At 38.2% G+C, this 72,089-nt stretch overlaps 2 protein-coding genes across 2 annotated transcripts; both read right to left on the reverse strand.

The window, feature by feature from the left end:
* Positions 1-344: 344 nt before the first annotated feature.
* LOC140231907 (uncharacterized) lies at positions 345-14,445 on the reverse strand. Its single transcript, XM_072312059.1, has 13 exons — positions 14,370-14,445; positions 13,276-13,450; positions 12,600-12,892; positions 11,461-11,597; positions 10,338-10,527; positions 9,618-9,734; positions 8,218-8,469; positions 7,387-7,462; positions 5,963-6,237; positions 4,885-4,988; positions 2,814-3,063; positions 1,565-1,759; positions 345-1,085 (listed from the first exon to the last, which is right to left on the reverse strand). The coding sequence occupies exons 1-13, from the start codon at positions 14,443-14,445 to the stop codon at positions 496-498; spliced, it is 2,730 nt and encodes a 909-aa protein (XP_072168160.1). The 3' UTR covers positions 345-495.
* A 13,901-nt stretch (positions 14,446-28,346) lies between these two features.
* Positions 28,347-59,590, reverse strand: LOC140232028 (VPS35 endosomal protein-sorting factor-like). The gene is made up of 30 exons (XM_072312179.1): positions 59,565-59,590; positions 57,715-57,805; positions 55,932-56,162; positions 54,336-54,455; positions 53,727-53,757; positions 53,399-53,481; positions 52,409-52,537; positions 51,178-51,262; positions 50,312-50,486; positions 49,651-49,698; positions 48,797-48,890; positions 47,912-47,989; positions 47,498-47,620; positions 46,066-46,112; positions 45,142-45,253; positions 44,466-44,582; positions 43,605-43,658; positions 42,812-42,892; positions 40,954-41,016; positions 40,421-40,506; positions 38,666-38,746; positions 38,275-38,338; positions 37,438-37,536; positions 36,538-36,615; positions 36,018-36,132; positions 34,954-35,093; positions 34,280-34,445; positions 32,729-32,847; positions 31,578-31,727; positions 28,347-30,905 (listed from the first exon to the last, which is right to left on the reverse strand). Exons 1-30 carry the CDS (start codon positions 59,579-59,581, stop codon positions 30,807-30,809), a joined length of 2,976 nt encoding a protein of 991 aa, XP_072168280.1. The 5' UTR covers positions 59,582-59,590; the 3' UTR covers positions 28,347-30,806.
* Positions 59,591-72,089: the final 12,499 nt, after the last annotated feature.

Below are 72,089 nucleotides of genomic sequence, written 5' to 3' on the forward strand. Positions count from 1 at the left end.
GCTTCCAGGTAAAACTTTAGAAACGCAAAACCAAATTTCATGTTCTGCCCCGTATACCTGCACTCATAGTCCAATATCCCCTTATTGTTGGGATATCACAGGATACGTTCTTAGTCGTCCGTAGACTGCATTCTTGATTGGAACAAGGAGGCCACCTCCCTGAGTGGAAGAATTGTGACAACTTGGCTGGAAGCTGGCTCACGCTTTCACTTTTTTTTTTCTTTCGCAGTTGCCTGCAGCTGGATGTGCGCTGTCTTGATGTTTGGATATGCCGTTTATTTACGATATAAAATGGGCAAAAATGAAACAATGCCCATCATTATATTGTGTGCCCAGCGGCTGGTTATTTCTCAGACTAGAAGAGTAGAATGATGCAAGTCTTCAGCCGCGAAGAGCAACCATGGTAACGAGCTCAGAGTAAAGAGGGATAGCAGATGGAGCTGGCCCCTCCGTAGGAGCGACAGTGTCTTTATGGTCGCCATGACAACACTTCCTTTAGAGACTGGTGTTTCCAGAAGCCACTTCCTCGTCCTGGTCCCCATCATCCGCCGGAGGAGGTGGTGGTGGCGTTGCGTCAGCAGGTGGTGGTGGTGGCGTTGCGTCAGGTGGGGGAGGCGGGAGCGTTTCGTCAGCTTGGGGAGGGGATGGCATTGCGTCAGGTGCTGTAGGGGGTTGCATGTCATCGGATTTCGACTTGAGAGTCTGCTCTTTATCCGAATCTGGGGTGGCGATCACATCAACGACAACGACCTTGGTGTTTGAATCAGACCCATCGCTCTCGACTTCTTGTACGCCGCTGGCCACTTCATCGATGGCCGCGGCCACGGCCTCAACCGCGTCGGCTGCCTCAGCCCGATCATTTACCGTGCTGTAATCTGGTTCGAAGCCCTCGTTTACCTTACCAGCATCGACTTCGTCAATACTTTTAGCAGCGTTTGCGCCTGTTTCCGCAACGATCATGGTCTTCGTAGCTTGAGTGCCTTGGCTATCAAAGTTTGGTTTCTTCTCATCGCGTCCGATGTCCGTGTAATCATTGTCCTGGACCGAATCGAGCCTGTTATAGCCAGGCTTGGCATTGCCGTTTTCTGAAAGAAGAAGTCATAAGACATGGAGAAACAATTACTGATTTGCAAAGACTGATTTGGTAGACATCCGCCAAGGATTATTGGCATTGTGTCATTAGCGTGTGTCTCGCATCTCTCGCATTGGTTGTAAAAGAGTGTGTGCTAAATATAAAGTGAAAATTTGTAACTGATAGGTCTGGAGACTTTGTCGATGCCTGACAGTACATATATCATTACTTGGTCTGATAGGTTTATAGAAAATCCCGATGTCATATCTTCAATCAACTGCATGCCAATGAGGGGACCGAGCACGTGACTCCGTGAGCAAAAACAATATCGGTCTTCAGGCATTCACACCAGGAAGACGAAAATCGAATACTCTCCAAACTATGCCCTACGACACCATAACGAGGTACAATCAGGGTAGATGTCATGCACAAACACCAGTAAAAATTAAGGGCTTTTGTGCATCCTCCGTTAAAGGAGCAGCCGACTCTCACCTACAATCGCCAGCTTGGCTACTTTGGCGGCATTCTCGGCATCGCGCTTGTTCACCGTGTACAAGGAAGCCGAGAGGACGATAGCTATCAAGGCTGCAGCAACGCACACTCCGGCCATGCCAAACTTGTACGTGGACAGTTGGCCCTCCAGGGAAGCAATTTGCGCTATATCGGGATCGGGTGTTGCTTCAGTGGCTGTTTGGGGAATACAAAGAAATCACAGAACGTAGAAGTAAGTTAAAGAGATGGTATAGTTTTGGTTGAGATGGGGTTTTAGGTTTCCAACTTTTTTTGTGAGACAATGAGAAACCTCTTAGGAAATATGAAAGAGCATGTAATTCTAAGAGGAATTCAAAGTTTATTTGATGAAAATTGGTTCTGAAATGGCTGCGATATCCAGCCGTTTGAAAAACCGATTTTCCTCGAATAAACTATGATTTGCTATTCGAATAGTATGCTCTTGAACATTTCACAAAGTGGTTTCTAAGTATCTCATCACAAAAAGTTATATGCTGAATCCTCATCTCCAGTCAATACTACAACGAATCGTGCATGTTATGGTTCAATTATTGGAAGCACTCAACAGACATGGCCCGGCCTATACTGCCATGGTGGTAAAGCAAAAAAAATTATTTCTATGCGATGTCCAAATCTATTGAATAGTTCTCCCTCCAATAACACACACAGACATATGAATAGATAAGTATAAATAAAATAGATATGAATATAAATATGATATACATTCACAATATGCAAATATGATAGACATGTACAAACACAAATACATATAACTGTGTGTATAGATATACTTATATATATCGTAAATTAATATGTGCTTTTGTTTGTATATGTGTGCGCGAGGGGGAAAGGATTATTGAATGTAATATAGTCGACGGACAAGCCACCTACAGCAGTACAGTGCTTATAGTCTTAAATCATACAAATCAATGATGTTAGACTGTTTTTCTCCACATCTTTGTCAACAGAAGGAATGACGTCATCTTGAGGGAAAAGTCAGAATTTCTGTTGTTAATCGGCAAGTAACTATATCGTTCCATGATATGGGTTTGCAACTAATGGTACTGGTACATAATGTATTCTGAAGAGCATCTTCAAGCAAACTTTGATAATCATGATAAAGTGATCAGAGCCATTCTGGACAGACTTAGACTTAAAGAAATTAATATTAACATTAACATTAAACATTAATCTAATGGTCACTTGCCCGCATAAGTAAGCCAAGTCTTACCTATTCCAAAATCGTAGGTAGCCTTAAAACCACCTCCGGATATAATGTTGTCGGAGGTAAAGACGACCAGGAGGTTGTTTGTCGGGGACTGAAAGGTTCCCCAGGGCACGTTGGTTCCGCAGTAATAGCGGAGCAAGGGGTCGTCGGAGGTCGTACCATTGTAGAGCGCCACCCTATCGTATCGGCACAAGGATTCATACTCGATGTCCATCTCGTTGAACCGGAGGAAGACCACCTCTCCTTCCGGAGCCTAGCGGTACGAACGATACAAACAGACGAATTAATAAATTCAAGTCGAGAGAAAGGTGAGTGTTTATCATAGAATGTCAAATTCTTCCATATATATCAGGCGCGCTACTCAATACGTTATGGCTACAAATCATATAATCACGTCATATCGTATCGCCAGGTGGATTTTGTTCTTGCCTCACAAAATATGACAAAATGGAAGACTAATATCCGAGCTCATCTTTATTGCTATTGTCTACATTTAGTATGATCATGATGATGACGGTGCTTATAAACATTATTATATGATAATGTTGATGTAACCGTCTTATAACCATAATTGGATTGCTTGGAGAAAGTAAAACCTTTGAGTGTACAAAATTATCATACATGATTGGGTCATAGGGGAATGTGCGTATATATTTATATATATATATATATATATAGAGAGAGAGAGAGAGAGAGAGAGAGAGAGAGAGAGTAAGATATGCATATAGCTCTACATTTGTTTGTTTGTTCATTTATTTCATTCTTTTTTCCAGCAAAACATAACACAGAATAAATCAGGAATTGTAACATAGGCATGTCTCAACTTACTTTGTTTTGATTATATGTAACCTTATTCTCTGTTACCAAAGAAAGTGAAATGTTTATGTTCTTTTCGAAAAATGAAATAAAGTTTGAATTGAATTGAAGGTATTCAACTTTACATGATAAATAATGGTTCGCAAATGAAAATTATACATGCATTCCGGCAAAATAAAAAGTTAAGTTTGGAGGGGGAAAAAAAGAATTCAGAGGTCCACTGAAAAGCATGCTTGTATATTGTGAACCACTCAAAGGATTCTTATGAAAATATTTGTTTACAAGGACAGGACGGAACAAGACAGGAGAAACACATCGACATGCACGACTTGACAGAAGGGTATAACATTGAAAGGAATACAGCACAACAGAATAATGGAAAGAAAGGAAAAGCCCACACGCAGAACATCGGGATCGAAAGAGGGAATTGAGGTGCTTCGGACAGCTGGTGGCTACAAGCAGTTGAGCAAGGTTTATTCAAATAAGATGATGTAATAATTTAAACAATGATGAATTCAATGATTGACGATGAACCCTTAGGTTGTAGAGACCAGCTAGCTATTGAATAATGAATATCTCAGTAGGAATTTAACAAAAAGAATTTTAGCTTGCACCTAGACGAACACAAAGATCGAGATTTTTTTTATATCACAGCTTAAAGAATTCCAAAATCGAGGGACGTTGTATATAAGTGTATTCTGAGCCAATAAAGTTCTAGGGAGAGGTAAATGAAACTCATTGGATCGCCTGGTGGGATAATTATGAAAAGATTGATTTCGTGGAATAATTAAATTAAAGATGCTTGGAAGTGCATTTGCGGTATAATTAAACATAAACTGACCCAGTTGAAAGAAAAACAAATCTTTATTTTTTTTTATCTTATGTTCAATAAATAATAGATCTGCATGGGAACGTGGTGAAACGTCACAAATAATACGAAATGCCTTTCTTTTTTGTGATAACAAAGGTTTATCTAATAAAGTTTGATGGGCACTGCCTCATGCTAAAATTCCGTAATTAAGATAAGGTATAATATTAAAGGAAAATACAACGTCAACAAGGAAGACAACGGGATATGAGATTTAAGTCTGTTAATAATACCAATATTACGCGAAATTATTTTACTGATTTTAATAATATGAGGCCTCCATGAAAGTTTATCGTTCACTATGACACCGATGAAATTTTATGGGAGATACACGTTCTAAATGAGCGTCATCAAAAATTATATCTGTGCGTAAAGCTTCAGGAGATTTACCTGAAGGAGTGTGCTGCATCTCACACTGTTAGGGTAGTTGGATGGGTAGTTTGGTGACGTCACTATGCCCGGACCAACGGTGTATGTCTCGTCACAGTCGTAATCTATATATATAAATGTAATATGCCAGCTAGCTAAAAACATTTGAAAATTCAAAGCCATTGAGTCAATTAATTGATTACAATCGATTACCGTAAAAATACAAAGAGAGCGATGGAGTCAAATAAAGCTGTATTTTCACTAAAAAGAATTTTTCCCGGAGATAAAGACTTCATTTTATCTTTATCCATCTGCAACGTATGGGTATAACATACATTTAGTTTTCTCTCTCCTCTTGCAGTAATTCTTGTTTCACGGTGCACATTTTGTTTGTTTGTTTGTATTTTGTTTGTTGTTGTTGTTGGGGTTTTTTTCAGTGGGTGAAGGAGGGGATGGGATGACCTTCTCCTAAGCCGTGGCTTACTGATATTAGATCTGCATAGCACTGAAGATCTGGGAAATCCAACATCCCGAAGGTAACGGATTGAATAATGTTGTGAATGATGTTCTGAATAATCAGTGATAATATTGTGTGTTACCGTTACTAAGGCCCACGTGGAGACATGTCAACGCAAGATGCTACACTTAATCAATACAACCTAACTACTGCTGTTTCCGCTATGTTCATTTTCATCAAAATGAGACCTACGGTGTTTTGTTTATTCTGAACAAAAAAAAATCATCATGATTTTGGTTTTGTTTTGTTCCGTTATATCCTCTGAATAATATTTAATGGCTCTCACCGTATCAGGGCAATTACCCCCTGGTTAAATGCTGGTTAGCGGTAAGGTTAGAGTAAAGATTAGGGTTAGGGTTAGGAGTTTGGGTTAGGGTTAGGATAAAGTTCAGGATTAGGATTAGAATTAGGATTAGGACCAGGGGAAGGGTCCGGGGTAATTGCCTAGTGGGTAATTGCCCTAGACCCGGCTCTCACATGGACAAGGAAGAAGGTCTTCTGTCTGTACGTCTTGTTTATAATAGTCCTCTGGTATCCTTTTTGTGATATCTGTTGCCGCCATCAGTGTCGTAGCAAACTTACATGACTCGTAGTCGAGGAGAAAGCCGTGCTCGGTCGCGTCCGACGTCATGAAGGTGACTACGGCTACCGTGTCTTTGATGTTGAACTCGACTTCCATGGCCGCGTCATTCAGGCAGAGCGACGTCATTTCCGCCGTCGTGGGGCTGCTGACGGAGAGGAGGGCGAAGTTCTGGTCGAACTCCTCGCAGTTTGCGGAGCCGTTTACGGCGAGGAGTTTGAATCGAAGAGTGTCTCGACCCGCGAAGGTGACATTGATGGTCCAGCTATATTGTGTTCTGTATTCCAGACAAGTCATAATTTAATTTCACATTAGGTATAGTACATAAATAAATAGTGTAATGTACAGTTTTGTGGACTTTTTTTCGCCCGAATCCACGAAGGTGGTACACTGTACAATCTTTGTCCATGGTTTAAACCATGGACAAAGACCGTAGTTTTGTATGGGGCGCCAAGTGTCGCATGGCCTATTTCGTTACGAAATCAGTCATTTCGTCGACGAAATGACCATTTATTTCGTCGACGAACATTTCGTATGGTTTTCCCATGGTTTAAACCGTGGACAAAGATTGTAACACCTTCGTGAATTCGGGCCATTGTGTCCTTGGGCAGATAAACCAATACTCTAAAAAAAAGACCGAAACCTTATTCTAACAAGAATAATTATGACATAGGACATGTAGGAGACTCATACATTCCATTAATGCAGCAATGTAATTTCATCTCAATAACACTTGCTTAACAAGTTCACCTGTGTAGACTAGAATTTATGCATTCTCTCTTCTTTTTTTCGGCTTCCTTGAGCAGCCAATCATGCATTCTTAGGTGAAGCTGTCATCTTCATTGTGACTTATTCTGAATTTTGAAAAAAAAAAATGTTCTTATTCCTTGTCCCAATAACCACAAATTCCAAAACGTTGTACCTAGTACACAACCAATTTATAAAAGTTTAAATGCAAAAGTCTAAAAATCATTGGGCCCCATTTCCTAAACAGTTGATGATTATAAGAGCAACTCTTGTTGGGATGGCAATTGTCATGGTATTGACAAGAATCCAGCTTCTTGATTGGCTGCTGCTATGGGAAGTTGTCATTCCTGAAAGAGTTGCTATCCTAACATCTTTTATGAAATGTCGCCCTGGAGGTTTCCTTGAAGATGAATTATAAGGATTGGGTAACAGTGATGTAGCGTTACGATGATTACAATATTCCATGACCTTATAGTGTACCTCATACCGGTACTCGTTACACATGGGTAAATAATTTGTCGCAACAGTGGCAGCAACTATTCCAATATGTTCAACCGTAAAATATACAAAGGTTTTACTATATACTTTTGGTTGATGACGTCATAACTTGATTCATATGTCTTAGCCATACTGAGGTATGTTGAGTATAGGAAAAAAATAACCGAAGAAAAGGACCTACAGGCTGGTATCGGCACCGGGCATAAACATCGGGGAGGAGATCACACCAGCCCCTTGTCGGAACTGGGCGTTCGGCTCTGCAGTGAGAGGGGATAAAAATGATAAAATGAAAACGGCCTTTATTGCAATTATTTACGTCCCTTCTACTCTTTCCCCATAAAGCGTTATGCGATAACGTCTACGTTCTTTACCTTCACATAGCACAAGATTATGATAGCAACGGAGTTTTCATCTCATGTTGTCAGCTGCATACCAAGCTGAGGTTGCTTTCCGGTCTTCCTGTATATACCTTGCAATAATATGGACTGAAATTGTGCGATGTTGAACGCTGTCAGTGATTTATGTGTTATGCCTTTTTCACGACCGCGATCAGATTAAGTTTGATTCTCATACATTTTTATACATTCACATTTAATTGCAGTTATAATGATGCTAATAATAAAAGGAACGACATGTCAAATGGATTATGCTTTTATACAAATAATGGTAATCCTGATAATGACAACTTTCATCAAAAATCATCACTTGTTATCACTCATGTCAATAATTCTGAGACACAGAGGGATGCTCCTTAAGCATCTCTAATCTTTTACATCATGTACAAACATAAACAGTTGCAGAAGAGATGGTATGAAAGTATTCAACTACAAAAAAAAAAAAAAAAAACTAGATCTGTCGTCTCTATGACGTGATACATAAATGACAAAAGTTTGAAGTTGATAGTCGAAGGGCTATCATTTGGGGAGAAATAAAGAAGAGATCGTAAAAATACAGTAGGTGATCCGAGAGAATACTCGCGGATCACTTAATGAAGGGGAGGGTGCATCATTACCTTGGATGAGAAAGACAAAATGGTTGAAGGTTCTATCTTCGTCGTTGTCTTCCCGCGTTGTCCTGTAATCTGCCATGGCAAAGGCGCAGAGGAAGCCGTCTTCTCCTTGGGGTGTGACGTCAAATGCTCTGCAGCCAATGGCGAGGCAGCGATTTGCACAGTCCTCTTTCGTGGGAAATACCTCCTCCCTGCTGATGTCTTCACCAACGATTCTCTCGTAGTAAAATACGTCGAACATCTTCAGCGTTCCACCTTGGTGTGGGACAAATAAACGGAGAAAGATGCAAATCAAATGAATAATATGTCGATAACGCTAAACAGGGAGAATGATATAACTGCGAGTTTGGTGTCAAGTGTAAGTGGATAATACATGAAGAGTAATAGAATATTTATGTTACATGCCACTTCACGATTTGGGATACTGTACAGATCTAACCCACTCTAAGTATTGGGAGAATCTGTACGTCAAAAATGAGATGTTTCATCATAACATTTGACATAAAGAAAAATCGGATTTGTCGTATAGAAGCGTGAGATTTTGCTTCTGAAAAAAACGGGAATCATCTGTATAGAATAGTAAAAGTTTGGTGTATGCAAGTAACTATTTACCAAAATATTGAACTCCTAACGATTTCACATACATACACATACTCTTTCGTGATCAACGTGTATACCTTCACAATGTGATATGATTTAGATTGAAGAAAAAAGGACATATACTGTAAATATGATGGTGAGATAGGAAGAGTTAAGATAATCTGTTTGGAGGAGAGGGAAAGCAAATATAAAAGAGAAGATTTAAAAGAAACAAAGATAGACAAAGAGAGAAGAGAATGGTCGAAAAAGAAAGTATGAAAATTATGAGGATCATGACTTCATTGAAATGCCAAGTCGGAGATATTAATCTTAGTGCTACTGCTGCTGCTGTTATACTACTTCCACTTCTGCTACTACTATACTACTACAACACATGATAATAATTAACGATAATGATCATGAAAATTATAATAACGATGATTGTGATAATGACAATAATAATAATAATAATAATAATAATAATAATAACAATAATCATGATAATAATAATAATAATGACAATAATGATAATGGTAATAATAAAAATGAAAGCACTGATAACAATGATAACTTTATTAAATAATCTATGAAAAATTTTGATCGTTATTTTGGCTATGATTATCAATATAGGGTGACAACGACAATGGCACATGCATCAATGACAATCACATCATTGTTGTGATAATAATGACAATGATGATAATTATGTAAAGAACACTGAGACAGCAGCTTATACATATATCATATCTCTTATGCTTCTGCATTCAAGGAGATAATGATTGCACACAGGTGTCTCTGTGGATGTTTGTGAGAGGTTGTCTTACTGCAAAATTCCTCGTCAGTGTCGTGGTAACACTGTCCGGATCCAGAGCAGCGATACAAGTTCGGGATGCACTCCCCTCCTCTGCACAAGAACTGGTCCTCAGCACACGTGCCGTTTACTGCAAAATGAGAAAGGGGGTGGGGGATAAGGGCGTGGTTGTCAGATCAGATTCCATGGAATCAGGTAAGTTGAGAAAACATTTTATCGTAACTTATTTCTACAAATCTTTCGAAACGATGCAATGTCGATATTAGCCGGAAAGTCCATCAGCCGAGATAGAGATGATCCGTTGCAAGAATTCAGAAATTAAAGAAATCGCATATTTTTGGTTGAGATGGGACTTCAGGCTTCCAACTTTTTGCAAGATAACGAGAAACTTCTCATCAAATATGAAAGAGCATACAATTCTTAGAGGAATTCAAAGTTTGTTTGATGAAACGGGTACGAAATGCCTGAGATATCCACGAACAATGAGTTTCTATAAATAAAGGTGGGACCCAAAGTATACTTCAATGAAAATAATTTCCGAGATCGCAACATTATTTTGACGCCAGTCAATTCGTGCTATACACAATCTCTGTCTCTCTGTCTCTCTGTCTGTCTGTCTCTCTCTCTCTCTCTCTCTCTATATATATATATATAGATATAGATATATATAATTCACACATATGTTCATACGGAATGGAGTCACCCATCGGACATGACAACTAAGACAACTTACAGCGTGTGGGGTTGGTTTCATCGTCTCCGTCGAATATCGGGCTTATCCAATCCTCGAATTGGGTGACCCGGGTGTAGACCCCGGGATAGTTGGGCTGCGCACAGCCATATCCCCAGCTCACAATCCCGATCAGGTAGTACTGCCCCGTACTGTCATTGCGCAGCGCCACCATTGGACCGCCGCTGTCACCCTGTAATACGAAGGGTAGCCAAAAGGAATCGCTTTTTAGATGTAGTTTTGATCCATTGTGACTCAGTATAGCTACATAATTGTCGATATATATATATATATATATATATATATATATATATTTTTTTTTTTTTTATATATATATATATATACATTTTTTTTTTTTTTTGAGGAGGATGTTTGTTGTTTGTTGTTGGAGGCCTTCGGATGTTCTGCTTTGCTTTGGGCTTGTTGCTTCATGTGATTGTTCGTTTATTTGTATGATTTTTGTCAAGAACCTGGTAACGAGTCACCTGATTAGTTTAATCTCATTGGGGGAAAAACAACACCTCAGTCTTACCGAATTGCAGAGGGCATACGTGCATAATATAAGTTGTTGCTGTGTCGGTCAGCTTTCTGCACGGTTGTGGAGAACAATGTGAAATGGAATGTGTCACCAAGACACTGATTGCTTAAAGGTAGGCCTGGTCCTCTTAATGGTTTCCCATACTCTTCCTATCAATTCTGAATTGAACACTTTCGATAAGTTTTGATTCCACTGCAGAATTCAAATTAAAAGAAATACGGTTACTGGAGGCCCAAATCATTTCAAAGTGCATCTGATCTTTGGGATCCCAAAGCTTATTACTACTTGAAATGCATCAACCGCATGCATGACGAAGCCAAAACAAATCAAGTTATCAGGATAAAGCTTGCCGATTACAAAAATAGAAAAACGAAGGACCATTCCAAAATCAATATATCAATGGATATCAAAGAAAACATGCTTTAATAAACTGCGGATGTAGGGACGACACAAAATAGAAATGATCTTCTTCCTCAAATCATCATCACTTGTGTCAGATTAAAATGACTTATCTCAATTAGTCGTTTCAAATCTCAAATCCTTTTAGATCCAGTATATAAATACTAAGATATCAAGAGTAGGATGTACCTGACAAGAATCAATTCCGCCCTGCTCGACTCCAGCGCAAATCATATTGTCCGTGATCTCTCCGTCGTACCACTCGTCACACTGGGTCTGGTCCACGATGGGAACTTCGACTTCGTAGAGTTCGTCCGGCGTGGAACCTTTCCGACGATTCGAAGAAGTCGAATGACAAGAAGGAGGTAGATATTTCAAGCTTCATGAAGTCGGCTTTCCATGTACTCTCTTCCACTATTTTCGAATACCAACGGCACAGGGTGGTGTACTATTCTTACTGTATTGACCACTTACACATTGCATTTGAATCTTCATGCATATTTCTGTGACAAAGATGTGTAGAATTTTACTAGTCATAATTATTCTCTGTATAGGCTTGCCCGAGTCAGTAACATAACTGAATATGTTAAGATGGGTAATGTTCATTGCAATGGATATACAAGAGAAGTTCAATTGTATGTTATATACAGAGTAGAAAATACTTGTTGGTTGGATTCTAACGATGTAACATTCATACTGTACGTTTGATTTTCAAAATAGTGGCCGTGACCGTCATGCATTCATAAATATCTTATATTATGCTGTTGGTTGATGCTATTCGAACGGAAATGCATTATTCATCTTCCTCACTAAAAGCAGCCATTTTCAACGTATTTCAAGTTCATCAATATTTCTTTTTCCTGTAAGAACCTGGTAACAGGTTTTTGGTACCGACAACAACAACATCATTAATATTCATATCATTACATCGAATCTAATTTGCGAACATAAGTTGTTGCGATGCCGGGTACCCAACAGGCAAGTTGCATGACATTTTGATATCAGGAACGACTTTTTGTTATCAATCAATGCACGTATAAATTTTGAATACGTTAGTTAACTGACCTATCTATCTCTGGCAAACGTATATATGACAAAAAAAAAGCCTCTTTCCGAACTACAAAATGTGAAAAGCAATCTCGAAGGTCTAGATCTAGAGTATCTAGAATCTAGAGTATCTAGACCGATGATCGAAAGAACAAAACTAAACAAACCCCAGGCAAACAATCCTCCATAGACCTTTCCCGCTCCCCTGAAATGGTCAAAGGTGTTTTATGACTAAGCCCCTCCCCCCACCTCTTTTCAAGAGCACATGACCACATCCTTACCCCCTTGTTCGAGAGCACCCCATCCTGTGACCACAGCTGTTGTCCCAGCCTCGAAGTCATCGGCCATATCTGCCGTCGGGAGGCAGACGGAGTTGACTGTGTAGTCGGTCGGGAAACTGAAGTGGTCCCCAACTCTAAAGAGAGCGATGTCGTTATCGAAGCCCGAATCACTGTACAGAGGATGGACGTAGACCTCGGTAGCCCGGACCATTTGAACCGGACTTGTCAAGTTACTGGAGAGCTTCGTCGAGCCAACCTTGAACTCGAAGATCTCAGGTTCGAATATGATGTCACTGGAAGAATATTAATTATCCATGTTTAAAACGTATTTAAAACAATTGGTTACAACTGTAGATGACGTTTTAAAGTTTTTTTTCACAAGTTTTCCAAGCTTTTTGCTGCACTTTATGTTTAAATTCTGTAACACTCTTCACTCGGTTTGTGGATGTGAAAACAGCAAGTATATCTATACTACTTAAAATCAATTAATTTTCACGAGATGATAATTTTTATTTCGATTAAAAAAAAATAAAAAAAAAAAACATTTCTGCAGTGTGATCACCCAGAACCTTTATGTTGTCATAGAACTAAAAAAATTATAGCAATGATATTGATGAAGGGTCCACATATCCCGTACAATTTTTCCCCAAGCTAAGCTAGAGCTAATACTACTTACACACAGTGAGCGGCTGTGATCGCCCACTCGTAGTCGATCACCGAAGCGCCACATATTCTCCGCCCACCACGATAGAGGGCGGCCTGCCATGGCCATTCATATTCCTCGGCCTTCTCACCGCCCACGATCGCGGCACTGGGTCCGTTGCCCTGTCGACCACATTTATCAGCCCGCTCTGCAACAAGCAGTATCGGTGACACTGACATGAATACGTCTCTTCAAATGGATTTATGTTGCAACATTTACTAAAATCAATTCATGCAATCCAGTCTTCGCTGGTGATTTAGTCATTGTTGTCGTTCATATTAATAGGGAGCTTATCTACGGTATTTTCACGGGAAGAATAATGTAGCACTTGGCTGTTGATTTGCAACTGTTAATCGAAGTTCAATCTATTGTTTCGTTTAATCTCATTTTCGGGGGTTGCTGTTTTAGCTGCTTCGGAAGAAAAATCTCATTTCTATATTAATGAGAAGCTGATAACAGTTGAGGAAATGATTGTCAAACCCAAAAGAAGTTTATAGAAGATTCAGCCCACTGAAGTCAAACCAGTTTTCCAAGCAAATAAAGCTCTCCAAGGATAACACGAGACGATCGTTAAATCATTGTATTACACCAAAAGTGAGAGCAGCTTTGCCTCCCCATTAGACTTTTTATTTTACAAAAAAAATTGTATTGAATGCGATGTGATCTATTATTTCGATCAGCCGTACGTCTTTCCCTTAAACGTCATCATTATCATCTTCATTTTATTATCATTTACTCTGAGGACTTAAGATGACCTTATTATCAGGGTCTACTGTAGTCATCAATATATTATTTATATTAATCGTACTTTTTTCTGTATTGCGAGTTTGATTTTCTGAGTGGCCCACATTTCTACAAGCTTGTCTTTTAAGTGGGCCTCTTTTTTTTCCCCAATAACACAATTATTTTGAACATTAGTTTCACATGTACATGTATATGTATATATCTAGTAGTGTTTATACATTGTATTTTCCCCTTGAAATTGTATCAACAAAAATGTGATATTGGAAATGAAATCTCATTTGAATTGGATTGAATTGAAAAAATGAAAATCTCGGGATGCATACCTTGCCACTGTGAGAGTGTAGGAGTCAGTAGAGCGCAGAAAAAGACAAGAATGCCTAATCGTAATCTTGTTTCCATGGTGACGCTGGATTGTATCAAGAAAAGAAAGAAAAAAAATCAAATAAGATGAGGAGTATGATCACAATTAACAAAAGTTACTCGTAAAGCAAAGAAAATATACAAATAGACGCGTTTCGTCTTCATTGCCCTGAAATTAGCGGACACGAAAATAAAACCTTTGAATAGTCCTTGCTTATCTTTTTTTTTTATTTCAACAAGTGTACAATAAATATTAGGCAAATATTTGTACATCAAATTGGAACTTACATGAAAAAAAGAGAGAAACAAAACATTTTTACACCCTTACTATTATTTTGATCATCAATTGCTAAATAAAATTATCATTATTAGAAATGTATGACAACTGCAGCTTCTGTAACACAGACCAAGCGGTTAACAACTGTCAACAATCGGTGTACTTGAAAAGAGACTAGATGTTAATCTTAAAGGGTGAATGACACTTGGGAGTTGGGATCATGTTCAAGACATGAATCGCAAGATGTCAATATTGAGCGACAAGTTAGTGTTTCAAGGACCGTGATAAGATTAACTCTTCATTACATAGTTACATCATTTTGGATCAATAGTCTCTCAACGCTGATGGAGCGACCAATCTAGTGGGACGAGCCTAATTTTCTGTCCCCACATCAGGGGTCTTCGTAGCCTTTAAACAAGGCGACTCGCTCTGCGTGCCCCCGTATAGCGCGTTTACCCCACAAACCCGTTGGCCGGCGAGTGGACCACTCGCCGGCCAACAGGTTTGTGGGGTAAACGCGCTATACGGGGGCACGCAGAGCGAGTCGCCTTGTTTAAAGGCTAGGGTATTCGTGTTTAGGATGCAAATTTCAATGTGATGGGACAGGAAAGTTTTACGGAAAAGGAATGATTTTACAAATGAACACTAATATTTTTCTGAGTTGGTTAGGTTTGTTACAAAAAAAAAAAAACATCTTCAGATACCTTTGATCTAGTTTTCCGTTACTCATCCTTGCAAATTTGAAAATCTTTGTACATCTTCCGTCTTAACGCAATGATTGAGTTAAAGCACACACACACACACATACACACACACACACACACACACACACACACACACACACACACACAGTTTGTGCCTAATCCGTGCATATTTGCTATCAAGTGAGTCTATATAATCACCAACACATTCATATTTCAAATGATGGTGCTGACCAAGACGATTAACGCGATTAAGGCACTGGGCACGCCCAGAAAATCTGTTCATAGCTTAATCAACAAACACAAAAATGGCTCTTCTGGCTATTACAAATTGTTCTCACGTATAGGAGAGGTAATGAGGAAAGGAGCACCAGAATGAGATAACAGAAATCTACAACGTCTTTTGTACATAATAACTTTTGCGTCAGTTTGCGATTAGTTTTAACCTTTGGTTCGTGCTTATCGTATAAAGAGACCAAACAAAGATAGGTTACCTAAAATGAGCACAAGATCTTCTGGTAGGCCCTACTGTTATCAGTAGCTCCTAATGTGAGAACTTATGGAAAATTTTGATTTCGTTCTGACAATTTTTTTTTTTTTTTTTTTTTTTTGGTTATCAGTATCATTATAACGATACTCTGCAGCTGCCGGAAAAGCTGTTGTGTATTAAAAACTCCCTTTTTGTTGATCAATATTGTCAATTCTGTGCGTACAGACTTAAAAATTTAAAACACCTGAGCCTTTGTTTGGTGTGTGACATCATTGATATAATTATCTGTTTCTTTCAGTCTGGTTCTCCTTTAAATTTACATTCTATAGGTAAATTTGGGCAGAAATTTCATTCCTATCTTGCTGCTCTTCTCCATCTCTTTTCCTTTCTCTTTCTTTGCCTATCTCCTCCTTCTTGCCTTTCTAATCCATTTTGTAAGAATCTTCTTCTGGCCATCTTCTTGAGTTTTATTTTGTCTGGAGTTGCCCTTCTATGTTCGCTTGCATTTACAATATCAACTTTTCTATTGCTATTTGAGGTGGTTTCAGGCCAAATAGGAAAGCCTAAGTCCCCAGTTAGAAAGAGGGAGTTATATGGGAGGGAGAGAACGGCACAGGGACAGGAACCTTATTAAAGAAACGTCAAAGCGAAGTCAAACAAAACATATCAATTATTTCTGAGGGTATTGTAAATAATGACAAGCAAAAACTACCGGTTGCAATAATGATAATCACCACTGTAATAAAGGACAAGCAAAAGACAACAGTTCTCAATGATGACTACAATCATTTTGACAATCATTTTGATTGATATCTTAATACCCATTATGATAAATGCATGATATCCAATAAGTGTCGACGCTTAGATCGAGCAGCCACTGATTCTAAAGGAGAACTCCAGATATTATTTGTCGCAATGTATCAACCTTCAATTGCCCCTGTAAAAATCAAACACTTATCATGCCATATCAGGACGAAAAAAAAAGGTGAAAAGATGGATGTGAGAGAGTTACAGCTAAGGAAGGGGTGACATCTTTATTGTGGCGCCAAGCAGCAATCACTGACCACTAATTTTGATAAGCAGTGCATTTGCAGAGATACTTTGTATAATATCTGACATACCCAAAATAAAAAAGGGTAACTGTGCAGAACAGCATACTATGATTGAAACAGTCAAGATTTTTGCTTTGAATTGTGCTAATGATGCTAATGAGATGTTGCTCTATTCGAAATTAACCATGTAACACAAATCTAATGTCGTCAAGAATTCGGCAATATCTGATTCAAATTCGTGTCATAGATATTGCCCTCTGTTGGTTGCTGGTATAGACGCGCTTCGCTGTAAATCATTCACAGCGTGTGCAGAAAGAACTTGAAGAGAAATGAACGCGGAAAAACCGTACAATCATCATCGGAGGGGCAATGCTATTTATTCTCAGCAGTGGTATTTGAATACGTTATTTTCTACTAAAAAAAAAGTTTTACAAACCTTTAGAAAGGATGGTAATATTTTGAAATCTGAAATTACCAATTAAGCGAGTCGTAAACATTCTAGTGTACAAAGACATTTGCATTTTGCTTTGCAAGATTGACACAAGAATATGATAATTATCAAGATCTAATGATCGCCTGCTCTTCACCACTTACAGTCCAGGGTGTGACTTAAATTCTTTGAAAAAATAATGTAGTTTAAGATTTCTACCAGACAAGGGCAAGGCTTGCTGGTGGTGAAAGTGAATTTTTGCTGTCTCCAGGGATTGAGCAGATTGGATGATGTATAAAAATGAATGCATCCTTCTATCTTTCCAGTCTGCCATTCAGTCATTCAGGCCATTCACACATTCAATATGACATACAAAAGTCTTTATACGAGCAGTCTATGAGACAAATCCGTATATTCCATAATATGTATGGCATTCAATGTTGATATCTAATATCTGCCGCCGCAAGAATGAAGAGCAAGTGAATAAGAATTGACAGGCTTGGTATAAGCTTGGCAAATCATGTGAATTGAGGAGAAAAGAAATGTTCGAATCTCCTGTTGATGTCACGGTCTTGATGTTAGGCTCATTGAAGAAGAAGAAGAAGAAGAAGAAGAAGAAGAAGAAGAAGAAGAAGAAGAAGAAGAAGAAGAAGAAGAAGAAGAACAACAACAACAACAACAAAAACAATAATAACAATAACATTAAAGGGGTGAGCACTTAACTTTTTTCGAGATACTACGAAACCACTTATAAAATGTTACAGAGCACAATCACTCTAAGAGGAATTCAAAGGTTATTTGGTGAAAGTAGGTTTTGAAATGGTTGAGATATCCACAAACAAAGTAAAACAAAAAGCTCCTGTAGAAAGGTCAGTCCCACCTTTCATTAGGATCGTATTGTTTTGGACATCTGAGCCATTCCAAAACCAATCTTCATCAAATAAATTCCTTTTTAATTCCTCTTAGAATTACATGCTCTTTTATGTTTCATAAGAAGTCTCTCATTATCTCACCAATAAAACGTTGGAAACATAAAGCCAAGTCTATTACAAAAATTTAACATCCCTATAAGAAAAGTCGAGACTGGCTTCTGAGGCTCTGTTCGAGAGAAACAAAATCCCTAGCGTTATTTCATGACCATATGGCAATTTCTTGTCTTGCTCGCTGATGTACTAAGAAATGAAATCAAGAGTGAATTTGAAACATCATATCTACTTACCACAATTATTCGCCGTCAAAATCACAGGCATACGTTGACGAACCTGGGTGAAATATGTAATTTCTTTCTTATACTTCGCAAATTTGTGCAGGTGGTGTCAATCCAACGTTTCCTTGTCGAGTGCTCGCCTTGCTTCTGACAGTATCGCAAGGCGTTCCCGTGATATAGACTTTAGCCCCCATTTCCCACCCCAAACTATTATCAAGCGTACTACCCACTAATCAAATAGAACGGTTAATGATTGATTCGGATCATAGATACGTGGTTATCGTCGCTCATTTACCTAGCATTACGTTGGCAGAACAGACAGAAGTAAGGGTGCGTAAACATGGCCTTACGCAGTCCTAATCGTTTAACTTGTTCTCGAGAGTAGAGGGGACAATAGCAAAGTTCAAAAGGACAATTGAAGAATTTTTGGTCGATGCGATGATATTACTCCCCCAATCAGTCCGGGAAACAATCGAATTACGATTACATTATCACCAGCAATAAATGTCTCTATCTTCACTAGTTGTATATAATTGTGTGTGTGTGTATGTGTGCATTAATGTTTGTAATGTTCCCTTTATAGCTCGTCATTTATTGTGTGTCTAGAGTTGTAAATCAGAAACGTCTTTAGTTGCCTCGAGATGACAATCATGTTTTCTTCCTGCCAATTCACCCTCCTATCCTACCCTAACCTCCATCAACATCAAATTTCACCACCGACAAATCCGACATGACTAAATTGGTTGCATACCTCATTTATTCGTTCGTTCCTTCCTTCCTTCCTTTATTTATTTATTTATTTATTTATTTATTTATTTATTTATTTATTTATTTATTTATTTATTTATTTATTCATTCATTCATTCATTCATTCATTCATCCATTCATTCATCCATTCATTCATTCATCCATTCATTCATCTTCATTGGTCTATGATGGGACATAGAAACTTTGTTTCTATTGACATTACGATTGTACAATAATTGTGACAATACAAACACATCTCACATCACAATTACATTTCTCAATGAAAGGCACAATGAACACATGCAGCACCCTACAAAACTACTACACAATCCTACATTATGCAATATATCATTTCTTTAGCCTATACAGCCCAAGCTACTTTGAACCTCTTTCCCAGGCCGCAGAATTTTTGAGTTCGCAAACTGATGATATGATTTCCCCCTCAAAGAAGAAAAAAAAAAAAAAATCAGTTAAGACTATGCATGTATAATCAGTTTGTTGGGATTGTTAACCAGTATCGATAATCCGTAAGTTTTGATCTTTTTTTTTTAAATTTCATATCTGTCTGTCGAGTCACAGATAATGCAAAGTTTTGATTGACCGGTGTTAAGAAATAAAAAGCGCCATAGATATCCTAAGCCTATTCTGCTCTCCATGTCTTCTGTTCATATCAACTTCCTCAATTTGACATTGATATTCATGTACAACATGTCTTCCTTGAGTACGTATAGGCACAGATTGTTAGTTTGTTTTGTTTCTCAATTTTCTATTGCTTTATTGTTTGTTTGTTTGTTTGTTTGTTTGTTTGTTTGTTGTTTTTTTGTTCGTTCGTTTGATTTTGGACAGTCTATAATCCCAACGACAAAGTTACTTAACAATATTTTAGAGAATCAGTTTTCAGGCAAGTGTCAGGTGTTCTGTTTATCATAATATTTTCGATGGAAAAAAATGATGCTTAATTAATGTCAGCATTTCTTAAGGGCTATTTTTCTCAACTGTATATTATATCATTCTTATGATAACGGTTTTGAACTCTTGTCAATAACCCACTGTTGTTTTTTTTTTTCTAATCTCATTCGCATAGGCGTTTCATATTATCGAATACAGTCACAGATGATAAAACTCCCATGAATAAGAAGAATGGTAGCTGCTGTTTGGCTTTGTTCTTATCACATGACATCAGGCCCGGGGGGGGGGGGGGGGGGAGTGGAGGGAGGTCTGTTTCTTGTAGACACGACACTCTGAGGCGTGTTATGTGACACAAATTTGTCACCTCGTTCACCGTGAATGAATGTCTGCGAGATTAGTTACGGTAAGATGAAAGTTTATGGCAACGCCCTGGTACTTTGAACTTAACTTCTATAGAACTCAAACTGTCAGCCCTGACGTGCCTGACCGATCTTTGATAGTCACTTTGGATATACATGTATCTTCATGTATACGGTATTGCGAATATATCGTGTAAACTTGATAAACATGAAATAATTCATTTGACCCGAGGATGAGTTCCAGACTCATTCCCTCAAGCGAGTGTGATTGGTCGAACTAAAGATGATTCTTCTTATTCTTCTTCTTTTTAGGTCCTATATATATATGAAATATCCCCTATCCCCTATATCTCCACCACACTTTTGGGTGTGGAATTAATGTGAATGAAAGAATACATCTGAAGGATATGCTGAGGCGAGTGGCATAAATCTTCTTCATTCTACGAAACAAAGTGAAACCAAACCAGTGTCCATTATCAATTTTAGTGCCTTGACACCAACGAACCTAGCATTGACTCTGACTCTGCCGTGTTGGCTGCAGCTGATAACATCGTCTATAGGCTCTTACCTGTTACAATTAAGAGGTTTAGTGCCATACGATGCTCATGATAGTACCAGTTGCTATCTGTGGCTAATTAAAGGCATTGTTTACCATTTGCAGATGAAAAAAAAAAACCTTTAGTGCTTCAAAATAGTTCTGAGGTGTGAGTTAGGGATAGAAACAACCAGTATAAAAAAGTTACTCAGTATAATCGATGTTAAGTATTGAAAAATATACAAAATGTAAACAATAGTTATAGTAAAATTGTTTCTAGAATAAACCGTCTACAGTTTAGTAAAAAAAAAATAGTGATATTTCCTTATATTTTATGCTTTACTACAAAAATTTTATATGGTAGGATGTTTTGTGATACAACTGACCTACACATATGCATCAAATGTGATAACTCAAACAGTTTAAAGTCCTTTTACTTACCTTTACAGTACTTTTAATTTGATTGAAAGGATATAATTGACTCAGTATAAACTTACAAGTTTATCCCCTGTTTTGGCATTGAAACCTTGCTTGATAGACCAAACTAATGTTGGCGATCAACTTTTGAGCACATGAGCAGTCTGCCGCGTCTTTCATGTTGTTGTTATTTCTTTAGGTACCAGACAGTTAAAGGGATAGAACAGTTTCTGTTGAGATTGGGCTTGAGGTTTCAAATGTTTTTTGATGATGATATTTTTGAGAGATAATGAGAAACTTCTTATGAAGTTATGAAAGAGCATAACAAATTCTAAGAGGAATTCGAAGTTTATTTGATGAAAAATTGGTTTTAACTTGGCTGAGATATCCAAAACAAAGCGATCCTAAGAGAAATTCAAAGTTTATTTGATGAAAATTGGTTTAAAATGGCTGAGATATCCAAAACAAAACGATCCTCATAAAAGATGGGACCTACCTTTTATTAGGGTTTCTTTGTTTTACTTTGTTTTTGGATATCTTAGCCATTTTAAAACAGATGGTCATCAAATAAACATTGAATTCCTGTAAGAATTGAATACTTTTTAACATTTATTTTAATAAAGTGGTTTCTAAGTAGGCCTATATCTTAAAAAGTTAGACGCTTAATTCTCACCTCAACAATACTATACTATCCCTTTAAGTTCGTGCTCTATTTAGCCAAATATATACCTCTTTCCGAATAGCATCGGCACTTCAAAATTAATGCGTCAGATGCATATTGGTGTCATGGTTATATTTCTGCGTATAAGGCATTGTATATACCTCAGCAATGAACTATGACGTGTGCGAGGTTATCTGTAAGGCGGCATTCATATATGACCACTGTTACACTTGCATTATCCTACCACTTTTATTGGTTTGTGTATGTATGTTTATTCGTGTGTGTATGAGTGCTACAGATCCTAATACAGACACTAATTAAACAACATGGCGTCGCCGTCCAACCATGTATGAAATCATTTATCATTAACCCGAAGATCAGTCATAATGAATTATACAGTTGCATTGAAATATAGAGCTCATCAAGGAAAATAATGAAAGCAACTAAGGCAATTTTTTTTTTTCTGCAATGAAAGAAGTAGTCCCTATTTGAACTCAAGACATCGAGAATGAAGACAAACGAATGAATAAACAAAGCAAATAAAAAAAATCAAAAAAGCAACAAAATGGCACACCGATATCTGTAAAACAAAGAATATTAAAGATTTGTGATAATTCTGTGTAATTTAGGACGTGTCTACATTTATTGAATAAAAGAGCTCTGTCAGCAGTCAATTGTAACTCGCTAAATGAAGAAATGTTGAAATGATTAAAATCGTGTGAATTCAAGAGAAACTTAAAACCCATTGCAACTTGGAGGTAATATGTGGGTCAATATGCGGCGTACATTATTCAGCACTTAGCAGCCATTGGTAAAAAAAAATGTAAATATTCAATTCTACTTGCATACATTTAGGATTCAATAATTTTAAACTTTAATAATTACGTCATGTCGCACTGCCATGCTATAAGTTCACATTTTGTTTTATCGTTTTTTATATTTCCCACTCAATACGACTTTCACTTTGTTTGCGTAAGATTAAACAAACCAATCGCTTTATTCTTATAAATACAATAGACGAATGAATGAAAAAAAAAAAGAAATATGCTCGCGTATAAGTTTCGCAAAACAGTATAGAGTTTAGAACATTTTCTTGATTCTTGCTCTGCGTAACCTCCCGGGGTTCAGACAGGATATACTGATCAGTGTACGGACAGCTCACAAACTTGCCGATAAGTTTCCACACAACGCCCCTTAACTTATAATCACTGGTTTTATTTAGAAACTGATCTCTCCTAAACTACGACATAAAACCCAATTGTGACACATCCAAGCAAGAAATCGACAGTACTCTATTACCACAATCTTTGTCTCCCGCGAAATGTAAAATCTATCATTAGCGTTGAACATTACCCTCCAGCGCTGATAATGTCGCAGTTCGTGTTTACCGTTCCGCTGCGTGCTGTTTTGGAGTTGGCAAACAATCAAGATCAATTACTTTATAAAGTAGACATAATTGAGGCCCATATGTCATAAACATGGTTCAATAGATGCCATAAAAAGTTTAGATATTACATATAGGATATGCGCAAGTTTTCAATATTTGCCTACTCTGCAAGGTGGTTCAAAATGCCTACAAGGCAAATCCACCACCATATACTCATAATGACTTGGTGTAAAATCCGAGGAAGAGAAGGTAAAAGTTGCAACATATTTAAGCAGTAAAAAACAACAACAACAATAACAAAAACAATGTATGGAAGTTCAAAGTTCATATGTGTTTCATCAAATGGTAATATTGGTAGCAAACAAATAATGATATCATAATTCACTCTTTTGATATGCATAAGATATCATAAAAATCCATATTTTCTGTAGGTACTTTGAACTGCAACTTAAGCAAACTTTTACTCGGACCAAAGTTGAAGGATCAGCAGCTAGAAGCTGCAACAACACAACGTGTATACGTCGGGCAAAAAAAAAAAAGTTGTGGAAGTTTAAAGTTCATATTATTTCGTCGAGTGGTGATATCTGTTGCAAACTACCTCATTTACAAACAATAATGTCATCTATTCATTGTTTTCCCCGTCTAATATGCATTAGATATCATTAAAATCTATGATTTCTAGGTCCGTTGAATTGCAACATAGCAAACTTTTACTCGGACTGAAATCGAAGGATGAGCATATATACAGAAGTTGCATCAAACAAACAAAATGACGAAATTTTATCATATACTCTTTTCATGCTATTGGTCGCTGTCTCTATACAATTTATAATGATGTCATCAACTCAAAACTCCCTCTTAAGCTGTGTGTAATGAATATCACGCTTTTTAAGTACTTGGAATGACAATATATTAAAGAAAATGATGTATGGAAAGAATTTTTCTCACTATGTTTAAAAATGAATTTTAGTGCAGATCCGTGTGTGGGACAATAAAATGTGAGGTCGCGACATCACCACTTTATCTCATTGTGGTTACATAACTGTTCCGCGTGAATACATTATGACACGACAATGAAACATTGTTGCTCCCTCCCTTTCTTATTCCAAGGTTCGATAGTATTGAAACAGCAGCGATCATATCTGTTGGATTTTATTCTAGGACCTATCGATCAAACTCAGCTTGATCATGGTTTGAATATTGTATACTTTGACCTATAGTGACACGGCGATTTTATAATCCTTTACACAATTAGTATAACGCTGTATATAGTCTCTGTTCCAGCATCGTTGAAAATTAAATGGCTTGAAAATTATTTTAATCTATCGGTGATACTCTTGAGCTTCTATATAAACTAGTTTCCACAATCGTACAATAATTTTGTAACAGACAAAGACATGTAAAAGGAAAGCAAAAAAAAAAACAACAACAACAACAAACCCAACAGCAACGGGGAAATGTCACCAAAATCATGCGGAATAATTTTCATAGGAAGGTAACTATAGTATTGCAAGTTATTTCTGTATCTCATTGAAGTGATACAAGAAATTAACGTCAGCACCTCTTAGATCATCACCAACTATCATAGCCGACGAAGTTTGAAATTAGATCTGGCGTGACTGCTGTTCTTATAAATTTTGTCAGTCTACATCCCTCACACCAGTAATATTATTTACATTTTCGATCATATCGATGGGTTACAGGAGCGGGGCTGCGAACAGAAATATATATATATATATATATATAAATATATATATATATATATATATATATATATATATATATATATATATATATAAATATATATACATATATATATATATATATATATATATATATATATATATATATATATATATATACATATATATATATATATATATACATGTATATATATATATGTATATATATTTATATATATATATATATATATATATATATATATATATATATATATATATATATATATGTATATATATATATTTCGCAAGTAAATGGGACGACTCATTTTGAGCACATTCTATGCCGTGTATTTATTTCACCATGACAAATTAAAGTGAGTATCAATATTCTCTTCATGCAAATGCAGAAGATACCTTTCAGTATAATATCAAGACTATACTTATGCGATTTATGAAGGAATAAGAATATCTGTTCATAATTGACGATTAATTTAGTCATACTAAGAAACAATAATGACGAGGACGAATGACAATATTGTCATTATTAACGTCTCTATTTCCGTCATTAGGGTTAACATCGTTACAAAAAAAATAAATAAAACAAAATCGTGTATTGTCATTATCATCAATTGAAATAGAAATATAGCGTATCAAAACAAGTAAAAAAAAAACAATCGTTCCACATATATATATCAATACAATAAAAACTAACCCCCCCCCCCCACACACACACACACAAACCTGTGACACTTAAAGAGATAATTCGACCACGCAGAAGACACGCACAATTCACTCACTCACAAGTCTTCTGAAAAGTTTTATAGGACCTAATGCCGCGGTTGAAAAAAACAAAAAACAAAAAACGGGGTGGGGGACCGGGGTATGCCCATTTCGCCGGGAATTACGCACCGCGATGAAAATAAGTGATATTTCCTTTTCTTTTAAGCTTTTTCATATCGTTTTCTCATACGATTAGGTCATAGAAACGAAAACTTCAAATTTTGATGCTCCAAGCTTCTCCACGATTAGCGTGAATACAGTAAGTAGGCCTACAATGTGCACTGTATGGTAATTTATATCATAGCAATAAAGCTTTTATGATGTACCTTGATAATCTGGACAAATCATAAAGTAGCTTCTCATTGCCAATGGAACTAAAAATAACAAATGAATGTGATAGTGTAAGACGGATACTTGTACTAAAATGTCAAGCACTGTTTATTCCAAATCAGGTAATTTCTTCCAGCTAGCTTCGTGTGAGCATGGCCGGCGGAGCCATGGGGGCCGTGGGGGCTCGGGCCCTCACACTTTTTGTGCATCATACAAAGGAATACATAAGGTGTCATCACTTTGGCCCCCCACATTTTTTTAACCCGGAAATACGTAAGTGGCACTAAATAGAAATAGATAGAGATCTTGAAGTGTGAGCGCGGTAAGGTAATGTTTTTCCACTTAAAGGGAAGGTAAACCCAAAGAGCAATGTGGATTGAGTGAAAGCAGCAACAGTAGTAGAACACATCAGTGAAAGTTTGAGAAAAATCAGACAATCGATGCAAAAGTTATGAATTTTTAAAGTTTTGGTGTTGGAACCGCTGGATGAGGAGACTACTAGAGGATATGACGTATGAGTGGACAACGATACAAAGAAAATATAAAGGATATTCAACAAAAATTCACTTTTCTAGAATTATGAAAGAGCAGTGGACCAACCGCTTTCAGAAAGCAGGGGGAATAATTGCTACCCTTAACATATGTCAATATCAAGTTGATGGAATTTGTAATTTTCATGAAAAATGGATTTTTGTAGTATTTTCTTTATATTTTCTTGATATTGTAGTCCACTCATACGTCATAACCTCTAGTAGTCTCCTCATCCAGCGGTTCCAACACCAAAACTTTAAAAATTCATAACTTTTGCATCGATTGTCCGATTTTCTTCAAACTTTCACTGATGTGTTTTTCTAATGTTGCTGCTTTCACTCAATCCACATTGTTCTTGGGGTTTATCTTCCCTTTAAGACATTTCAGCTGAAGAAACCCGGAAGTGGAAGGGGAGAGATGAGCTGAGGATTTTTTTTTTTTTTTGCTTGTTAGCTAATGAAACCCGGAAGTGGGCCCCCACACTTTTGAAAACGCTCCGCCGGCTCTGGTGAGTACCGTGCAATTCTCAAGGTGACCTTCAACTGTTTCACATTTGAGATGATGATGTTTTATACCCACCAAAGTGGGCTGGTTTACCAGTGTGCACACAACCTCATATAATGGGTATAAATGTCTCAAGGTAATCAGTGATTAAACCTGTTTCGTTTAGTAAATTAAACCTGTTTAGTAAATGGAATCTGGTTTGCGTGGATTGATCGTCACAACAGGCAAGCCTCGGCTGTTTTCTGGATATCAGAAGCAAACTTAGCATTACAGAAACGTGTATACATACATTATGTTTTGTATTTAATCTGCCTATTTACACCTCCAGAGAAGAAGAGAGTGGCAGAATTAAAAGAGAATGAAAATACAACAGATGTGATATGAAATCTAGCAGCCATACACCCCTTATCTGGGCTGTCCCCTTACTAAATTTTTCTATGTGCTTGTAAATACTGTATCTGTAAATAAATTGTATTATAATGTCAATAGCACCAGTCTGCAAGAATCTTCAGTCTATTGAAGGAGGCAGACTTAATCAGAAGAAGAAGAAATACTGAGGTCACTCATAAATGGTGCTTATCGTGTTCCTGTATATCTTCCTTATTTCCTGCTATCTCTCTCTCTAAATATATATATATATATACACGCACACATATATACATGTATATATATGTGTGTGTGTATATATATATATATATATATATATATATATATATATATATATATATATATATATATATATATATATATATATATATATATATATATATATATATATATATATATATATATATATATATATATATATATATATATATATATATATATATATATATATATATATATATATATATATATATATATATATATATCTTCCTCACTAACCCAACACCAGTGCTAGATCCTTTCATAAATAAATGCATTGTTCACTGTCATTTCTGTGATATCAATTTATTCATTCAATATACTCTCATTTAATGATCACAAAATCTTATTAAGTGTCATACAAAATATTCATATGAAATCAAGGAAAATGTAAGACCTTGCTTTAGCACAGTACATACTCTAAATCATTGTGCTCTGGCAATTTGCCTCACTATTATTGTGTAGAATATCCTTCATAAAGTCTGATGTGTTTTGATTTTTGTAATACGAAATGCCATTTCTTTAAAATCATCATCTCCTTCATCTTAATACATGACGGCTACAACATGTGACAAACAACATCAAAAAACAATAAACACAGTGGAAGTTTACTGCGAATAAAAACTTTCACACCAGGTAAGATTTGTTCATAATGTTAAGTTACATTAGTAACCAAAACAATTAAAAAAGGATTTGTACCGCTGGGACTGAGTTTGTAGATAGAGTATCACTTATTTCTTTACATAAAATCTCTCTAGTCGACTTCCACATATCCAAATACAAATCAAATTTCACCTTTACTCTGTCCTCCCATGAAAATTCCATAGAGGGTTCTGCGAGGGACAAGTGCTCTAAGGAATGTTATCTTTGCATTACAGTAACCTCGATACGGTGTGAAACATGAATGCAGGCATACAAGCTGACATTGGCATGCACATGTACGGCATATCTACATGCTGAGCGATAGATAAATACACAAATATATAAAATACTGAAATAATCTCACAACATATAGGGAAAAACAGTAATTTTCATAAGTTCCATTAGTTATTGTGGTGTACCTTGGTCTACATCTTTTTTCTTCATACTGTTATATAAATTTCAATTGCATATAACTTTTTGCCACTTCCTACGCTGTACCTCTCCTCTTGGTGCTGCCAAAGTCTTTGAGTAATTTCACACAGATAATCTAACAGTCCGTAGGCAACAGCTGATTAAAGGGGCATTTTAGAGATTTTTTTTTACATGTATATACATGTAATTTCACATCATGAAGTACATAAATCGATAGTGGTATGTATAGATCAGTGAAATTTATTGCGGCCCTTGAGCAGATACACCAATACAATGTACTTCAAAAAACCTTACACAAATTACACTGAACAAGGATGACGACATAGGGGGCTTACATACTTCCGAAATGTAGCGATGTAATTCTATTACAATGCCACTTGAAAGTTCACCTGTGTAGAATTTATGCCTGCTTTCTTCTTTGGTTCTGCTCCCTTGAGCACCCTATCATGCATTCTAATCTGAAGCTGCTTTAATAGCATCCTTGTTCATTGTGATTTGTAGTGCTTCTTTAAACATTCAGATTCCTCATGCCATCACTATAAATTCTGAATCTCTGTAGCAAATTTACATACATGTATGTAATTGTTGCAATGCAAAAGTCTAAAAGTCATGTTGAGATGACATCACAGATAGATGCTTCACCACTGAGCAGTCATTCACATTCAACTGACCATTTTTATCTGAGACTGATGATGTGCAATATCTAGTATGCTTGCACAGAGCTGCTCTCATTCTTGTGCACTGAATGTGACAGCTCAGAAGTTTACCGATCAATCACAAAATTGCTGTTTGGCACATCAAAGACCTTCCTTGGCATGAACAGCTGTTATGATCAGTTAAATCTGCTCAGGTAAATAAGCAGCAATTTTATTTCTATTTCACTTTGACTATGAAGACATGGCAATTCAAACTACTAATCATGTGCACAGTATGTCTAGACATAAAAGGCTCACAGCAGGGAGCAACCTGCACCATGTTTGCACTGACAAAAATGGGGGGGGGGGGAGGGAAAATGCACCTTTGTGGCTGACAGTTTTGGTCAAATAATAAGGATAAATTTCTTCTCATTTTATTTCATCTTCAATGACAGTGTATATATATGTCATCTATCATTGAGGGTTACCTTTTTCCCCCATCTGTACTGCAGTGGCAAGATGACATGTGTAACTATAACAATGTGCTTGCTTGAAATATACTTGTGGAGTAGTGTCTAGCATAAATACAAATAGACGTACTGGGCTAAACTCACTGGAAAAACCAAAACATCATGTAGTTAGAGATACCAAATCTCAAGCCAATCTAAGTACCACAGGTCTGTTTCATGAAAGTTTAAGGAGAGACTTTTTGCTCATAAGACACACTCACAAGAGACTTCATGAAATGAATTCACTTCTCTTTGAAAGTCTCTATGGGCGACTTTTGCCATTCTAAAATTTATGTAAACACTTTATGTGATGACTTTATAAAACGGACCCCTGGTGTTATTCAAATGTCTTCATGTACATTGTGTGTATGAGCACTCTGGATCTAATGAGTTGGACATATACAAATGGAGGATAAAGCAGTTCAGAGAAAAGTAATACTCCCAGCTGATGACTGTGCCACTTTCAACATGTATTCAACTCTATACATACAATGTATAAATATAAATCATCCTTGCTGGCACTCAGCGGCAACTGTGGCTACGTTCTGGTCTGCAGGGTTAGGTTGGACGCGAGATCGGCGTACGCCTTGCCGCCCGGCCTGGCTCCAGAGCGCTTCACGTACTCCATCAAACGCACCTGTTGGAGAATAGGGGTGGTGACACAGTGAAGAATGCCGCGGTTGAAGCGAGAAGGGGGTGTGGGGGTGGTGTAAACGAGGAAGAATGTTATGGGTTTTGGTAGGAAGGGTGAGATAGGGTTTTTATCTGACTTTAGGAGAGCTCACTACTTTGAAAATCTAACAATCTTTACAAAACAAACAGGTTCCCAATTTAAAAAAAAAACAACAACAATGTTTATTTTCAAAGAAATTAAGTGATATCATTTGATTTCAAATACTTCTATTTCATTAACAAATGATTGAAAAAACAACAATCAAAAATGAATTCATTATATCACATCACAGAACTTTATCATCTAACTGAATGTGTGCGTCTTCACAATTGCTTGACTTTTGAACAAATAGTTTCATTACAGCTTTCGATTGGCATGGTAAATATATGTGCAAATTTGGTTGCACAATGCTACTGCATTCAATGAAACAATCTCGATTCATGAAGATATTCCTCACATGAGAATAGGTATTGTCTCCCAGTTTGATATTTTCTGGATTTGCTCGTTCACGGCCCATTAACAGTAACTGGTTTCGGAATGACCTTTTCCAAACTTTGTTTGCATTGGTCTCTAATAACTAAATTTACAGGGACCGTATATCATACATAATGAATTATACATATGCTTAGTTCTCACCATGTATTTGGCATCAGCGTGACCGTGCTTCTGTGCCAGGTTCCATAGGTTGAGGGCAAGCCCCGACATGGCCGTCTTGCTGACGTCTCCAAACATTATGATGCACTCGAAGAATTCTCCGGCAATCATGGCCTGTCTCTTTAGGCCAGTCTGCAGAGTCAGAAAAGATGATTTTTCTTTCTTACTTTAAATAATAAAAAAAAAACTATACTACTTTCATAATGAGTTAGTCACAGACAACTTCCAAACATCTAAGGGTTCAGTTATGAATACCTAAAAAGAAGAGTGGTAGGGGAGAGTCATGTTCAGTCACATAAATTCCACCTCTCCTTGCACTTGTTTAAAATTCCTGACATGTAGCTGACCCTCTTTGGTGTGCTTATGACATTTTTCACTGAAACAAGTAATAGATGAGAAACTCTACATACTTCTAGATTACCTGTCCATAGTCTTATAGATTTCCCCAACAGGCTTCAAAATACCACGTGCCAAAATTTGAATGATCAAGAATAAACATTTATCAAGTTGTGTTATCTATTTTCAGTATTTTGAATATGATTATGACGAATTTGATGACAGATCGTACGGAAAATGTTACATTGTATATTGAATGCTATGACCCTTGTACTTCCTTCCATTACCCCTGCAGCCTGTCTTTGTATATACACATTGCCCTTTGCTATTTTCAGATAATGGTCTTGTTAGGGCCTAATGAGGCCACTCAAATCAACCACGTTTAACCAACATTTGTTTACCAGTGAGTTTCAACACTGAGATTTGGAATATAACATTAGATTTCCTCTTAACCCACGATGGTGATTATATACAAACAACACACAAGAAAAAAAAATAGAAGTGACAAACAACTCAATGACTGGTTAACAAATTTAAAGCTACACTAAGGCCATTCATTGAACAGTGTCATTCTATTACAAGACTAATTATAAGATAATTTTAAAGCATGCTAGAATACGCTACTTCTCTTTGAGGATTCCATTTGCCTTCACCCTATGAGTAACAAACTAGGGGGACTTCATTATAGATGTAGCATTGAATGAGACATATGCATCAAAGACGATGTCAATAGAAATGTCAGTTGTTTTATCAGGTGGCACCAGCTACTGACTCTATCTCGATTTCAACAAACTCACTTCAGACTGGCCCAGAGTCTTGCAGTGGTCCAAGACGGACAAAATCAGGGTCCCGGCTACCGAGCCCACCTCCGCCAGGAATTTCTTGTCGTTGCCATAGAGGGCATCGTTTGAATCCACTGCGAGTACAAAAGAGTCACTACAAGATTCAATACATGGTGAATGGTTATAGGACATGTTTCTATGAGGAAATCATAGCACAAAATTATCCCCTTGCTTCCAAAACGTGGTAACTCCCACAGAGCTCGTACAAGGTATATCTGGTTCCAAACAGCAATGGGGTTAACAACTGTAAAGAAATTGCAAAATCGTGATACATCTGGGGAACATAGGATGAATCTGAGAAAGACCAAATTGGAACAAAAAGCATACACACAAGAATAATCATCGACATCAGTATGATGTCATCTATCAAAGGGAGAAATAGGTGGGGATGAGGAGAAAGATCATGGACATGGAACAGCTTGTAGATATATCCCGACAACTCTGAAATAACTTCATGTTCTTGGTAACATGACTAGAAAGCAGGTCACATGATTATCTAAAAAGTTATTGAGGAAAAACCAAAATGTCCTACTCTATAACCACCATCCAACTCGTCACATCTATCTTTCTCTCTGAATTTCAGACAAATGCTTCACTTGTAAAAGTTCTCGTGTGCAAACTGCAAGAGACTCTGACCCCAAACATTTCTAACATGGGAGATTCTCGCACCTTGACTCCCCAGTAAACTGGAGACTCTGATCACCCAAGCATGCGCACAATATTATGTGTGCATAGTGCACATCACGAGCGTAAAGCATGATGTCTGTTGTGGCATCGGCCCAGTTAGTCCTGGAAGCACTTTGATGATAGATGCTCTCTGATGCTATGTTAGCTTTATCTACGTTGTTTTTTTTTTGTTTTGTTTTGGTTTTTTTTTTTTTTTGGGGGGGAGCTAAATTTTGATTAGGAAAAAACGCAGCTTCACTTGCATAGTAGACACAAAGCTAGAGCAGGAGAAATTTAAACTCAAGTGACCGAGCGGGAGATTTTGAGAAAATAGCCTCAAAGCAGGAGAGTTGTAGTCCCTTAAAGGGATAGTATATTTTCGGTTGAGATCTAACTTCAAGTTTCTAATATCTTTTGGTGAGACAATGAAAAACCTCTTGTGAAATATCAAAGAGCATGTAATTCCAAGAGGCACAAGTTTATTTAATGAAAATTGGCCTTGAAATGGCTGAGATACCTGTATCCAAAATAGAGCAATCGTAATAAAAGGTGGGAACCATATTTTATTAAGATCACTTTGTTTTACTTTTTTGGGGGGATGTCTCAGCCATTTCAAAATCGATTTTCATCTAATAAACTTCAAATTCCTCTTAGAATGGTATGCACTGTATTATTTCATAAGTGGTTTCTTGGTATCTCACATGAAGTTAAAAGCCAAATCCTCATCTCCACCAATACTATACAATCCCTTTCCCTTTAAGAAGATATCAACTCCTGCCTCTTCCCCTACACCCACCCCTCCAGCACATACGGTACTCTACCCCTTGAGAGCAAACTGACCGTTCTTGATGTGGTAGAGGAAGTGTTCCTGGCTCTGTGCAGACAGGAGACGGAGCACATTCATGTAGATGGCGATCTTGGCGTCGCTGTGGGTATCCCACGTGTAGTCCTGCAGTACGTTGAGGAGGCCTCGCAACAGGTACAGGCAGCCCTGCTCTGGGTTATCCTAGGGTTCAATAAAAGGGCGGGACAGGGAAAAGATTTATTGATTACAGTTTCCCACTGATGGGTTGGCTGCCATTTGAGCACTGGTGATATTCAAAGGGGTAAAAAAAAAGGGGGGGGCAATCGAGCTCAGAATGCATTCCTGCTGTCTGGACTTGCAGAAACATTTGCCTTAACTAAACTATTTATTTTACCAAATATATAATGTCAACAAAAGAAAGGAATCACAATTTCACCCATACTAACACTTTCAAACCCAAAATGAAAATTTCGGAATATACAACTCACATATTTTTCTGCATTTTCAATGCCTTTAAAAATGCCTTGCTATTGTTCAAGAGGGCACTGTTTTCAATCTAGTGGGAAGAAACAAATATGCTTTATCTTGAACATAAAACTGTGCATTTATATTCATGAGAGGAAACCAGACATCCTGAATATTCATGAAGAAAGCAGACACTTCCTGAATATTCATGAGAGGAAACCAGACTTCACCCCTAAACACTCACCGGGACAGACAGCAGGGTGGAGAGGAAGTTGTTGATGTAGTTGAGGAGGAGGGGCTCCGAGGAGCGCATTTTGCGGTCCACCTCGATCTGGCGTGGCACACTGGGTATCAGGCTGATGGCAGCTTTGAAGAAGGCATCACCTGCAGCCATGGCAACAAGAAAGAGACCGGTTAGGGTGTGAAATGATGCGGCAAATGTTAGTGTCACACCCATGGATGAAGGGCAGTAAATGTGTCACAAGATATGACAACAGTGGTGGTATACATTGAAGTAAACACCAAGCTTTAGATAGGACTGGGAAGGTGATAGTGCCTTTTTCCTTCTTTGCCTATTTCATGCTCGTGTTGTTGGTTTATTTCCTTATTCATTTATTCTTTCTCTGAAAGGATAGTTACAGCAGCTTAGAGACTTGCACAAAGCTTTGCAGATCTAACAAAGGCCAGCACAGGCACTTAAATCACCATCCTTCCACTAGATACATGTATATATACAATTATCTTGACAAATGCCAGAAATATTCATAACAGGGTAGTACAGCTAGAAGCAATGCGTTCCCACTGGTCAGATCGTCAGTTGACCAGTTTACTTCCAAGTCAAATTTTATGCATAACTTCAGATCACAGGTTGTCCTTGATGACTAGAGATCTCACCCAAGGCTGATTTGTAGCAGAAATATGTAATGTGTGCAAGCTAGACTCCAGCACACTGGAATATATTCCATATGACTATCTTAAATGAATACTTCTTGGTAGGTCCTTGGGATAAAAAACATTCTTAGCCATAAATGTGACATAGCAATTCTTATGGATGCTTGGTGTGTACCACAGTGATTCCAGGAAATCAGCCTAAGGAGTATGGATCAGCCTACAAAGTATGGATCAGCCCAAAGAATATAAATCAGCCTATTAAAAGGAGTATGACTCAGCTTAAGAAGTACAGATTATCCTAAAGGGACATGGCCCAACCTAAGGAATGGATAGGCCACAGGAGTATCAAGCAGCCTAAGGAGTATTGATGCTTAGTACACATAGAAAATGATTCCAGAGAATCAAGAGGAGGCAAACCTTGAGTGAGGGCTTGATTCAGGACGGCCACCTGCCCCGATGCCAGGTAGAGGTTGAGGCGATGGAAGATTCCCACAATGGAGGGAATAGTGATGAAGGCATAGGCTGCACAGGCCTTTTTATGTATTATAGGGGGAGGGAGAAGAGGCAGAAACATCAATGTGAGGCATTATAATATTCTTGTTTACACATATTGCAGTTTTCATGTCCACACACAGTAAGTATTAGCTATATGTATCATCTGTCATTTCTCATACTTGACCTAGAGCCCTGGCAAAAAGTAGACATAAAGAAAAGGCTTCACAAATGAGTAAAAAGGGAAATATAAAAATGGATTTCTGCTATTCTTAAGCAACTCATTGACTATCAAAGCACACGATGCCTCATTAGCTCTTGTTTAAATCATATGGGAAAAGTTTATGATATGAGAGAGATATTTCTAAACGAACAAAGTCAAAATACCTTTGATATAAAAACATGAGACCTGAACTCAAAAGACTTCCAGCTCACAACGACCTACCCTCACAAATGCCGATGTCTTTCTGGAATGGTTCCCCTTCATGACAGCACACGTCTCAGCTGCCAGTCGATTCACACTCTGAGAATTAGCAGAGAGAGAGAGAGAGAGAGAGAAGGATTGCAAGGTGTACCACAAAAAAACAACAACATATATACAGACCTCCACATTCTCTTTTGTTCTATTGAATCTCTGTACAAGTCACTGCATTTGTCTGATTTGACATGATGCAAACTTCTCCAACTGCAGCTCATGTAAAAAAGGAGTGTACAGTTGTAAACTATGGATTGGAGTTATCATTAAAGTTGATAAGATGCCACTTAATACAATTAGCACAAGATGTATATTGTTGATGAAGCAGGTGAAGCAAAATAACCTGCTAAAGACAGGAAAATTGCTGTTGTACAAGGCAGAGTTACAATGACAGGCAGACCCCACAACTTACTTTGTATGCATTTGTGAATAGGACACAAAGCAAACTTTAACACATTCTAGTAGTCTAAAGTACCATTGGCATGAACTCCACAAAATCACTTTGCCTAAGAGCAGGTGAGAACTGAAACATAGCTAAGTTTGATCCTAAGAAATTAAAGGAGTGGGGGAGAGGGGGGGGGGGACCTTGACTCATGCAATTAATGGGACTACCACAAAGGTTTGTCGGAGAGAGAAAAAACCAAAACAATGTTTAAACTGTTGAGCCTTGTCTGCATGGCTTGATACTACAATGTACTCACGAAAGCCTGGTCCCTACTCTTCTCTCAGCAATGACTGCATCATAAGTCCATGCCAGGCCTAGCCCAAGCCCAATTTGCAAGAGGCCAACTTTCATACACACCAGTATGAATGGGGGCAAAATCACGAGGACTGGGCGAGTGGTGTTCGCATCCACATTTTAAGCCTCACCTGCACCAGTGTCACCAGCACTGAGTCAAGGTTGCTGAAGTTGGCCCTGGATTCCACGTAGAAGTTCAGCTGCTGCTCAAAGTCTCTGCCATAGTTGATCTGTGCATGGGGCAAGTAAATGTTACAGAAGACTGGATATCGACTGTCACTCCACACACAAGCACAGACACACACACACATACACACACATACAGACAGACAAAAACTATTTAGAGCATGTGTGTAGGTTCTTAATGATTTGTCACAATTTCCATAAGCAGCTAAACACACAACTCACACAAGTAATGCTGTAGTTTTGAAACTCATAAACAAATTGTTCAGTGACTTACTTTCATTTGCATTCTTGTTGGGAAATCTCCCTTTATGGTGCATGGCAAGTGCAGCAATTGATCACTAAAAGATATCAATTTGTCACATTAATTTTTTTTTTTTTTCTCTTGTCCTCAATAGTGATATCTCAATGTGCATATATGAAAAGTACAAACCACCCAGAAAGGGTATCAGAGAGACATCTTTTACCTGTGGAAGAAAGTTACCCTAATGCAGATTCTATTACAAATATTTCTACGGCCTTTCATATATGTTCCTAAAGGTGATTAGATAGATAAACCTCTTTCTTCCTACAAGCAGTACACAAACAGGTATCTACAAATCCAGACCCTTCAATATAAGATAGTTTATGCTGCCTTAGTGGTCACCTGTCTGTAATAGTCACTTGTTTTGTCTCTCTTGGGTGGCCGCTATTGACAGGATTGATGGTACAGTCACTCCAGTTAATATGCAGATTTATGATTGCAGACTAGCTATTGTGGGCTTGAAAAAAAAAAAAAAACTTACCTTCCTGATGAACCCAGAGATGAGATTGCCAATGTCCCTTCTTTCATCATTCAGAGAGAGGGCGCTGTTTACAGACAATTTAAGATGCAGAATTGTTAGTATCATGTATTTATTTATTATTTTTTTTTTTATTTTTTTTTTTGGGGGGGGGGGAGGGAACAAAAGTAACTTCAGTTAAGTATTGCTTTTTTACAGAGAAAACTTGAGACAAACACAAAGGAAACTGTTACCTAGTCATATGCTAGTACCATCAGAATACAGTCCTTATCTCTGAAATCTATTTTTTTTTTTCAGTTTGCACATATGCACTTTGTTTACACCAAAGTATACATAATGTACTTCTGTTAATAGAAATAACCTGCCCGTACATGACACAAGATTTCTCACTCACTTGATGGAGTCATGCATAGTTTTACAGATGAACATGACGGCGTTGACGATGACTGGGTCCTTGGTCTCTTCCTCTTGGTATCTATTATGAAAAGAAAACAAAGTAACATTAAAGTATTAGCTAGGCTATCACAGATTTCCTTAGGTTGTTTCCCTTTGTACAAATGTATTTGTGAGATCGCAACTGCTGATCCATATCACTTTAAAGGGAAGATAAACCCCAAGAACAATGTGGATTGAGTGAAGGCAGCAACATTAGTAGAACACATCAGTGAAAGTTTGAAGAAAATCGGACAATCGATGCAAAAGTTATGAATTTTTAAAGTTTTGGTGTTGGAACCGCTGGATGAGGAGACTACTAGAGGTTATGACGTATGAGTGGACTACAATATCAAGAAAATATAAAGAAAATACTACAAAAATCCATTTTTTATGAAAATTACAAATTCCATCAACTTGATATTGACATATGTTAAGGGTAGCAATTATTCCCCCTGCTTTCTGAAAGCGGTTGGTCCACTGCTCTTTCATAATTCTAGAAAAGTGAATTTTTGTTGAATATCCTTTATATTTTCTTTGTATTGTTGTCCACTCATACGTCATATCCTCTAGTAGTCTCCTCATCCAGCGGTTCCAACACCAAAACTTTAAAAATTCATAACTTTTGCATCGACTGTCCGATTTTTCTCAAACTTTCACTGATGTGTTCTACTAATGTTGCTGCTTTCACTCAATCCACATTGCTCTTTGGGTTTACCTTCCCTTTAACAAACACGTAGGAAACATGGAACCAGAGTGGGGCTAGGACCTGTCATCTACCTGCATTCCCGGCAGCTGCTCTAACACCATCCCTGGTTGGCAAAAGTGACTTGATGAACTTGGAACAAATACCAAGGCTCCCACATTCTGACATTGCTATGTTATACAGTCCAATGGGGACAAGGGTTATTGAATGAAAGCAAGAGATTATTAACCCTAACTGCATGGGGAGAATGGGGTAAGGGGGCTGGTAGGTCCCCCATAATGAATTATAAATGTGCAAATGATTCAAAAATATGCATATTTAATTTTTTTTTTTATTATTATATTGTCAGGTTCGGCACATGAAGATATATCAGCGTGAAAATTTTCAAGTTCAGTGGACATTGCATTTTAAACACTCCATGGGGATCTCTGGGGTCCTCCCCCCCCCCCCCCCAAGCATTTTCATGGCTCAAAACAGCAAAAGACGGTCAGTCAGAGTTAAAGCAGAGGGGTGAAGATATGCTATAACATATTATTTTCATCAGTTGTCTTACAGTTGCTCAGTTTTACTACTTTCACATAAATCAAACTGTCATATCTGGATATATCCTTACTCTTCATGGAAATCAAATTCATGATTTATGATTGATGTGCTTTCAGCAGCAACCAAAAACTTCAGACACAATTTACTCTAATAACATGCAGTCACTGTCCACATTTTGAGGTCTTTTTGATGTTCATAAACAAATCACTTTTAATTTTGAAAATCATTGAATATGATGATTTTGAGACAATGTGTCTGTTTCAAAGACCCCATAGATCTTGCAAACTCCTACCCCATCAAGACTGTTCAGCATTATTGCATATTTGATCTGCAAAATGATTTGAAAAAAAAAAATCAAATCTGATTTTATTTTACAAAAAAAGGTCAAATCTAATTCTATTAAAAAAAAAAAATCATATGTGAAATACTTTTCAAGAAATGATGTAGCTACTAGCAAGACTGTCTCACCTGCAGAATGCTTCCATTATTGTCTTGCAGATTTCTACCTTCACAGCGTCTCTCTGGAACATGTCCACAAATGGCAGAAATTTATCCTGCCAAGAAAGAAAAAAGATGATAAAATAAACAGTTTGAATAATATTAGTCAAAGGGTGCAGGCCCTGACCTTGAATCGAATAGAAAATATACCTCTTCCTCAATCACACTGTAGCTCTAACACTGTGGCATAAAGTACAAGAATAAGGAACAACCTCTGAGGAACAAAATATATATAACCAGTCATAATATAAAGTAGCTGTACTTTGAAGTGTTTTCCGATCTTGTCCACCAAGGCATAAACATAACATAAATCAAATGTTTTCATGTGGGAACTCCAACATTTATTGTTGTTGTTTATCTGATACATATTAATTTATCATGAAATGAGAGAGACTGCAATCAAATCTAAATACATGATCCTTAATGAATGCAAAGTGAAGGGAGATTAAAGAGTGGAATCCTCAGAAAGTAAAAAGAGTCATGATATGCATTCTGCTACTCACCATTACGAATAGGACAGCAAAGTTGTGCATATGAGCAAGAACCTTGGACATCACAGACTGCAGCTGTAGGGAGATAGATGGATGAACAGATAATTAAAAAGAAGAATAAATAAAATAGATAGATAGACACAGAGTATAGATAGATACAGATGGATAGACAGAGATAGATTCGCAGATAAGGTTATATATAGATAGATAAAAACAGATGAATAGAAAAGAAGATAAAAGATAGATAAATAGATGGATAGATATGTAAATACATAGACAGAGACAAAAAGATAGACAAATACAATTGTAGAAGGCTAGATAGAGGAAGAAAAGCAGCAGGTCACATGATGGGTCACATGATATGCTACATAACATTCCATGTCTGCCAACTGGAGCAGCAGGGCGCTACACTCATTTGCTCTCAGGGCTACTAAAACTCACTGTCTGGCAAATGAAATGCAAGGGCACGCCTTTTGGGGCAGTACAAAGAAAATAATTTGTCATTTCATGCAAGGAGTCCTATAACACACATTTCTTTCATAGATCTGATGTTCACAATGTCATCAGTATCTCCTGGGTTCTACTTCTGAGTTGTACAGTTTAGCCTACAGAAGACAAGATAAAGTTCGTGATTTACTTTAATTCTAAGTGATGACATTTGGATAGTTAAACATGAAATATGACATAAGTTCCTTTTTTTGCCATCAAATACCATTTCTATACAAAATATTCTGTTGAATTTGAAAACAGTGTTTGAGATGAACTACCGAGTACACTTAACACCATGCAAAAAACATTAAAATCATATGCCATATTATTCAAGTAGCAGTGGTTAACTAGAAATGTCGCTATGGCGACTGGTATGCCTCCGCCATAATGCATAGTTCTCCGAATATGTCTATAGCACAATGTCTTGACAATGTGTAATGACAGTTCACGTAACTGGCAAAATATTAAAAATGACAGGTTTGTCACAAATGCATTGAGTGTTCACTTTCCTTGAACTAGGTTTATTTGGATGAATGGCTACACTGTCTAAGAGTGCAGGTATTTGGGGATTTGAGGATTTGTACCCAACTTTTGACCCTTTTATAAGTTTAAAAAAGAAGTGAAATTTAGCACTGTCACTTGACCTTTGACCTTTGGGCAAGGAACTTCCAAGAGAATCTGTATTGAGTAATACATGCATACACTAAGTTTCAACAAAAAATCCTGCAGGCATTGCATAGATAAGAGAGAAATACATGTAATGACATTTTGATGAGTTGACCTTGACCTTTAACCCATGACTCCTAAATCCCTTACGTGATCACTGCCAGTCAATACATGCATATGATACTAAGTTCCATGAAGATACCTTTCAAAATATTTGTGAGATATGGAGAAAAAAGTGAAATTTTAACATTTTCACTTGACCGTTGACCTTATGACCCAAAGCTCTCTCTGGGGAATCTTTATTTGGTAGTTCATGTATACACCAAGTTTCAAGAAAATACCTCTAGGTATTGCATAGATATAGGGGAAATAGTGAAATTTTGAGCATTTGACCTTGACTTTTGACCTTTGACCTTGAGCATGTGCGCACAAAAGTTGATAGGCACAACTTCGCCCACTCATACATATACATGCCAAGTTTCATTAAGATAACAGTTTTTAGATACGCTGTCCACAAAATTGATTACGGTCGGAAGGACGGACGGACGGACAACCCGAAAACATAATGCCTCCGGCGACACTCCGTGGCGGAGGCATAAAAACACAGACTATCTGCAATGCTCTATAGTACAGTAACTTTTGACACATCTTTGCCCACGTGAAGAAAATGAAAGGCTTTCTTAATGTCATCATGAGCTTTTAAAGGCCACCATACCTGTGGGTAGTGTTGCTCAAAGGCTCTGTCTGGTGTCATGTGTTTGATGATATCTCCAAGGATGGTGTTGACCTCTTTTTTCTGTGAACAGACACAAAATGTTTCATCATTAATCTTTCCAGCTGTCACATTTGAAAACCACTCAAAAATTTATTAAAACCTCCACTGATGTTTGGTTGTATCATTTAGAAAACCCCTCACAAAATCCATTAAAATCTCAACTGACATTTGGTTGTACTATCCAGGAATCAGTTTCTTTAAAGGCTTCAGATTTTGCATATATTTCAATTGTTTGGTAGACTCACAAAAAAAAAAAAATAAGAATAATAATAATAATAATTGCACAATATTTGGGGAAACTTGTCAAACAAACAAGTGTAGACAAGAAAAAGGAAAAAACATCATACATCAATTCTTTATCCACTGCCAAAATACATCAAATGGACGATCAATAGTCACTCTTGAATCTATAAAGGACATTTCTTGTCAAAGTGTTGTCTAAATAGGTATAACATAAGTCTTCTTTCATCTGACTCCGATGAAAAAATAAGAGCCATGCAATTTCATTTTTCCTTGACAAATTTCTCAAATATTAATTGGATGGAAAAGTACAACCCAGTATTCAAACTTGAAAACAATTCTGCATCTATAAAAACTTTGCTGTAGAATGATCACCAAAATATCATTCTACTTATGATAAAGACACAAAAAACATTTTTATGAGGAGAGCAAGGCAAAAAAAAATTATGGACTAGAATACTGCACTCTAGAACTATCGAGAAGCATTACTCACTGTGAAATGCTTGCAGGGATATTCCACCCACACCTCAGCACAGCTGATGTAATCCTGGAAGAATAATGCAGAAAGGAAGTCTCGCAATCTCTCTCTTACAACTCAACTTTTATTTCGTCCTCTGACTGTTACCAATGCTTTCTCTTGTGTCTGTGGCTCAAATATTTTTGAACAAGCAAACAACAAGTGAACAATCAGAGTGCACTCTGCAAAAAGTGATTAATGCATTGGTGCATTCACTGTTCACCTGCGATAGATAGATAGATAGATTGATAGACATACAGACAGACGGATTAACTGACTGACTAATTGATTAATTGATTGATTGATCATTAGTTGACTGACTTTTGTCTAAATTGCTGATTGACTTACTGACTGACTGACTGACTGATTAATTGATTGATTGATTATTAGTTGACTGACTTTTGGCTAAATTGCTGACTGACTGACTGACTGACTGACTGACTGACTGACTGACTGACTGACTGACTGACTGACTGACTGACTGACTGATTGATTGATTGATTGATTGATTGATTGATTGATTGATTGATTGATTGATTGATTGATTGATTGATTGATTGATTGATTGATTGATTGATTGATTGACTGACTGACTGACTGACTGACTGATTGATTGATTGATTGATTGATTGATTGATCGGTCGGTCGATTGGATTAACTGACTTGCTGGCTGACTGACTGAATGACTGATTGATTGACGGGTTTGCACAAAATCACAGGACAAAGACACGCATATATAAGACACCTCCTGTAGAAACTAACTAGCATTGACATGAAGATGCAGAGAAAATTTGTGGAGAACGGTAGGAGGTGTTGCATTCTAGTCCTTGACCTTACCGATGGGTTCTTGAGCTTCATGACAGCCTTCCAGACCTCGTTGAGGACAGACAAGCGGTGCTGCTCCGGCGGGTCAGCCATGATAAGGTTGGTGCCCAGTGACCGATACAGGTTATGCTGCATGCACACAGGGCAATGATGGATAAAACTGCTGTGAATATACTCCACTTCAACTTTCAAGATACATGTCACGAGAAATGGCTTACAATAATTATAGGCTGCTTTAGCTCTCCTAATACCACTAAATTGATAATGATGATCGAAGTGGTGATTACCCATAACAACCATCATGATAAGAATTACAACAATAGTAACTGTAAAAACAACATGATGATGATTATTATGACAATAATTACAACCTACAGTTATACTGTAGTCATACTAAAAAAAAGATGCTTGTACAACAGTATTTTCAACAAGAACTGATCAATCTGAAAATTGAATGTGTCTCTCATTATCTTCAACATTACATGATATACATTGCTTTCAGTTACCATTCAAATTTCTTGCTCCAAACATGTTGCCAATATAATGACTTACTGACCTCACATCTAATGCACAATATGCTCTTTCTTGCATATTTCCACCTTACAGCTTTTCAAAGTGATTCTCTTGATAAGAAAGAAGTGGATGTTAGATGAAAGAGTGCAATGACCTTGGGTTTTATTCAACTGACCTTTGGGAAGCCCTCCTCTTCACTCTCCTTGATAAGTTCAATGAACTTCACGGCTCTGCTGGCAATGAACTCTGGCTTAAAGGCTGACATGATGGAGTTCAGCAACAGGGCACTGCCAACAATGACATCAATAAACAGAATGAATTAGTAAACACAGAGGGTTAAAATGACAATTCATTCCTTGGCAACAATGTCCATATTTTGAGAGTATTGAGTGTTGTCATCATAACTATTTACAAACATTTCACTGCAACTGCATCTCTAGTATGCAAAAAAGAAAAGAAAAGAAATAACCATTATAAAATCGTATGTGATACTTTTCCTTCCACAAACTTACATTTTATGCTTGTTATCATATAATTAAAGGGTGTTCATGGAGTAAATCTGGATAAACCTTTCAATTACAACAGCTACATAGAAATGCTGTCATTTCTTTGTTAAGCATTGGAGCAATAAATTCATCTCCTTTCAGTATTTTTTTTTCTCATAAATTCAAGATACAACACCTCAGGAAAGGCAATATTCCATATCTTTTGACAAAATTCCATGAAACTAATGAAACTGAGTGGTACAAATTCATATAACAACAACAAAAACTGTTAAACAACATGACACACATTTATACAAGACCTATCACTGTGACCAACAACTGTGACTGGAACAAATAGAAAATAATAAAATTTCTACAGCAAATAGGCATCACTGTCTTTGAGTGAAAATAGTCCAATAAGATGCAGGTAGAAGTTTGTATCTTGAATGTATATGAAAAAATATATACAGCAGAGACAAATTTATCACTCCAGAGCTTACAAAGAAATGTTGCTCTCTTCTCATCATAATCATATTGCAAATTTCTGCACAGTGGAAAGTTGTACATCTTCAACATGTACACACATAAAAAATAACAACGGTCTGAAAACAAACCTGTTACACTGCTTCTGACATCTCTCCAGAATTTCAGTCAAAACGGCCTGTTGAGGATACAGAATAGTAAATTAACCCGTTGAGGACGAGTCCCGAGTATACTCGGGCAAGCGTCTATGGGAAATGCGTGTTGTAGCAAAATCAAACCGTCCTCAACGGGTTAAGAAAGAAAAAATGGGGTGGGGGAATGATGGAAACCATGTCATTTCATGACAAGCAACATTGTTCTCTAGGATAATAACAAGCTATGAGCTCTTGTTCCTGAAAACTTCGTTCAGAACTGATTTTACAAGACTTTTTTCTATTTAATTTTCTCCATTGATCAGTTCTTCTACACATTTGACACTTCATGAACATCAAATGCAAGGGACAATAGATAATGCAAGGGACAGTAGATGGGGAGGCAGCAAAAAGCCAGATTATTAACACAGAAGTCTATCATATTTCTTCAAAATAATCAGGGCATAGTCGTTGTAGAGTTAAAAAGTACAATGTATAGCATGCTGCAATAGTTCACTCTTGGATGTTAATTAAGCCAGGGTTAAGCCATCAGCTAGAAGCTGGAGGAGTACTGGTGCACAAATGTTTACTCATCTGCTCTTGAACTTTGAGTCTGACAAGTAATCAACAGGTAGTACAACCACTTAATCAAACAAGCCAATTCAGCCGGGTCCATTGAACAGCACATCAGATAATTTTATGCTTCTCTCAGAAGGGTATGAAATTAGACCTTCAGTGCGAAGACAAGTATGTCAAGATGTTTAGCTATCACTGTGTGGAGCATAGGTATATTTGCACAATCATGTCACCATTTGAATGTCCCAAAGATTACAGGCTGTCTTGTATGTTTCGTGCACACAAGTACAATGTAATCCATAGTGTAGACGGGAGTGAGTGCATACAGTACAAAGATGCACTCTTCATCCTGCACTATTTGCCATGAAGAGGTACATGTGACATTTGTCTATAGAAGGGGGAACAAATAATTTGGCATCCATGCACTTGTAAGTCGTAATAACAATATGAGTGCAACCATACACAAAAAGTGGCACATGGGACTAATATCTTTGTCCAGTTCTGATGAAAGGGATAACAAATAACACGCAAACCATGCATTTGTAAACAGTAATTTCAAAATGAATGTACTCATTCATACACCAAAGTGCCCACATGAGAATAAACACTATGGTCCTAATTCAATGTTAGTTTAAATTTAGACAATGGTTTTTGAAAATTTCTTCTGCGTAAATACGCATGACAGATTGCATGCCCCAACAGACGTCCAGTGGCAAACGCGACTTGATACGCGCATGTCAAAGGTACGCCTATTTCATGCTTATCCATGGGCTAAATGTAAACCACAGTTTTAAATTTAAGCCATCTTCACAAATTCGTGCCAGAGTCTGTGTTTGGATTTCCAAAAGTTTTTCACCTCGGAGGCATTATGTGCGATGCACTGTAGGATCCAGTCCAGGGCTGGGGAGTAGAGGGAGAGGTAGCTAGCCATGTCCAGCCGCTGCACTGCCAGGATGTTTTGCACTGTGTCTCCTTGGAGCTGTAGTGTGAAATGAGAAAACAGTGAGCTCTGAAGTCTTGCACAGCCAACATTCTCCTCTGTACATATTGTATCAACCTGTGAGATGTCAAAAACTTTCTCTGATCACCACCGGTGAACACATACATACACACGAACATCAAAAACATAACATACAACATGAAAACACCAACTTACAAATTTATATTGAAATCAAAATCTGAGTTTGAGAGAGTAACTCTCAAGAAACGACAAACATTTTTGTTATCAAATCACTCGCAAGACACGGGTCATTTTCATAAGTTAAAATACCTGTGAGTACGTGTTCAGGAAGTCATAGAAATTGCTGATGAGATGTTCTTTCACATTGGGAGCCACAGCCATGCCGACCTGTGAGAGAAAATAACCATAGATATACAGTAGATAAACATATGCATATCTTACTATATGAATCAAGTTCACACTGCAGGAGCTACTGGCGCACGATGGTCTAAGCCTCTTTGGACAAAACTGCAAATAAACAAATATGATGGAGTGCAAGCATTAACCAATATGAAACTCAATGTGGAATGTGTGGATGTATGAGTCTCAAGGCATGTCTTAATAGATTGAACAAAAGATCAATCTACTGTTGCACACACAGTAAACCATTTGACCATATCCATCAATTTGCCAATTAGCCACTCCTCTTAGTAGGACGTTTGTTTTGAAGAAAAAAAAAAATACCATAGTCAACCATCTAGTGACAAGAAGTACAATTTCTCCATTTTTTCAGCAAAGTGAGATGGAGCACTGTTCACTCACAAAGAATTGTATTTATATGTCAACTAAATGATTTATGGACATGGTGTAAGGGATTGAGGGAGATTTCATGGTTATCACTCTTATACGTATATGAATGTGTGCTTGCAGCAGAAGTTAGACAGTTATGAGCATTGCAGATCATTTGATATATGTATGCCAGGAAGTGGATTGCTTTCCAAAACATTTTCCCAATAACATTACAAAAGTGGCAGGAAAACAAATGTACATTGACCAAAACACACCCTGCTGAGATATATTACCAGACAGGAGATTGACAAATTTAAAAGGCTATACTTTAACAAATGCTGATAAATTACTTACAAATAGAACAAAAAAAATACTGATATCTCATTATCTTTCATCGTCAAAGGTGCAGTGACAGAAGGCACGTACCCGACACAGATACGACCTGGCATAGATGGCCACCAGAGGATCTCCGATTCCACGGATCTGATTGGTCAGTCGCAGCAGAGCCTGAGAGTACTCTCTGGACAGAAAGAAATATTTCAGGTAAATGAAATGAAGATAAAACTACGATGACCAAGAGTGCTCGTAGGCATCATAATCCTCATGCTGCTTTTATTCTGAAATCACAACATCCTACTTTTTCTGGAAGAGACCAGTGAAGTCAAATTGTGTGAGTGAAAGTGACAGCCCAACTCCTGAAAGAGCATTTTATGGCACAATATGAAAATGGTACAAAAAATGCAAACATACTAATTTCAGTTATATTGTCATTTTACTGCAATAAAGCAAAATGAGCAAACAAAATATGTTAAACTTTAAATGGGTGATTCTGAAGATGTTCTGGAAGTGATTAATTGCATGATCCTAAATTTGATGTACCACGCTATCAACCTCAAGAACTGCTGAATTTGGTGTTGGGTTTTTAATGAGGGATGGTAGTTGCCTGCCATGACAAATATTTCTGGAGAATATGGATGACCCTAAAAGTTGAGTCTAAGACACCTTTCTTTCTCATCTCTGCATTTGACTTTCTAATTCTGATTTGTTTGACATAGCTGCACAGGAAGCAACAAATGCTTGAAAAGAGAGTTACCGTGAGACCGACAACTCCAAGTTCCCCCCCGAAGGACCATGCATTGGGGCTAACGTGCAGTACCCAGGGGGCACAAAGTACTATTGCAAGGGGGGCTACAACCAGAAACTTCATGATTGATAGTCCCTGTATGTATCCACTGAGCTACAACAGCTCCATGATAATGAATGATATGAAAGCCTCTTACCCTTCCGTCAGAAAGCTGTAGCACTTGAGAATAGCCGTCTCAACATATCTGAGTGTCAGTTACTATTAAGGAAAGGTCACAGGTAAACATGACCCTTACATTTTGCTCATCTTTTGGAAAGCAAAGGAAGGTTCACAAATGTGCTAGGAATGAGTCGTATGTATTATGTAAAATTCCTGAAAATGTTGTGCTCTATAGAGGGTCTCACGTGGGAGATTTTGGTGAAAGAAAGTACAAATACATATATATGGTGGTCTTTCTCATCATTTGAAATACATTACATCATGTGAAGTTGCATGACATTAGCAAGATATCATGATGCTGCTCTGTTTGTTTCTTCTCTGTGCCAATAAATTTATCAACTCTAAAAGTGATGATCGAAGGAGATTTGTGTAACACCATTCAACATGTACTGTAAAACATGAAATTTTCGCGAATTGGAGCCGACGGCCTTTTTCGTGGCACAAAATTTTCGCAAGTTGCCTTTCACATTCAATGCGTATGGTGTAAAACAAGAACTTTAACATGCATTTTAATTTCGCAAATCTTGGCTTTCGCGAAATTCGCGAAATTAAAATGCACATGAACATTCCTCATTTTACAGTACTAGCTTCCACAACATTCCACAAGCTTAAGGACTGATAGCATCAAGGAAGGATACAGTCGGGGGATGAGCTCCCTGATGGACGCTATCTTGAAGAACCAGTTCCGGCAGGTCTCCTTGGCGGACTCGGGCACCTGGGACGGGGAGAACTTGGTGGGGAGGACCTGGGGAGTGCTGGACCCGGGCGGAAGGTAGGTGGACTTCTTGTGGATCCTGTCATAGACCAGACGTCCTGCAATGAGAACCAGAGTAAACCACATGAGAATAGAACCTTGATCTATCATTTTCTGGTTTGTTTTTGTTTTGTTTCAATCATACGCAGCATTCTAAACATGTTTGTGAACCTTTTCCATCTAATCTGACTTGCTTTCTATCTTCAGACTCCTGAGGGCAGTGAGGTGGCTCAGACAGTAAGGCTATCTGCCATCATCAAAATCAAATGGCTCGAGTTCGGGCGCAGGTTCAAATCCCAGTGAGTCTTACTGATTAATGTTGTATGTCGTCCCCTCTAGTAGAGGCAAAAACAATCTAAAAACCCCATTGTGACTCTGAATCAAGGGGTCATATAAAATGCAGCACTACATTGAGATACAGAATTGATCAGAACAGCAATTTCATTATTGAAAAGAAATACCTTGTGAAAAAAGCACAGAAAGAACCCAACTACACAATCACCATAATCAATTTTAGTTACACGGCTACATTCCCTACCATCAATATTTCCAAAATATTGCAAGTTACTCAATTGTATTCCTACACCAGGGTTGAGAGGGACAGCATGAACTAGACACCGTATCAAAATATCTCCACATTGGGCAGGACTGAAATTCAGTATTATCTGATTTGGGAGTCCCGAGTCTCATCCACTTTACCACAGTACCCTCATACATCACAACTCTTTGCTGATTTACATGCTGACTCACCAAAAGTGTCCAGAATGTCTGTGATGAGGACATACTTGCTGGGGTAGAACTGGATGACTGAGACGTCTGCCAGCAGCTTGGAGCACTATAAAATTAAAAAAACAAAACAAAAACCACGAAATGTGAAAATGTGCATCAGAGGTAGAAATGATACTACATTTGCTCTCAAGACCAATTGCATACAGAAACCCCATGTGATGTGCATCAAATGTATGGCGAAAAACTATACACCAAAGACATGAACTAACAGCATTGCCTGTTACAAACAGGTACACTAGTGGTCTGAGTGACATGCCCTCAAGAGACCATGCTACACACTCGTAACATGATTAAATCATGAAACATAAACAAAGACACTCCATATGGAGAGCAGACTACCAAATAAGGTGCCTCCTTGAATCTTAATGGGGCATTCCAATTTTCAATCAATAACTTTTCACAAGTCAAAAACATCTCTATCCACCATACAATGTTACAAAGTCTCTGAACTACTAAATTCATAGCTGATCTTTAAATTGGCAAAACAATTTGTAAGACCCGAGTTTACGCTGCTCTCAATCTAATTTTCAATTTGTGCAGACATAATAAGAATGCGTGCAAGTTTCATCCAATCTTCCTCCAACATAAGATATGAAGTGAAATTCAGTGGTGCCAATTTGATGAGAATAAGATGATTTCGGCAACACAAAATCCCCAGGACTTGATGGGTTAACCAACAGAAGATATGGTTGCAGAGTCAGCAGCATGTCTGACTGAGACATGGGAAAACCCCTCATTCAGATCCCAGACACAGCACTATTTTGAATGATATCTGCTGCATCAAGGGGGCTTTTCCTCTAGGGAAGAGGAAAACGATTCCCACCTTTCATGGTGGAAGATATAGTGGAAAGCTGGAGGGAGCAGCCAACAAATCAATGCAAGTCAAAGATCACACATCACAACATACAGCTGTTTGAACATCCACTCCAGCAACTAGCAGAGATGCACAACCAGGGCCCTGTTGCATAAAAAGATGCAATCAAAGAGAAGTCAGAAAATCAAATGTAAGTCAAGTATTAGCCAATCAGAATAGAGTATTTAGGGAATTATGTTTAACATTTTGACTTGCGTTCAATCTCAACTTTTATCCAACAGGGCCAAGGAAATGTGTGTGGTACAAGCTCCTGACTTTCACAGGATTTGACCTCTCTTGTAATGTGATGGACCACCGACAGGGTGTGGCATTTGTTACCTGGATGGCAATCTTGAGGGCCTTGACCTTCTGATCCTGGTCCCAGGCGTTGATGAGGGCCTGATTGAGCTCCTCGATGCGGAAGACGTACTCCTGCTGGCTGAGGTTCAGCATCTCCTTCACTGAGCCCTGGTGATGGGAACACATGATCAGACTTTTGTTATACACTGTCCTCTCAGATTTATGATGTCTACCACTGGGTCCTATGGGGGCAACTCAGTTTGGTGTAAGCTCATTACACAGCTGGTGTAGCATCTCTTTTACTGAATACTGTGATGGTATTTTTGTCTGGTGTTAAACTCCACCATCATTGTACTGTGTGGTAGCATCCCTCACACCAAGTCCTATGATGGTAACTTTATCTGGTGTTAGCTCATTACTCAGCCTCATCAAGCACATTATCACTTTCACACAGCCTCGGGATGGGGACGTTATTTAGCGCTAACTTTTGCAAAATCCCTTGAGCAGGTTTAGCATCCCCTTCCACTGGTGATGATTATCACCTGGTGTTTGTCTTTCACACTTTTTGATCTACAACATAAAGCTTGGTGTTCACCAATAACTGGGTCATATTAAGGTGACAATGTACTTTGTTGTTGGGGAGGGATTTGGAGGGAATTAAAAAAAGAGAAGAGTTACTTCAAAGGAGATGATGAATAGCAGGTTGCCACTTCAATTCATAGCAAGTTCAAAAATTAACAAGAAGGAACCAAAATAACGCTGTATAACTATCACTGTGCTTAAGATTTCACTTATGTTAAAGTTAAAGAAAGAAAAAGAAAAAGAGGCTGTATCAAGCAGGGAATGTACCTGTAAACATGCAAAAGTGAACCCGTCAAGACATTGACATATACCTGCTTTTAATATACCTGTAATTAAACACTCAAGTCATGAGCAGGAATAGCAACATGACTTCATATCAAACTGAACAACCTTAATGTTCACTCATCCAAGTCCGATGCAGCATATTCAATGGACATAAGAACTAACCTCCTCAAAGTCGTCTAGTTGTTCCAGTCTGTTTTTCATCTTGTCTGACACACTTCCCTGGGCTACCTGGGTCTTCACAGCCACTGGGAAAAACAAAATGAGCAAAGAAACATATACATATAAACCTACAAATCTTTTGGTCCTGTGAATAAAAGGTCGTACTTCAAGCAAAATGCTAGTATACTTTCGAAGGATGGGCAGCTCTTGCTGCAACACGTTGTATACTACATCTGCACATAAGAGCATTAAAACTGATAAATTTAAAACAGATACAATAAGCAGGAATCATACATACTGCACTACAGAAAAATATATACATTGTACTTACCTTTCTCTCTATCTGCTGGCGACAAGAAGCTCTGGTAAGAAATGAATAAAGAAAGAAACAAAATATACAGATTACAGCAAATTTTATATAACTGTGAAACATGCTGTCATTTAAATGTATCCCAGTAAAATTTTGGAATTTGCACAAGAGATTATATTTTCACAGAAATCCAAGACTCCTGTCACACTGCCACATTCCTATGACAGAAGAATATCGTCACACGGGAAAGAAAACTTGTCCTGCTAAGTGTCTTTTTTTTCTTCTTCTCAGTACGTATTTCCAAGGAAGATTGCATTCTCTCTGTCAACACCCTGATGTTGATATACTGACAACATAATAAGAATTTCCACCTGTAAGACCCTCTTGAAGCTCAAGTACTTTCTTTCAATCCAGAGTTAGACGACATAAGAATGCTATCAACATATAGTGTGCAATAGTAAATGTGTAAAAGAAAAGAAATATATGGTACACTTATTCTTCTACTTCACTTTGCAAAAACAAAACGAAACAAAACAAAACAAAACAAAAACCTCACTGCTACCAATTAAAAATACTTTACAACAACTATTCACAAGCAGTATGGGCAAAGATAAGAAGTGCAGTGCTCACTGTTGTGATTGAGAGCTTTTCTGACGTGGTGTATTTTCCAAGGATTCCCGCCTTCTTGCTGGACCATGGCTCAAAGGAGTCATCAAGATCCTGTGATGCTGATTTGGAAGTTGATTGTGCCTGTAGAGAAAAGCCATTACGGAGCATCAGTGAATACGTGGCGTGGGGAAATGCAATTTACTCATTACTAGATTCCCTTCTCTGTATTTAAAAGCGTGCAATAAGAATCATAAACCACGCCGGATATTTTGCTCATACCAATTGTTTTTTCCATCAAAACAGAATTCTGAAAATTTCAGACCTATTTTATTACAATCTCGGAATTTTCATGTATAAACTAGCAACTAATGAATTACCATCTGTTTTTATCCACATGTTCAAAAGAAATCGCTCTAGCCACTGTTATCCCACTCGCCAGAGTGACGCCTATCACCTTCCCCGTACTCGCACTATTTTTGCAAAGAAAACAATTATATTTACTGGAGCCAGATATTGGAATGATCTCCCTCCAGATATCACTTCTTCCTTATCTTTATTCACCTTCAAACGCAAATTAAAACAGCTATTACTTAGTGGATACACACTACCAAGCTTTCAGCAACCTTTTTATGCTCCCAGTCTTTTGTCCTTGCCCGCAGCACCAAGTTATTCAAGTTATTTCATGGTACCGATACATCTTTTAATAATATAGCATTTTTGTTTTTCAAACACTGCGAGATTTGTATGCAGTCTGGTTTGTGCGATATCTATGTGGTTCATTAGTTTATTACTCATTGATTTTTTGTACTGGTGTAATTTTAGTTGGTCAAGACAAACATATCCGTTCTCCATGTAAAATTATATGCCTATGAACTCGGGAACCTACAGTTTTACAAGCTTTAAAGCTTTTATGTAGGCCTCATCATATTTCTTATACATACTAGTGACATTTTCACACGATATGACCATGTACATTTGTGTCAAGTATATTTTCTTTTCTTTTTCGTCTATAATCAAAAGACATGATTGTATATATATTTTGTATTCTTGTTTTGTTGTCAATAATTTTGTAATCTCATCATTGAGAAATGGAAATATGAAATACGTAATTTGACCAGAACTACAATCCCATGAACAGTTATTACATATTGTACATTCAAGTCTTGTTGATAGGATGACATCCACTGGGAACAAGCCTTTACTTGTGATTACAGAATAGCGTTTTTGTTTTTTAATTCAACTTTTTATTTACTTCTTTTTTCCACCTGTCACTCATTAATTGTCCAATGTATGAGTATCTTCATTATTGTTCATACTGTTTGAATATTGATGCTACCAATATATTCCTTGTGTACACTACGCTTGACTGTTATCCAACAATTTTACGGAAATTGAATTTAATGATAATAATACAGGGTACTTATAATGCACCAATATTACATGACTACTGTGCTCAAGGAGCAAAATTAGAATGAAGTAGAATGGAGAGCATGTAACTTCTGAGGGAAAAGTAGAGATTCTAGAATCAAGATTTCCATTTCATATGACTTCAAAGTATGAATATACAACATTTATGCTGCCAAAGTTTTTGAAAAAAAAGAGTGGACTGCCACACACCGAATCCTTGGTAGAAGAGCCAAGTGAGGATGACAGCGGGTCTGACAGAGGGTCTGCCTTGGGCTTGGCCGCTGCGGCAGCAGCGAACATGGAGAGGGGATCGGAGCCTTCCAGGGCACTGCTCAGGGGGTCAGTGAGGGATGACGCCTTCTTGGCAGGCTCCTGCTGCTTCTGTCCTCCGCTGGTGCTGCCGCGGCCAGACTTGCGGAGCTTTGCATCTGCCACATGCACCTGGGATTCAGGAGAGTGGCGATATAGTTGACTCTCGGCAAATGAATACTAATCAGCGTAAATTCAGAATACAGTCAAACTGGTGATCTATTAGATCTGCATGATATATTGATGGTGCTACACAGCTGCTCTTGTGGCACTCAAATCAAATATTTCCCATAATGACATCCAAGAGCATGGGGAAGACATAAGGTGAAAGGGGTGGAATTAAAAGGACCATGTACAACATAAAGGTCATGACCGACTCTAAATCACAGTTTAGCGTTATCATCATATAGTGCTGTGTTATCAGTGTAGCATCACTTATGGACAATCCACCCAAAAGGGAGGAGGTGATGGCAATAAGAGCCAGCAATTTATGCATATCAAAGCAATAATTTCATTATAATCTGAGGCAAATATAGAGATAAGAGTAAGAAATGAAAATCTGAATACATGTGAATAAGTCATCCTACATAGTTTCTCATTGCCTACTCAAAAGGATAGCATACCCGAGACAGCCCTTGCACATTACCCATGATACAGCTGTATACAGTATTTAGTTCACAAAATACACAAAAGTGCCACTGCATGCATTTTCTGGAGGGTATTTGATTACTTTAACAATATCGGGTGATTTATCAAATTGATATATGTGACCGTGCACCACAAAACGAAGAAAAAGTCGCGCCCATTGATTTTACGTGAGGACTCAAAAAAAGGTCAAATGGGTCAACAGAGTCAATCTTGAGCTTTTCATATTTTCTGAAAGAGCTATCCTTCTTCTACACTATTCTTTAGTTTGGGATCATAGCATGAATGGGAAAGTGTGTATTCAGCAGTTTTTCTACAGCCCTTTTTTTGGGAGAGTAGAATGATCAGGTATGTCTTAGAGGCCCCTTTTCATTTCTCGAAATCCTGTGCACACTCTTTACTTTCAAGTCTAATAACTTGTGAAAGAATAAAGCTACTGCTTTGAAAGTTGGCATTAATCATGTTCATAATGTGTTGATAGCACATACTCAATTTCAGCTTAATCTGATAATCCTTTCATTGCTGTTGCTCCAGTTGCTAACATCCTGTGTTTTGTCCCTTTCACCGCACAGCTAGTACGGCTTGGTAAGGATTAAGCGCTTGAATAGACCCTGTACTTCAGAGCCTCTTTTCTCATTTCCTACTTTTCCAGAGTGTGTGCTTTCTTTCCAGTATTTAGATAGGTTAGAGGAATCCATTTGAATTGAGTTATACATCATTTTAAAGCTTACAGTCTGCTCTTTCAGAATCTGTCCCTAACTAAAAATCCATGTCAGGCGACTTTTTGTCGGTTTTGTGGTGCAGGGTCACATATCATCACTACATTCATTTACTGACTATTTTGTCTACTGGCTGGACTGATGATTTGTTGACAGCAATAGTCTACTACATGGTGTTATTTGGAATTTGTACATTCTAGCTTTAAGTTTTCAGGTTGAGCCTGTGAAGCGGCTGCCATTTTAAAATGTCTTCACTTTCAGGTACACTATTTTCCTTGAATAATTCCAACTGCTGGGTCAGCAGTCATGGGCATTCCTACCGTGATTGGTTTCAGGGGGTGATCTGTGGTGATCTCTCCCTTCAGGAGACGACCTCTCTTCTCCGCCTCATAGTCCCTCGGACGAGCTAGCCTGTAGAACAATGTAAGGGGAAAGAACTTTGTGAGAGCATGTTGCTTTCAATATGGCCTCCTGACTCGAGATATTTTGCGCCATTGTGCTATGCCCCCTTAGGATGCTCTGATTTTCAGGCAAAAAGTACACCTCTATATGAGAACTAGTAGGCCCCTTCGGAAAAATATAATGAATCCATGATCATCTGAATCACGTTTTAGAATCTAAGTCATAGATTTTAAGAAGTTCAGGCAAACATTTGACAGTAGATACAATATACTGCTTCTCATATTGACAACTGACACATTTTCATATGTACACTAGACAAAAAGTGATCTCAGTTAGCTCAGAAAGTATACATTACTGAGGAAATGCAACATGCAGACCAAGATCTCCTGATAACCTCCAGCACCTTACCACCTGGAAAGACAGCTGGGACATGAAGTTTCATCACCTTTTAAAAGTGCTCCTCCCTACCAGTCACCTTGAGGAGTAGACACCCATTATTACAGCCATCATACCACCTACATTGCCACACTCTGGATAAAGTCACACGGGCAAAAAGTATCTTGGGGTGACTGTCCAGCAGAACATAAGCTGGGACAACCATAGCAATAAAATCTCCAGTAAAGCAAGCAGAACACTGGGCTCACTCAGAAGAAATCTAAAAATAAGTTCCAGTAAGATCAAGGAAAGAGCATACAACAACTTTGTAAAAGCAGCACTTGAGTATGCCTCCTGTGTTTGGGACCCTGCTACTCAGAAAAACATCAATGAGCTAGAGTCTGTACAGAGACAAGCTGCTCACTTTGTGCTTAACAGGTACCATAACACATCAACTTCAAGTGTCAGCCAGATGATCCAAGACCCTTACTGGCTGGCAGTTCCTTGTACACTGCATCTCATGCTCTTTATACATGCTCTCATGCTCTTTATACACTGCATCTCATGTACACTGCATCTCATGCTCTTTATGATCAACAATGACCTGGCCCACTGCCAAATAATCCAATCAAAACTCCTCCCACTACCCCCTCACCAATGATGCTCTCACAGTATGCAGTAAACAATTCCACTTCCAGTTTGTCACTTGCAGAATACAATACACTTACAGCTCAAGGCAGGGGGTAATTTTTCGATTTTCCTACCAAGGACCATAAAGGACTAGAACAGCCTTCCAGAGAGGAAGTAGTGGCTACTCCAACCCCTGACACATTTGTCAAGTTGCCTCTTGTCAAGGCCACCCAGCCAGGGTCGATTAACAAACCATCATGGGGCCTTTTTTTTTTTTAAGGAAAAGAAAAAAAAAATGTACGTTAAATAGCAATTCAAAACTCAAAAGTTAGAAGGTCAATCAATGCAGGACAAGGCAAGCTTGGCCTACATCCCTAGTGCCATGATAATCAACTTATTGATTGTGGGCATCCTCGGCAAGACAAGACAAGCAAGACAAGACAAATGTAGGACTAGGAATTTTAGGATAGGAAAAAAAAAAACGCACAATCAAAATTCAAGGTCCGCCTCATAAGGAACAAAACTCTTGGTACAGCAGGAAACACAATACCTGGGACTACAATAAGACAAAGTACCGCCCATCGCATCGTATCTTGAAATGTTACCCTCGGCATTTAATTTACTATCACTCTGCCCCAATTTCTGTGAAAATTAAGAGAAAGCAAATGAAACTAGCAATAAAGGCCCGACTAAATTGCGAAAAGTACCACACAATAGTTTCAACTGCAAAGGCCATGAAAAAATCAATGGTTGTATTACGTACCACTCGTAGGTCGCCATCTTCACCGGCTTTGGACTTATGGCTTTGATCAGGTGAGGACTGTTGTGTTTTATGGTGGTGGAGCGCGAGCCCGATCGGCGCGGCGGATCACCGGCGGGCGGGCGCGGAGGGTAGAGGCGTGGATTCCGAGGGCGTGAATTTATTCTGGGTCTCGTGAGCTGAGAAGCCTGTTTGGTGTGCATAGTCACGATCGCAGAAAAGTCATGCACATTTTTCTTAGTCATTAGTGTTGCAAGCGTTTCCCGATATGTACATTGTTTTCACTTCTTTTCTTTCTTTTTATCTTAACAAAAGAAGGAACAAATGCCTCTTTGGCCATCACCATTTATAGTGGAAACGGATGGCGATGAAAAAAAGAAAAACAACAACAACGAACAAACACAATGACAACAGCAAAGATTTACACACTGCCTTTTAGAAGACTTGACATCCCCGAGGCATATTAGGGCAATTTACCCCCGGCTAAATACTGGTTAGTGATAAGGTTAGAGTAAAGATTAGGTTTAGGGTTAGGATTAACTTCAGGATTAGCTAGGATTAGGGTTAGGGTCAGGGGAAGGGTCAGAGGCCTGCCCAGGGGGTAAGGTTTGCCCTAGACCCCCCCCCCCCCCTGTATAGATATACTTCAGTGCCGTCTTCAGTCCGAAGGTTGGCGACTATGAACCTCCACTCTGTTCTGTTCATGGCCGCCTTACTACATGCAGCCACACTCTTTCCTGTCCACTCCTTTATGTTGTTACACCACACACTGCGCTGGCGTCCTCTGCATCTTCTGCCTTCTATAAGTACTAGTACACTTTTTGGGATGTTCTGATGTATTTTAACATGGCCAAAATATTTGAGTTTTCTTGATTTGATGTCTTTCATCAAGGTTTTTGTGACATTCAGATGATCTAGAAACATACTGATTTGTTTTCCTGTCTGACCATACGGCCCAGGCGTCTGAATATCCACATCTCGAATGCAGACAGTCTTTTCATATCATCCAAGTACAATGTCCATGTTTCACAACAGTAAAGGAGAGTTGAATTCACGTAGCATTTAACCAGTCTGAGCTTGGTTGCAGTAGATATCTTCCTTGGTGTCAACACTTTACTCATTTGGTTAAACTTTTTATAGCCATTCCAATTCTTCTCCCTAATTTCTCCACCATTCTTCCCATCTTCATAAACATTTTGTCCTAAATATGTGAATTTACTGACTTGTTCCAGGAGAGTGTTGCTGATAGAGATGTTTACCCTTGCAAGGTATTTCCACCTTTCGAGATATTACCATCGTTTTGGTCTTTTTCACATTCATGTCCACCAACGGCGTAGCCAGGATTTGATCTTAGGGGGGGCGGTTAGTCTGCGAGGGAGCGAAGAGACCGAGCCCGAGCGAGCGGAGCGAGCGAGGGGGGGAGGGTGTGGGAGGGGGGTGTCCCCCTCCCACGGTAAGAACTTTTTGCATTTTGATGTTGTAAATGGTGCAATTTGATGCATGTTTTTGCGCGTTTTATCGACGTGAAACAGTCCCACTTGTTTAAGGTAGCAGTATATTTTAGTGTAGATAATTATTGAACAATTTGCCTTTAAAATGGTATAATTTTAAATACACTTCTTGTATTAATTCTTTTCACTGAATATCATGAACGCGACTTAACCCGAGCGAGCAGAGCGAGCGAGGGGGGAGGGTGTGGGAGGGGGGTGTCCCCCCTCCCACGGTGAGAACTATTTGCATTTTGATGGTGCAAATGGTGCAATTTGATGCATGTTTTTGCGTGTTTTAACGAATTGAAACAGTCCCACTTGTTTAAGGTAGCAGTATATTTTAGTGTAGATAATTATTGAACAATTTGCCTTTAAAATGGTATAATTTAAAATACACTTCTTGTATTAATTCTTTTCACTGAATATCATGAACGCGACTTAACCCGAGCGAGCAGAGCGAGCGAGGGGGGGGGGGGGGGGGGAGGGTGTGGGAGGGGGGTGTCCCCCCTCCCACGGTAAGAACTTTTTGCATTTTGATGTGTAAATGGTGCAATTTGATGCATGTTTTTGCGCGTTTTATCGACGTGAAACAGTCCCACTTGTTTAAGGTAGCAGTATATTTTAGTGTAGATAATTATTGAACAATTTGCCTTTAAAATGGTATAATTTTAAATACACTTCTTGTATTAATTCTTTTCACTGAATATCATGAACGCGACTGAACCCGAGCGAGCAGAGCGAGCGAGGGGGGAAGGGAGGGTGTGGGAGGGGGTGTCCCCCCTCCCACGGTAAGAACTTTTTGCATTTTGATGTTGCAAATGGTGCAATTTGATGCATGTTTTTGCTCGTTTTATCGACGTGAAACAGTCCCACTTGTTTAAGGTAGCAGTATATTTTAGTGTAGATTATTATTGAACAATTTGCCTATAAAATGGTCCAATTTAAATACACTTCTCAATATTAATTCTTTTCACTGAATATCATGAACGCGACTGAACCCGAGCGAGCGGAGCGAGCGAGGGGGGAGGGGGTTGTGGGAGGGGGTGTCCCCCTCCCACGGTAAGAACTTTTTGCATTTTGATGTTGCAAATGGTGCAATTTGATGCATGTTTTTGCGCTTTTTATCGACGTGAAACAGTCCCACTTGTTTAAGGTAGCAGTATATTTTGATGTAGATTATTATTGAACAATTTGCCTATAAAATGGTACAATTATTTAAATACACTTCTTGTGTTAATTCTTTTCACTGAATATCATGAACACGACTGAACCCGAGCGAGCGGAGGGAGCGAAGGGGGAGGGGAGGGTGTGGGAGGGGGTGTCCCCCCCCCCCCTCCTACGGTGAGAACTATTTGCATTTTGATGGTGCAAATGGTGCAATTTGATGCATATTTTTTGCGTGTTTTAACGAATTGAAACAGTCCCACTTGTTTAAGGTTTAGTGTAGATAATTATTGAACAATTTGCCTATAAAATGGTATATCATTTAAATAATCTTCTTGTATTAATTCTTACACTGAATATCATGAACGCTGTCTGCAGTTCAGCAATCAAACAGAAAAAGTATGCACACGAGGGTGTAGATAGGGGCATATCCCCTCCCACACGAAGGTGATTTTGCGTTTTCAGACCTGAAAATCAGCGATCTGGTGCAAATTTTTGGTGCAATACTTTTTCATCGAAGTGTTAAAATCACGGAATTTAGCTCTTATTCCGAATGTGCGCCATCTGTGTGTATGTATAAAGTCTAGTGAGGTAGAGCTTAGGGGAAGGGGGATTCCCCCTCCCGCTCGCGGAGCTTTTGCGTTTTTAGAATTGAAATAAAGCGATCTGGGTATAGCCACAGTCTACTTCTATGCATGGCGGAAGGGGGGGGGGGGGGGAGGGGTGGGCGAGCAGGGAGAAGGCGTGGGCGAGTGTTATCTCCACCCTTCCCTTCCGATGGAGCTTTTGCCTGAAATTGAGATATCTCGTATACGCATATTTGATGGAATCAACATTTGGGAAATCAAAAAAAAAACAAAAAAAAAATGATGGGGGGGGGGGGCTGAGGGAGGAAAGGGTCGATTAAAAGGGGAAATTCCCCTTATACAAGAGGGAACCTTGAGTTTTCGGAATATAAGTGATAAGTGTTGTGCACTCAGAATTATTCATATTTTTTTTTTTTTTGTAAATCTAAAAAGTGTACTAAGCTAGGGAAAGAGGCACAGAGGGGGAGGGTTTGGGAGGGGGATACCCCCTCCCAAGCACGAGAGATTTTGCATATTTTGAATTGAAATTCAACGATCTGGTGCACACTTTGAGTGAAATATTCAAAAAAATATCTTATTTGATGAAAGGTTGCAAAGGAGACCCGCTTCATATGCATGCATGCAGTATACACGCATTTTTTTTTTCGCCTCCCAAATCCCCGGTCCAAATCTTAGGGGGGGCGACCGCCCCCATCGCCCCCCCCCCCCCCCCCCTGGCTACGCCAGTGATGTCCAAGCCAAATGCCTTACTTTGGCGGTATATGACATCAACAATTGTTTGCAGGTCTTGTTCATTGTCAGCTAGCAACACAGCATCATCCGCATATCTCAGATTATTTATCATCACTCCACTAACGTTAATGCCAGGCATGCCTTCAATGCTTTTAAAAATGCATTCTGTGTATAGATATACATGTAATAGTATTTTCCCTAATATTACTAGTATTCTTCCGTTGAAGCGCGCAGCGTTGAGGGAAATATTGTTTCGAGGTGAAAGTACAACTTTCAGCGAACTGCCAAGTGTTAATCGATCGACGGAGTAATATTTCAAGGTGATTTGTTATATTGCATGGTCTAGGTAAACATGCAGTCATAACACTTCATTCTTAGCCCCGTCGGCTGTCAGTCAAACTCTGGAATCATCGGTACCTGTATATAGGTAGTGACGTACTGTACTGCATGCAAGCAATAATTAACGATTTCTTAGGGGAAAAAAGTGATATTCATTACATTTGGTGAGAGAGCTTTTGGAAAAATGACACCAGCATTATGGAACATTCTCCTGCTCCTAAACAATAGACATAATTATGTCTACTGAATTATGAATTAATTCATACTAGGGCCTACAGATTCAAAGCTGTGCTAAACTTTACTTGACATCTTTTGGATAACAATAGGCCTATTGTTGATGATGTTACTGATAGAGCCTAGGTATAAGAACACGGATTTTTTTTTTCATCACATGGTGTTATGATGCATTTATTTTGTAACTGATTATGATGATGATGATGATGATGATGACGATCATGACAATTATGATTGTTATTTCGATCCTCGCTGCATCAGTCACGTGACCGCATATATTGACCGATCACCGACCAGTATTTATGTTGACCATAAAAATCGTAATGATATACCATCCCCCAAGTTATTGCTACTTGAAAGAGACCAGTGGCACCGAATTCATACTATAGTCGAATGAAATTCCACACTAATAATAGCGGTCGGCGTATATTAGATGTCAATCAGTTTGTGGTCATATAGCTCATTTCATCAAATTCGATTCTCTTTGAAGAAGATACAAAATGATGCTCGGGTTAAAAAGGTGGAACCTTCACAAGCCCCTGTGTCACCATGATGAATTAGCACTGAATGTCCAACATGCAAAAACGTTCCCCTTGTATTAATAGTCTAGTAAGAATAAGCTTTTGTGGTTTGATCTGTCCGTATCAAATGACACACTCTCTCCTTCGTCTGTTGTTTCCATTTCTTGTTGTTATTTTTCTGAGAAGGTTGTCTCTGATTTGTTTACTATCAATAGATTTCACTTTTCTGTGGAAGGTAGACGAAGCTGGCGCAGCGCATGATGCATGCTTTGTGTATAGGGGCACATTATGTCTTAAAATATACGGCGTTTTGCCGCATGGGCCGCAAAGACAGGGCCCTTCCCAATTTCTCCAGAAATCAGGACTGATTAATCGTTATGATAAGATATGACTGCTCCGTATGATGTTGTAATTATTAATTACTGCTGAAATGACTGTTGATTCATTTCTGCTGATTCACCACTGTGGATAAGAGCTGAACGAAAGCGGCACAGGGAAAATGAAAACAGTACATCAAATATTGACATTGCCACAAGTTTATTACTGACAAGAATAATTATAGACAGCAATTCCATCGACGAGGAATACATTGGTGTATGGTGTCGAACGAATAAGTGCCAAATATACGATGATGACAAAACTGCAACAGGTATACGCATTCGTACATGAGTGTCCTTGTAATAACGGAGCATCATCATGATGATAGGAAGTCTACGTGCAGAGACTATTAATAACGTCTTATTAAAAAGGACTATACGCCAGATGGAGAGCTCAGGACTAAACTAGCTGTATAAGACTAGCGTCATATCAATTACATTTACACTATTTGTCTTCAGTTAAAGGTCCAGTTTACCTTTGGGAGCTGTGATTTGAAAAATGTTCAAGATATGGCCTTTCATGCATAAAGGTCTGTTGTATCACAAAACACTCTCCAATACAGTGGACTCCCGTTATAACGAAGTCCTCGGGACCGGCAGTTTTCTTTCGTTATATCGGAATTTCGTTATAACCGAACAAATAAACAATAGAAATACATAGAGAGGATGACATCGCAGCCCAAATTTTTACTTCGTTATAACCGGAATTTCGTTGTAACCGTGTTCGTTATAACGGGAGTGCACTGTATAAGATTTTTGCAATAAAGCCTAAAATATAAGGATATGTCAGTTTATTTCTCAATAAACCGTAACTGTAGACAGTTTAGTCTGGAAACATTTTTATTATAACTACTGTTCACATATTGTATATACTTAACAATACTTAACATTGATTTTACTGATTCAAATTTTCACAGTGGTTGTTTCTGTCCTAAATTCACATTTTAGAACAATTTTAAAGCACTAATGCTGGGATTTTGTTTCATCTGCCAATGGTATATGCCTTTAAGAACTTCCGTTTTTTTTTTTCGATTTGGCAAGGAAAATCTGAATGATTGTAAGACAAATGTGTAAGACTAATCATGTTTTCTTGTTAGATAACAGGTACATCGTTTCATTAGACATTGACATTTAAAGGCATGTCATCATTATTATCTTTATGCCATGTCAACTATTGCTGATGGACAATAAAAGGACCTGCCGTGGTTTCCTCCAATGACTGTCATTGTAAATGAGATAAGCTTCATAATAACGCTTAAAAAAAAGGATGTGATATACACACTATAGCAAAATAGAAAAAAAGGATAAGTGAACCTATATACAATTTTGACACGACGGTATAGTCCTATATGTCAATATCAATTAATATTACGAAGTAGAAGAAGAAAGTTTAGATTTCTTTTTCCACAGGGCTTAACAAAGGACAAACAAACAACTGAAAATAGTATAAATAATTATAGCAACAACAATGATAACGACTTTATGTATTACAATTGTCATAGGGTCTATTCTGCCATTGCGGGTATCTGAAATAAATGATTGTCGTGTTCGTCTCATAAGAGGCTTTATCACATGTTATTATTATATTATTATATTATCACAAGTAACCACTTAGATCTGCACCTGGGTTAAGAGTGTTAGCAGTTCCAGACATAATCAGAAGCCTATACATTGACTTGTTTGTTTATAAGCACATCGATAACGATAAAAGTATACTTACGTTTCTTTTAACACATGGATGCCATTTACTACAAGCCAAACTGTTAATGTAATATCTTTTCATAAATAAAAAATAAGAAATGATTAATACAGGCGACTCCCGTTATAATCAAGTCCTCTGGACCGGCAGTTTTCTTTCATTATATCGAAATTCGTTACAGTCGAACAGTGAAGTATATACTTCTATATTATAAGTTATGATTTTGGGACCTGAATCTTAACTTCGGGTGTCGGGAATTTCGTTATAATTTAACCGTGTCCATTATAACAGGAGTACACTTTATAAGAGTAAGGAAACATTGGTATAAGTGGACCTGGACCTATAAAGGAATGCTATGTCTTTGGTTGGTTGGTTTGCTTTCTTATTCAGGAAGGATTTTATTTCTGCGATTTCTGCGTGTAATACTCAATAATAATAATGTTGCAATGCGAAATATTGACAAATATGCAATGTCTTGCGATGACATGCTCTCATCATTCGCACAGTATTCTTCCTAATAACACTGCCATTTATTGTCCCCCATATAGGTCATCTGTAGAGATATTAGCCAGTTTTCTAAATGTGGATCAGCGTGTTACATTCTATGTTAGTTTTTTATTTTCAGGCCTGATAAGGGGGGGGGGTGAACGATCAATCTAAACTGACGACACGAAAAACAAGGTCATGTATAATGTGTTTAGATGTCGAGTGTATGTCTTAGTAGATCGGTGAAAAGGTTAATTGGGGGTTAAGCTGGGGCGCTGTGGCATAATGGATAAGACTCTCGACTCCCGATCGGAGGTGATTTCCGTCCAGTGCTTACGTCCTTGGACGTTTTTTTTTTTTTTTTTTTTTTACCTAATGTCCCTCTCGACCCAGGTGTATAAATGGGTACCTGGCAACGCTGGGGTAATAATAATGGCAGGGCCCTCTGGTAGAGCAGTGGCAACACTGAAGAGGCTATCCTGGATAGATAAGACCTTATATTATTATATAATTGGACAAGCACTTTGATTTGATAGGCCGATTTGGTTGTAGATGTTAATCCTGGACCACTTTTCCTGAATTTTCAAAGCCGTTTGTCATGTGATTGAAGTCCTCGACAATGAAATCGGACGAAATATCGGATATACTGTCGAGGTCGTCTGCGATGGGAAAATTCTCAATTCCAGGTGCATTCTCTTCGTTTTCGTAGCTGATTTCCTGGTCGTAGTGATTCTTTATGGGAATGTTCGTGTCATCAGCTATGTGGGCGTTTCCTTCATGTGTCTCTTGAACGCTGTTGTAATAGACTTTGTCAGTGGGATATGTTATCTCCTCTTCTTTAACATCATCATCCGCTTTCTCGGGCAAAATGGTGGTGTCTTGCGCGACGTCCGAGCGAGCAATGTCCTCTTGAATGTTGTCTGCTATGCTGATGCCGTGTTGCCCAGATGCCCTGCAGGTATCATGTTCAGCGTCATATGCTTCGCTAGCTTGGGGGTTGTCTCTTTCATTGGTTTGAGCGTCTTCTGAGTTCAAGACATTGCCGTTCTCTGCGTCACCTGTTCCATACACATCACATACACACGCTTCATCGGTGTCGTTTAGGTCGTTGCCTGATGTGTTCGGGTCAATGTCGACTTTTGTGACGTTACTGCTTTGGCTGCTGCAAGGCATCATGAGTGAAGGGGTTGATTCACTGATTGTCGAGACGCTTTGTAGTTCATGCATGTCGTTTATTTGTGAAGTAACTGTTGGTGCTTCTAGGAGAATTTCCCTGTCACGTGATCCTTTTCCATTTCTGCGATCCAGAAGTGTACGAAACAGTGATTTCCTCCTCCCGACGTTCCGATCCGATGTTGTCTGGACGACGACCATTTGCTGTGCGGTAGTATTATTGTTTATACCGGTAGGTGCCGGCGTGACTTTTGAAAGATCATGGTTTTCTCCGCACAAGACGATTATGCGATAGATGATCAACATAAATACCAACATATTCTTACCCGCGAAGAATATCATTGAACGATTGATTGTGTGAGAACTGGTCAGGAGATAAAGGCGCATACCCAAGAATGGTCCGTCCTGCATGACCAGCACGGCCAGGAGGGACCATATTTCAGAGCCACAGACCGAGGGGCGCTTCACCACAGCTTCTCCACCATCTGCTGCACTATGCTGCGTGGCTCCGAGAGACGCCGCAACTGCCTGGCGCTTCTTCCTCTTCTTCTTGCCGCGAAAATTCCTGATCTTTGGGCCGGCGACCGACGTGAGTACCAGCGCGAACTGACACAGACTTATTCCCCAGATGATTTTGACAGTTATAATCTTGAACTGGCTACACCAGACGAGCGGTTGATTCAGACTCTCGTCGGAGAACTCCAGGATGTCGGCAGCCATTCCCAGGTATACGAGGAGAAGCTGTGAAAGCTGATCTCGAGTCAGCGTTCCTTTGGGCAGCATCCAGCGACCAAATATGACCAGGAACATTGTGGTTTGTTCAAAGACCTCTGCCCAGTCCCTTAGTGACATTGATCCGAGGTTGATATCCAACTGAATGAATAAAAAACGAAAAGATTAACAGTGGATTAGTCAAGAATGGGATTATGTTCATAAATGATTATTCCTTTCCTCTGCTTCTTTATTTTCTCCGGATCATCATCATCATCATCATCATAATCTTCATCTTTTTTTTGATCGTCTTCTCTGTCTATGGGGGCGCTGTGGAGTAGTGGATACTATAGGACTCCCGACTCTCAATTAGAGGACCCGAGTTCGATCCCCGCCCATCAGTGCTTACGTCCTCGGAGCGGAGAAACCGTTTTATTCACCACGTACGTCCCTCTCGACCCAGGTGTATGAATGGGTACCTGGCAACGCTTGGGTAATAATAATATCATGGAAAATGTCTTATCGTTTCGTTAGATTATTACTACAATTTACTACTCACGAGCTGACTGCATTCTACAAGCTAGGCTTTTTAGCAGTCCCCACCATTTTCGACCTTTTCTTTGTTACGACTAAGTTATTTCTTCAACTAAAGTATGTTTTGTCTCATTGTAAACAAAATGACATGCATTTAAATCTCATTTGAATATGCAAAAGTTACATTGTACTTTACTTTTTTATATGCATTTATCATATTGTATACGTTTGTCGGAAATGAAATAAAAATGAAATGAAAATGAAATGAAATAATGGCAGGGCCCTCTGGTAGAGCAGTGGCAGCACTGAAGATGCAATCCTGGATAAAAAGATATTATTATTATTGTTATTATTATTATTATTATTATTATTATCATCATCATCATTATCATTATTATCTTATTCGTCTTCGTATAGAATCGAGAGGTCAGCACTTTCTTACCGTTGGGCCGATCTTCTCTGCGATGTACTGATCCCTCTCGAAAAAAGCACATTCATCATCTACTCTTATCACACAACGCATAAGAAAATTATAGTTAAACTTCCAATTTCACATTATGACTAGAAATCGGGTTTCGATTCGATTCTAGAAATGGGTCTATGCTAAAGTGAGTTGTATATTGCACTGCATTTTTATTGAATATTCTTTACCTGTCTTAAGATCTCATCTGGTCTATCCTAATATCTTTCAGCTCTTTTGATTTCATTTTGTTTTCCCCTTTATTTTTTCAGTAATAATTAGTATCCTATCGCCCTTTGTCCATCCTGCTCCTATCATCTTTTTATCAGCTTGGTTCTGCTTCCCCTTCTTCCTTGTATATATATAGTAATAGAGATGTATTTTACAGGCTCTTCAGGCTCTGTATTAATTTCTAATACTTGTGGATACTTCAAGTGTCCATACTTTACCAGGTGACAGCTATGATACAAATGTCATACTGGAATGTTCACCTATTTTGTTTTTACTTACCTCAATCAGTCAATTGACTAGGAAATCATATGAAGTTTTACTTTGAATTATCACAATTAATGTTGTTGTTTTTATATTTTCTTTGATGATGCCAGTTTGATTTTAGATGATCAAAAAATAGAGGTACTAAAACACACACAAAAAAGCTTTCAATCCAAAAACGCTTGGATCATTTGAATTCCTTATTATTTTTTTAAAGAACTCGTTTGCTATGAAAATAAATTTACACACACACACACACACAACACACACACACACACACACACACACATCCATATAAACGCACGCAGTACGATGTAATGGAACCATACTTTTTCTTTTTGTTGATGTTCAAATGATTGCTTGTCATTTGGACAGGATCACTGACAGGAAAAAAAAAGTGACCTTATGAAATGCGTTTAAAATGTATTTCATGATAATGACTAATAATGACTAATACAGTACCGCTCAACATTTCTTGTTTTGCTTTGCAAATATGTAACTCCTTCTCTCAATTACTTTTTCTCTTTCTCATTTCCCCTGTCTCAACAAGTTACTGTCCAAACAGTGACGTCATGGTGTTTATGGCACGAATTATATCGTCACCTGTCATGCCGTTTTTCGTTGGTTTCTTGTAGCAATAAACCACTGCATGGCATCATCGCGGATACGGAAAAGGGAGGCGGGAAGATCGACGGTCATGATATAAGAATTAAAGTAAGCGCACGCACTTCATAGAGTGAGCAATTTGACAATAAGTAGTGGTAATGGTTTAATTTTCACGGGAGCAGCGCGATGATATTGACGGTTTTGTTTACCCTTTGCTGTTGCCTTGGAAACGTATGCGTGACACAAACATTAAATCCCATAACCAGTTCTCTCGACTCTATAATGCAGGCGTTTTTGGATGCACTATATCTCTGGGCAGGGAGGTGCACCTCCCTACTCTGGGTTAAAGAGGTTGCTCCCTACGTGTGGCCGTCGATGGCTTAATTGATTTCGGCGTTGGATCGGAAATTATCCCATTCATTCATTATGTATAGTACAACAACAGTAAGGGCCATTTTTAATGCAATATTTTGTTTGCAGGCGGTGTTTGAAGTCGGTTGAGCTCACTACGCCACCAACTCCAAATTACGATGATAATTTGAATCAAAGCGGAATTTCGTAATTGTAACCGTACGACACAGAATTCTCAGTGCTGTGCTACCTCAATCGTAAATCGTAACCATGGAGTAAAAAAAAAAAAAAAAAAGGCTCACACACCACCTTACCACCCAATATCATCGCCTAGTGGCCATGTTCCTGTGAAAATTAAACCATTAGAATCAAAACGGCAAGGAAATTTCATAGTATGTATATAATTCAAGTGGGGGCGTGAAATATTGTTTGGACTCGATTGGCACTAATACCTAACCATCCACTGTTGAAATGCAATGTGTAATTTGCAAAAATTTTGAAAATCATACGGAGGCACTTTTCGATTTTTTTTTTTTTTTTTTTTTTTACAATATCACGGGCAGACACTGCCT

Source organism: Diadema setosum, chromosome 8 (genome assembly GCF_964275005.1).
Source record: "Diadema setosum chromosome 8, eeDiaSeto1, whole genome shotgun sequence".
NCBI lineage: Eukaryota > Metazoa > Echinodermata > Echinoidea > Diadematoida > Diadematidae > Diadema > Diadema setosum.

Coding starts and splice junctions, on each gene's coding strand:
- LOC140232028 (XM_072312179.1), bottom strand. Junction 53,482..53,726: donor GCCAGCAGATAGAGAGAAAG/GTAAGTACAATG, acceptor TGTTTTTCCCAG/TGGCTGTGAAGACCCAGGTA. Junction 50,487..51,177: donor AGACATTCTGGACACTTTTG/GTGAGTCAGCAT, acceptor TTCTCATTGCAG/GACGTCTGGTCTATGACAGG.
- LOC140231907 (XM_072312059.1), bottom strand. CDS start 14,445: ATGGAAACAAGATTACGATTAGGCATTCTTGTCTTTTTCTGCGCTCTA. Junction 10,528..11,460: donor GCGGAATTGATTCTTGTCAG/GTACATCCTACT, acceptor TTCGTATTACAG/GGTGACAGCGGCGGTCCAAT. Junction 7,463..8,217: donor TTTTGTCTTTCTCATCCAAG/GTAATGATGCAC, acceptor CTCTCACTGCAG/AGCCGAACGCCCAGTTCCGA.